The sequence below is a fragment of the Equus asinus genome, chromosome 8 (assembly GCF_041296235.1).
Source record: "Equus asinus isolate D_3611 breed Donkey chromosome 8, EquAss-T2T_v2, whole genome shotgun sequence".
In the NCBI taxonomy this organism is placed as follows: Eukaryota; Metazoa; Chordata; class Mammalia; order Perissodactyla; family Equidae; genus Equus; species Equus asinus.
The window spans coordinates 30,271,880-30,335,237 of record NC_091797.1 but is presented as its reverse complement, the minus strand read 5'-3'; the positions used below and the strand labels follow the sequence as shown (position 1 = coordinate 30,335,237).

The following is a 63,358-nucleotide window of genomic DNA, read 5'->3' as shown; positions in this document are numbered from 1 at the left end:
TTTCCAGCGTGGTCTGAAAGGCTCCACGCGTCTGGGAAGAGTGATGGGGCTGCCAGGGTGCTGCCCAGAGGCCCAGGCCTTCCTGATGACATTGCGTTATGAAAAAGCTGTAATGATATTCTGCCCTTTAGCTTCCTCTTCAATCACACAGGGGACACCAGGGGACAGAGGTGGGGCTGAGTCACTGTCCCCCAGGCTGCCCTTGTCCCCCCTTCCACTGGGGTGGAGGTCAGGAGCAGGTTGCTCTTCCATATCACCTGTCTTGAGGACCAAGTTAGAGTTCCTGTGGGCCAAATGAGGAAACTGGGGCAGGCAACATGCTAAGCAAATCTACCAGCACTCTGGGCACACTCAGTGTATGAGGACGTGGCTAGGGGAAGGAGCTAGATGAGAACCTACAGTTCTGGCACTGCTAGGCCCCTGCTGTCCCCTCGCGCCCCCACTTGTTCTTTATGTCTCTATTTCTACCTCCTTAAGCCAGGTATCTATTTGACATGAGGATTATGGAGAAAGAGGTTATAGTAGAGACCGGCTAGGTTCTCATCAAACCCATTTCCTCTTCCTAGGCACACAATTAAACCATTTCTCAGTGCCCTGGCATCCGGGTATGGCCACATGGCTAGTTCTTGCCCATGGAATGTGGGTGTGCCTTCTCCATGCTGTCTGACTTTGAGGCCTTGTGGTTGAAGATGGTGGTGTCACGAGGTGGAAGGAGCCTGGTTCCTGGATGAGTGTGTGGAGCAGAGGCTCTCTGCTGACCACGTTAGATTGTAATGTTAAGTGACGGATATTAGGGGATTGTTTGTTACATCAGTTGGCCTACCCTGACTAATACCTGTGTGTTTCTAAGTTCAAAAGAAGAAGAGAGCTCCCCAGTCTAGGATGGGAGGCAAGCCAGGAGGCTCTGACAGTGTTCCAGGCAGCAGGGAGCAGTGGAGTGGAAGGTTCAGGGGTCCTTTCTGGTTCTCATGTCCTGAGGTTTCTCCATTTCTATCTTACTCTCTCTCGCTGTCCCTTGTACAACCTGTACAAGGTTGATTCCCCCTGTGGCCATCACAAGCCACTGCTGTTCCCTGAGCAGAATGCTTGATTCCCCATTCCTGTGCCCGTTGATCATTTTTGTGGAATCCCTGCCCATCTTTATCACCTTTCAGACTTGTCTCCCTTTCAGGGCACAGCTCAAACACCCCCTCTGTGATCACTCCACGTGGCAGTGAGTCCTCACTGCCTCTGCTCTGCTGGGTAGCAGTCTGTCTGCATAGCTGAGCCGATGGCCCCCATGCCTTGTTGAAGCACCCATGATATTTTCATGTGAAGGTCTTTACTCTCTCATTAGATCACGAGGTTCTTAAAGATAACGCCATGATCCTCACGTTTCCTTGTTTCCTACACAGGCCCAGGCACTGGGAAAATATTTGTTGGATGGATGAATGGAAGGAAGGAAAGAAGGAAGGAGGGGAGGGAGGGAACCACGGAGAAAGGAAGGAAGGACAGATTAATGAAATCACAAGCAAATGAATGAGCTATTCAGCAGATTGTCAAGTGTCTGCGCCATCTGGCTCACTCCGTTTCCCTGTTCTTCATTTCTACTACTCCCAACGACAAAAACCCTCTTCTGAATGGGTTGGTCTGTCCATAGACTCCTGAACATGCTGGACTTTTCCCTCCTTCCACTTCCCAACCGCTTACCATCTCCCGGCCCCTTCCCCAATCCTGTCACCCTTCAGGGCCCAGATGAAGTCTCACCTCCTCCAACAGTTTCCGTGATGACTCTGCTCTCAGTGAATCTCTTCAGGCTTAAATTATAGGCCTGATCGTCCGCACTATACAGATTAACCCTCTGTATCATTGGTAACTGACTTGTGTGGTTTGTTGTCAGTTCATGTGTGTTCCTGCTTCCTCCACTAGAATCTAAGCTCCCAATAGCTGGGTCTTCCACAGCACTTAGCAAAGAGATCAGCACAGAATAGCTGCTCAGGACAAGTACACACTTGCTGGTTGCTGGCTGTCTAGGGTTCCCTCACCCCTGTTGCCGTTTTTAAGTAAACTCAGATTGGAGATCAAATACATACATACATACTCATCATCTTCTCTTCTTTCTATGTCTCTCTGTTCTCTTCCCTCTTCCCAAATTCCCTCTAATTGGGTGGGCTCATTCAGCCAAGTTTCTGAATCTGCAAAGCCTTGTACAAGTTCCAGAGCACGGTGACCCCTTGGAGCCCAGTAGTTTTATATGAACAGTCTAAAACCAGTAGCCAACCTTGTCCCTTACAACAAACTGTACTTTTGTCAGGCACGTCTTCAAGAGGAGATGGGAATTCCAGCTGGGCCTTAAATGATTTCTAGAGGAGGAAGAAGGCCTCATATGCGAAGCGCACCGTCGGGTAAAGGAGTGCCGAGAGGGGCCTCACATGGGCAGGAATAAGGATCCAGCCCACGGAGAGTGGCTGTGGCACAGTTAGTGACATGGGTGGCCAGCCCTAAAAGCTGAGGATTCCCACCCCATCCTCAGACGGCTCCCACAACACCCAGGGCTGAGAAGGGGGGAGGAATCAGAAGCTAAGCCAGGGAGCTTTGGACTTGGTTGATGTGGTACCAGATTCTCAAGGAAGTGGCCCAGAAAAAGCAGTATTTAGGGCTCCCTTCTGCCATCAGCAAATACTTAGTTTTCGGCTGACTCCCTTTTGCCACTCAACATGCTTTGACTCAACTCTCCCACCATGGGCACAGAGCATGCAGATTAATCACGTCATTACCTCGGCCAAACATAATTAGAGAGGTTAACGTGCTTTGAAATCCATATAATGTATCCCAAAACTAAACAAAAGTTTTTTTATTATCCAGGCCACTCTTTCCTTCTGTTAGTGCAGATCTTGGAAAGTTGATGGTAATTAGCCATGAGAATCCAGAAAATATTTAATTTTGCATTGTATAAGCTTCCAGCGAAGGGAGCCTTTCTTCTCAGGGCTGGGGCCTGCCTTGCCAATACATGCATATATTTTGTTAGCCACCACTTCCCTCCCAGGTTCCCTGAAGGATTGCAGGAAATTGGTGAACTGTTCTTGCTGTGTACTCTAGTCACTCATAAATTGAAACTACTGTACAGTGTGATGATCAGAATGAATAAACAGGAAGGGTAATAAGGCACACCAAAGAATCACTGGTGACCTCAGCAATTTTATTAACAAATTTATTTCCCTAATTGGGTAACGTATCTCTGTGCTTGTCTCAAGGGCATCGTAATAGGTTTCCACACTGCAGAAGACGGAATTAATTAGAACTTTGCTCTTTGTTCCTTATTTACACTTGTCCACCAGTCTTGTAAACATCACGCCTGGTTTCCTCCAGGCTCCTCACTTCTGACCCCCCTCCCAACCTCCAAAATAAATAAATAGTAAGCCTAAGCTGAGAGTGTAGTGTAACTTCAGTGGCTTCTCCTTATGCGCAGTCCACCGCCACTGGAAGCTGCATTTCATGGTCAGAGCCATTTCGTGGTCAGAATCTGGCAGAATCATCACTTCCAGCAGGTACCTGGAAGTCTGTAAAGGGGCAAGACCCTTCTCTCCACAGGCAAAAGTGGAGAACCCGGGCTCTCGGCCTGCCAGCGCCATGTGTGGGGTGGTCCTTGTCCATTCAGAACCTGGGTACACAGCTGGTGAGATGGGCAGATCTGCCCACTGCGTGCTGCCTCGCCTCCAGGGCCTCTCAGGAAGGGAAGAGATTCATTAGCTCCATGTGCCCTTGGATGGGCAGCCCATACAGGCAGACAACCATGAACTCGTGAACTCATTCTTCAAGACTTCTTCAAGTAAGGTTTCTCACAGCTTGTGAGAACTGCAGCATGACAAGAAAGCATTTTTAAACGTGAATACCTCAGAATCTCGCTGTAATGCTGGCCTCCAACTCATATTGCACCCTCCACTGTCCTCCAAGATGGTGCCATTTTGTACTGACTGTCCAGCCTGCGATGACCAGCATTAGCCAAGATGCCAGGGTACGTGGAATTACCTCCAGATCTGGTTTCTTTAGCAGCTGTTAACATAGCCTGCCATGTAAAGAGATGGCTTCTGAATGTAGATATAGTTATTACAAAGACATCTAAGGGTTGTCTAGACTATCTTAGCTACCAATAGGTCCCTTTTAAGATCTATACTCCAGAAAAATCTGGCTGGGCCCACCAAGTCTTATTCTCCCTCCTGGATATCCTGCAGGATCTGGATGAGGTTTTCCAGACCAAAAATATAGCCTGGATCTGGTCCCTCGTAGGTGGTGTGCTCGTTCTGGGAGCCCTTGTATGTCGTGTGAGCAAAGTCAATCATCCGGATGTCAACCTTGGCGACACAGCAGGAAGAGCTGCCATGGGCCGTCTCCAGAACCTCCTGAGGGTGCAGGCCGTCCGGGGCTCTTTCCGCCGGCTCCTGGGCATCGTAGATGATGAGGAGAGAGCTGGAGTAGAACCGGTATGAACTCTGGCTCCTAATGACCGAGAGGAGGGCCTGGAGCTGGCGCCGGATGGGCTCCAGGAGCTCTGTCCGGAGGCGCGTGCCGTCGTGCAGGAACTGACAGAGCCCTTGTCTGAAGCCCTCGACTGAGAGTTTTCGTCCATAGTACTTGTCTTTGCAGAGAAAGTGCCTCTTATCAACTTGATAAACCTTACATTACAAAGAAAAAGGAGGAAATGTGAAGAACTGCACACTTTAAGAAAAATTGCCTTTGCTACCTTTACAGCGTCGCAAGCTAACATAATATATAAACAGAATTCTAGGAGACACAGAGCACGAATGGCTGAAATGAACAGAAAGACCATCTTTCTTCCAGCACCAGCGTAGCTTTTACATTTTAAAATGCTCTCTGTGCGAGCCTTTAATAGAAACCCAAGCTCGGAAGATCCTTCGCCCTACAGAGGTGACCCTCCACCCACGAGGAAAAGGTTTGGATGGCCTTTCTTGTGAATTTCCAATGTCCACCTCCAAATCATGATTTAAACCCTGGCTTCTGGCCCTCTTCAGTTCAAATATTAGCAAACCCAAGCTACAAAGCTTTAGTAGGAATCTGAAATCACAGCCAATGGCCTTGGAAAGCCAACTCGATTAAATTTTCCCCAACAAAGTTTGTAAAGTCCTTTCTCTGCAGATTCTAAGGATATAGTAATGGCTCTTGGGGTGGAGTGGGGTGAATAGTTTGAAAATAAAACACAGGCTAGGTCAGGTGTGGACAGTTTTCAGGCAGCCAGTGCAGCTGAGGGGAGCCTGGATGGAGCAAGGCGGTCCACGCAGCTCTGTGGGGCTGGTGGCTCCTCTCCTTGGCACCGGCTCCTCTCCCCTCTCCTGTCATGTCTTGGCCACCAGAAGGGAGCAGATGGAGAAGAGATGCTGATGGGGGAGATAGTGGCAGCCACCCCCATTTCATTCAGATGGCACAGGCAAGAGCAGAGGCTGATATGAGGCCAGCGGTTGGCATGGCCAAAGGGTGACTTGGAAAGCCTCTGCCTGGCACACCTGGGAAGGGCTGCCCGTAGCCAAGACAGTTTCTCAGGTGTTTCCTGCCTTCAGATTACATGATATGTTTACAGAAAACCAGTGTTGGAAAAAATCAGAAATATATGATAGACTTGCTGTTGCCTTTGGAGGGCCTGAGATCGGCTGCTAAATTAGCCATCATAAATGCATGATAGGCATCACTTTCTAAATAAATCAGATCAATTTCACAAGGTTTGAGGTCCAGAGAAAGATTCCATTTACACCACGAATCATCACACTCCCTTCTCTCAAGAACTGCATTCCAAGCCTTCCAAGGGACATCTGTGCAACAAATTTATAGACTCAACTTCCAGCTTCAAGGGGTGGCAGTTTCAATTAAGGAAAGCTATAACATTTACCATCAAATCGGTGTCTGGTTTTGCTTTGAGTAGATAGACGGTGAGAGCGAGCGCGTGGAGAAAGTTTATTTCTTCCTGTTCTCCTGCAGCCCCTGCCATAAGCTGCATCAGAGCAGCAAAAATGAAGAGTGGAGTCTGGGCAATGAAAAATTAACCATTCCTTTGCTGAGCTCAGCAGGTTACAACCTCCCCGCTTTGTTAACCGGAGCAGGTAGCAAGAAGCAGCAGAAAAGGTGGAGTAAGAAGAAGGAAAGACTAATAAGAATTCAAAGAGCAGACTGCCTCACAGCATCTGAGAAGGAGAGTTCAGCTTTATCGTTCAAGGGACTGAGGAATCCACGGTGTGCGTGGAGAAGTTCCTTCTCTTAGTTCTTTCCCCAGCGCCTGCTCACACACTGTCATCAAAGGTCTGCTCCCAACATGGGCAGGACCCACGTGGCCACTGTGGAAAGTTGCAGCTGCCAAAGACCCTGAGACCAAGTTGAAAAATGGTGGGTTTCTGACACCGCTACCCTGAAAGGTGCTCTTCAAAAAACCTAGCGTGTCGTAGACCAGGATATGCATTTCCCTGCTGGAAGAGCTGTGCCTGGCCGCCTCCTCTGTTGCTCCCCCAAAGCGAAGGGCTCTCTGGGGGCAGTGATGTCTGGAAGGGAGACATCCTTGCCCCACAGCGGACATGCCAGGATGCCCAGCCCTGCAGTGGGCCCCTGCCACCTACCTGCATGCCACAGATGCGCACGCCCAGGCAGGCCGAGGTGCTCTGCGCGCACTTCCTCATGTGGCGGGCCTTCTTTTCCTCGGACACGTCATCCCCATGCTGCCGGGTCCCCATTTTTAGGTCCAGGATACAGGGATGCTTGTACTGTGACACGACGTTTTCCAGCAGCAAGAACCCTAGTCACACCAAGTTAAGGAAGGCTCCGAGGACATCAAGGCCGCTGCCCCCGAGATGCAGTTGGCAGCCTCCAAAGCTGGCTGGGGATCCCTACTCTGAGCTCCCTTCCTTCTCTCCTGTTTCTTTCATTGCAGACAAGCCGGTCACTATTAAGAATTCAAGGTATTAGCTTTGCAGCCTGCTTTAATATTTCCATTTATTTAGGAGGAGTTTATGAGTATGTGAGCTTCTTTTCCTTTTTGCTCTGAGGTTGAAATTTAAATGCAGGCGTGAAATCCCTGGCAGGCCATGCCCAATTTACATTTTATGGCAGAAAATCATAAGGCTAAAATCTCAAGTCATTGAATGGGCCAATACCTTTTGGGAGAAGTGGGTTGATGTTAGCTTCGGAGATGAGTTGCAGGAATATTAATTTCAGCGGAGTAATTATCCTGCAAAAGCTTCTTAGGGATTAGGCTTGCAGATGCGTCTCGGTAAATACTGTGAAACCAGCCGCCCGTTTGCAGGAAGGAGCCCAGCGGTGACAAAGGGGCATTTCAAGCCTAAATGTGCTCATTGAGAATGTGGCAGCCTGGAGGGGAAAGGGGGGTGCTTCCCCTGAGAGCCCACCCCACGGCACTTCCTTCAGGGAGGAGCCACCCCCCCCTCCCCCATCAGCTCCATGGGAAGAGTCTGAGGGGAGAATTTGGAGGGACAGAAAGGAGGTTGGGGGTGTGGAGACCCACCTAGCCCTCAGAGGCTGCTGCTGCTCCACCCAGCGTGGCAGTCCTCATTCCTCTCTGCCCATGGAGACCCCCAGCCCAGCCCATCCGTACTGTCCAGGTGGCAGAGACACAGCTAGTGGCCCGGCTAGGGTTCAGCTTGATTCCCAATCTGACTTGCCCATACTCTCTGAGTTTTCTTCTAGAGAGATCTGATTTCCTCTAGGTCCCAGGTTTGAGGGCTTGTGCCCTGCACGGTGGGGAGGGCTGGCAAGGATACGGTGCCGCTTGTTCTCTGGGTACTCGGCGCACAGGCGGGTCAGGTGGGCCTGGTGGCAGTAGAGGCCCCACGGGTTAAAGCTCCTCCTCTCAGCCTGGTTCCTGTTGGCATCTTCCACCAGCGAGGAGACCTGGGCGTTGAGGTGGAACTCGGACCTCAGGAGCGCTGTGGCTGGGCTGCAGGTGAGGGAAGCAGATGACAGGGCAGCCGTGGGCAGAGGTCTGGAGAAAGGTGCCCGTCCCTGTGACTGACTGGGGTCTCCTGGGTTGGACTCTGACGTGGACTGTCCCTGACTACACTTGAGGATGCCTGCAGGGGACCCACTCAGGCCCCGGGCCCTAGATCAGGCCATAGGGCAGCCCTGGTGGGGAGTTTCTCTAACCCAGAGCAGCTCATCAGAGTGCTCACCTCCTCAAGGGCTGAGGGGTTAAATTCACTGGTAAGTGATCTGATTATCATGTCATCTCACTACGGGTGTGGGAGGCAACACCGTGTGGGGGCAGCGACCCCCGCCTGGAATCAGAAGCCCGGGGCTTTAGGCTGTTACTGCAGCTTGTGGTTATCTCCTCAAGGCCTCGAAATGCCACGGGGCGTAGGCATCACGGGTCCTCGGTCCACCCCCTCTCCTGCCTCTGTGTCTCAGCTTTCCCATCTGTGAAATGGAGGTAATGTTCACCCACTGCCTGACACCGAGCCAAGAGACTTAATTAGATCCACTGTGCTCCTTGGGGAAGGGAGGTACGTTCATTGTATTAGCTCCCTTTTGTTTCCCATAAATGTTTTAAAAGTCCCCAGGGATCCTTTTCATCTGAGAAAGGTCAGCTAACAATATCAGAGGTTTTGGAGACCTCTCGGAGGGCCCCGGGTACCCTGAGCCGCCTGCGTCTCCAAAGCCCCCCCGAGGGCTATATTGACCTCTCTCCTCGTCCCATCCCAACCGCTAAGGAAAGATGATTTCTGAGAGACATTAGCCATTTTCCTCTATGTCAACTACTCTGGGGTTTTTGCTCTGCACCTTTTTCCCCCAGAGGCACTTTATGGTCTCAGTGAAACTGGTATTTAATTAAACAAATATGTACCGAATGCCTGCTCTGTATAGGATTCTGCGTGTGCATCAACTTCCCAGATGCGATGCCCCGAATCCTCCCTCTAGATGTGGCGTGAAGGAAAATTCAGTCCTTTCTTTGGTCACACTGGTTATTCTAGACAGAGCCTTCATCTGAATTTCTCATTTTCTCAGCTCCAGCCCTAAAGGGGAGCAGTCAGCCTTGGCACAGGTGGGAGCCGTGCTGGTCCCTGCTAGGGATGAGCCGCTCAGTTTCTGTCATCCTGCCAAGTGGCCCTCACCTCTCCTTGAGCGAGTGTGCCAGCTGGGCGTGCTGCCACTCGGCAAGGGGGCGGGCGCCGCCACTGCCACTGGTGGTCTGCTGGAGCGTCTGCCATATCGCCACTGCCGCTGACTCCGTGGAGACCTTGAAGGGCCCCCGGTTCTCCTTCAGTGGGTTGGCAACCAGCCTGAGGTGGCCGAGGCTGTCTTTCCGGAGGTACACGGTGATGGTGCCTGCAGAGCACACAAGGGGGAGGGAGGAGAAACCAGATGGAATTTACCTGAGTGGACACATGGGAGTGGGTGACGTCCCTTTGAATTGTAGTTTGATGGCGCTGGTCAGCCTCCCCCCTTCCCCAGCTCTTCTTTCAAGGAAGAGCTCTGGGGACTGGCCTGGTTTAGCCTGAACCTGATCCTGTTCCAGAATGATCCTACAGCGGGGAGCCTGCAGAAAGTAGCCTTGGGCCGATCTTGGCACAGCCTCTGCCTCGTGGCACTTCTCTGCCCCTTCCTACTTTACACAAAGCCAGGCCTGTGCATTTTGTTCTCCATTCCGGCTCCTGTGTACAGTTACCCCTTCCCAGTCACACCACAGCCGCCCCAACTGGGCCTCCCCTGGGGGCAGCAGAGCTGGTCCTCTGCAAGGGGGACCCCCTCCTCAGCGTGGCCGTGAGGGAAGTTGGGGCCCACCCCATTCCTTCCCCTGCTCCTTCGCCTCCTTCGCCATCCTTTCTCTCCCCCCCATTTATCTGTATCTGACCCGCTTCTTCCAGGAAGCCCTCCTCAGACAGCCTTCTGGGCTCAGGACTCTCCGTCGCCCCTGCATTCACCCTCCCCGTCTCTGGCTTTAATACTGGTGCTCGCCATTTCCTTTGGTTAGACGCACAGCACGTGAAGATTATTGGAGGAACGTGGTTCTTTATTATAAAACAGACGACTGGTGAGATTTCTCCAGCTAACAGGGCCTCCTCACCAACGGTGTCTGTAATCGAGGCACCACAACATCCTGCTCCAATCGTGCAAGTGAAGAGTGAGAGGAAACCCAATGAGCAAGTGTGCTAATGGGGCTTCTCCTGCGGGACGTGGGCCAGGTTGGTAATGAGCTCTGGCACGTGCACTAACGGCTCTTCAGTCACCCCCTTTGGATCTCTCACTTGGGTGGAGAGTCCAGGCCTTCTGCTGTGGGGCTTGGCATCCAGTGGGTGCCCAGCCTCGCCAGAGCTCTGGTGAAGAGGGACCGATACTCTTGTTGGTGGCACCAGAGACAGCTGCACAGATGCTTTTTCAAGAACTGGATCTCTAGGTATCCGGTTCCCTGTTCTTTCTGCAGCTCAATGCCGTTGCGGTTCTCTGTTGCTCTGTCCCCACTAACCCGCCCTCGCCATCTCCAGCCTGCCTTGTGCCTGAGAGGCTGGCTCTGCCGTCACCAAGGCTTCCTTGGCCCTGGTTTCCAGTGGATTTGGCCACTGAGGACCACTGGCAGGAGATGGTGGGGAGAGGGAAAAGGTGAGGTATTTATCCCACTGGTTCCTTCCCTGCTGTAGCGTGGCTCTGCCATGGCCATGTTCCCCTGTGGCCTCCCTCTTGCTGGGTCAGTTACACCATCCCCTCGCTGTGGCCCCTCAGGCCCTGGGGGGCTTACAGCGCTCCAGTGGTGCTGGTGCCTGCGTACCTCACCATCCCCGGTGGTTGTATTAATCCTGCACGCACTTCTGCAAATAGTCCCTCTAAACCTTCTCTTCTTTGAAACCCCTCTGAATGTCCCACTCATTTTCTCTGGGACCTGACAGAGAGGGTAGGTTGCATGTGATCATGTTCCCCAAGGTATTTATTTCCTCCCCCGCCGCTTGGTCGCCTTCTCAGCGTAAGTGGTCATTTCTGTTGAGGCAGCAGTCCGGGTAGCTGACCTGCCGCGTGCGTCCCGCCGGGCCTCCTGGGCTGGGCAGTGCAGACACTCATTTTCAGAGCTGCTCTATAATTCAGCAAGTCGCTCTTCGGGGCCGTCTGTGCCTAGCTCAGCGGTCTCCTCAGGCTAGTCCTGTCATCTCAGATTCCAAGTGCCCCAATTTTGCAGCCCGAGAGTGACATTTAGTTCTCTCCAGCTCCGGAAAAAACTCCGCTTTTCCTCAGCTCATCCCAGGCCCCTGTGTCCGGTGAAGCAGTAATGACACTAACCGTGCTGCTGCCCCTGAGCCTGGCATTTGTAGCGTACCTGAGCCCCGGCATGCACTGCTACACCCAGCCCCCAGCCGTCCTGCTCATGAGAGGGGGCACAGGCGGCAGTCGGGGAAGTAACCACACAGTGATCCTCACTGCCATGTCCTTTAGACCTACTGTGTGCCCCCACTGTCTGCTTTCCATTTGTCATCACTCAGTTATAGCAAATCTGTGAGGCCGCTGAGTTTGGTCATGGGGGCTCAGAGAGACTGAATGACTTGTCTGAGGTCACACAGGTGGTCAGGGGCGGAGCTCTGAGAAGGCCACACCAGACGTCAATGTGGAAGAAGGAACAGCTGTCACCCGAGGCCAAGGACTTTATTGGGAGACTCCGGTGTCGTCACACCGTGTTTACCGAGGTGTGGATGAGGAACACTCCTGCTGTGTCCCCAGCCACATTTGTTCCGGTCATTCTATTCCATGGGTGGAACAGAAGCCGTGATCCCACCACCTCGTGAGAGAGCATCAGTGCAGAGGGCTGGGAGCTCCTAGAAACCCAAGGACGTGGCATTTACATTTCCAGCCCTGTGTCCTCAGGCAGGGGCGTCACTGTGCTTGTTCCAGTGAGGAGGGCTGACCTGGAAACCACCTGGGGAGCTCAGAGCACAACCCCCACACCCCTCCCCGCAGACACTGGGAAGGTGCCAGCCAAGGGCAAGGCCTTTTGGATCTTGTAAAGTTCAGGTTACCATGCGGCGGCCCCCCGGCCTTTCCGTTTGTGAGGCTATGGTGACAGGCCTCCCAGAAACCACAGTCTTGGGGAGCCCCAGGCCCAGGAGGCCTCCCTGGAGGGACAGGAACTGTGACCTTCACCTGCTGCTCCAGGGTCCAGCTCTTGTCTGATCTCATCCGTTCTGAGGGTCTGAATAAATGGAGTGAGGAGAGGTGCAAATAACCCCAAACCAGTAAAATCCAGAGTCATTTCTATTTCTCATATTGTCTCAGCTAGGCAGCCAGACTCCGTGTCGCTGCCTTCTTGCTCCATCTTCCTGCGTGCCTCTGACTGGCTCTGCGTCTCTATCTATCTGTCTTCCCTCCCTCTCCCACAGCCCTCTACGGCTCAGCCCAGCCTTCCCCTGAAGCCTGGGACCCATGGCAGAGAGCTGCCCTGCGAGCAATCCCCAGTCTCCTGTCCTTGCCAGGAACAGCTTGTCAGTGGAATCCAGACTCCTTGGCTTGGATCATTCTTTTCATCAAGAGCCACGTCGGCCCCGGCCTGGCCTTCTGCTTGCCCTGTGTGTCCGTGGGGACTAGGCCTTGGAGGCCCATGGGCTCCCAGCACTCTGCTGCCCCTGCCTGGCCAGGAGAGTGGGGGCGCAGCCAGAGCCCCTGTCTGCCTGCTCACCAGGCCTCCCCGAGCACCGTGACCTTCCACCATGCCGGCTGGGCAGATAGTAGTGCTGGCTGCCATGATTGACATGCCCAGAGCATCTCAGCAATTTCAGTTTGGCCCAGCAACTTCCCCAGCCTCCGTGAATATTCTGTCATGTATTTATTTTTAAGCTCATGAGAGCATTTATTTGCCACCATCTGTAATATGAATCTGGCTCCTCCGTTAACCAGCTGGACCTAGGAGCATGTCCTTGCTCACCCAAGGCCGACAGGAGAACTGGGAGGCAGAGGGACACATCCCCAAGACCCTGTCGTGCCCGAGGAGCCCAGCAAAAGGTCCAGGGCAAGCTCCCAGCATAGGGAGGCTGTCCTTGGGAGCGATGTCCCTGCCCAGCACTCCCTGACAGCATCGTGATGTGGGCGGCAAGAGGGGAGAGGGTGTGCTCCGTGGCTTGTGGTGGCCACTTCAGAAACGGCCCCTCTCTTTGGGGCTGTTCCCATCGGGGAGAAAAAGGGAGACCCCTGTGGTGGCCTTATGGGCATTCAAGTCCCACTGACCTGAAGTCACTAGCCTAGTGACCCCAGGCAAGTCACATCGCTTTCCTTGTTGGGTTAGACAAACCCTGGGCACTGGCATCGAAAGAGTCCGCCTCTTCAGTAAGGGGAGCCGGTGGAGGGGGCCTTGGTGGGCAGGGTCCACACTGGGAGCCAGACCTCGGGGCTTTGAGTCCTGGCTCTGCCTCTCACTGGCTGTGTGGCCTGAAGCAAGTCGGGTAAGCTTTCTGTGCCTCCTCACCTGTGAGATGGGGATGATGGCACCCACCGCAGAGGGCTGTGGAGATTTGGTGAGTTAGTGCAGGAAACTGCTGACAGCGTGTCCACACTGAGTGAGCACTGAGGGTTGCTCATGTTACTTTTCTTATCTGGGAAACAAGAAGCCTGAGAGCCTGAGGGCCCTTTTAGGAACTCTTTCCCACCTGAAACCTGACCCGCAGCTACTGCCCCAGGCGTCTGAAAGCTGAGGGTCTCAGTTCTGGGCCTCTTCTAGTGTCTCTGGAAATGGGCACGTCCTCCGGTGGTGCCTGGCCTGCGGCACTGCGTGGGTCGCGTTCTGGCTGGCGAGCAAATCAGCGGTTCTGCGTCGCTGACACCTCGTGTGGGGCTCACCCCGGCCCGTGCGCTCTGCCGCCCCCTCAGCAGGGCTGCGTGGCCTCACCTGAGGGCTGCCATGCGGTTCGCTGACCCAGCCCCTCCTCAGCCTCTCCTGAGTGGAGTCCCAAGGCAGATGCTGGAGCGCCCTGTCTCTCTTGATGCATGTAGCTAGGACACCCTGGCTCAATTCATCTGTCACGTTAGCAGAGCCCCAGGGCTGGTGGAACCGGGGGTGGGCCCAACCGAAGAGGGAAGCAGGGCGGTAGGGGTCTGGACAGTAGACCAGGGCCCAAGGGCACCAAGATTGGTGCCACCCTACCCCACAGAGGAGTGGGCACATGCAGATGGAGCAGGAGGACCCCAGGATGGGGTCCTGGAGACCCATTACCGCTTTCGCTTTCCTGCTTTGCCTGTACTGCCCTGGCAGCCTGTCTCAGCTCCAGAGCCGTGTCAAACAAGCATGAAACGCTGAGGGCAGGAGGCCACCCCACGCAAGGTCCCACCACTACCTTGCTGGGTCGAGTTCAGTTATGAAAGGACAGACGTTAATTCCACTGGTGCTCAGACAAGATGGGCAGTGACCCACAGCCTACGGGCAGCCCCAGCCTGTGGCCCCAGAAGGCCCCACGGGAGGCCTGCACAGTGTGAGCAGGTGTGTGATGCTCATCAGTCTTGTCGCAGACTCTCAGGAGGTCCTGGTAGGACGGGAATGCCCAGGGCTCAAGGCCTTGGCCCCTACTAGGGGATCACAGTCTGGAGCACACTGAATGCCGATTCCTGGGACCTGACGCCAGGGATTCTGTTTCAGGTCTGGGATGGGGCCTGGGAACCTGCATTTTAACACATGCGCGCACATGCACACGACACGCACTCACACACACTCCAGCGATTCTGCTACAGTTGGTGGATCTGAGATCACGCTTTGAGAAACATCGATGTAGAATCCTTCCCAGTTATCTCGATCACTGAAATGCAAGTGAGTTTTTGGCTGGCTTATTCGGATATTGTCATTGCCTTCACTACAGATGCTTGGACAGTGAGGGCGGAAGCTTGCAGTCGGGGAGTCTAAAATCCTTAAAGGAGGTCTCTTCTTTGAGCATTCCTCCCATTGCAGGGCCTGTGGCTGGCAGTCATGCCCCGAGCCCTGTGAACTGTATTTACCAAAGGCTGGGTGTGGAGAAAACAGCCTGCCCCGTGGATCCCGGCCAGCTGCCCAGTGTGGCCCTGACCTGAGGCCCCCAAATGGCAGCACTCCCCGCCGCCTTTTCTCCCCAGAATTCACCTTGTGCTCAGATCCAGAACATACACTGCTCCATGCACAGTTTCCCCAGCTACACCCAGAAGGCAGCCCGTGCCCCTGGCTTTACCCCTTTTTGGGTGAGGGTGGGAATTCTGGTTTCCTAAACACGCTGCCATGTCACAGGCCTAGGCTCCCGCCACCCGCCTGGGTCTCCAGAGGGAGGTGAAGGGAAGGAGGCCTCAACCTGTCCTGTGTTTACCAGCCACGGTCACAGGACCCAGGCATGGCAGGCCCAGAGCGCAGACCAGAATGCCCCCTCAGGGCGTGGGGGGCCAGGGTATCATTTTGTCCCATTCTCAATTCCTCGAAGCCTGGTGGCTTCAGCTAATTTGTAGGGATGCCAAATGGCATTACACTCCAGATCTGGAGGCTTGAAGAGTTCAGAGAAACTAGGACAGTGAGGGCCAGCCAGGCTGCGAGAGAGGGGCACGTCTCCATGGCAACCATTCCACACAGCGCGGTGCACGAGGAAGCAGAGGGCGCTGCAGGCCAGCCTGGCCCAGGGTGGCAGGCGCTGCCCGCGGCCGGCTGCCTGGACACTCACCTTTGTACTGCGGGGTGAAGCGCTTCATGGCCAGCGGCAGGGTCTCATAGAACCTCTGCTCCTGGGAGATGAGGGGCTTGCACACAGTGTGCTCGTCGTACTTCATCACGCTCAGGTGCCCCCCGACCTGGTGCAGGAAGGGCTCCAGCTGCACGCCCATCCTGGTGTCCCCAGCATCCGAGCTGTCCTGGACCACCATGCTGTGCTCGGAGAGTGGGCGCCCCGCGAGTCCGCAGGAGGAAGGCCCGAGGTGGAAGTTGCAGCTGTGGACAGGATGTGGGGCTGTCAGCAGGCCTCAGCTTTCTCCTCCTTGGCCTCTGTCACTGTCATAGCACAGTCGTCCTCCCATCTGGGGCTCTCGGCGGGGGTCCCTGGAAAGCGGAGCAGGGAGGTGGAAATGACATGAGGGAGATGGCGAGCCAGGGCCGCATTCAGAAGCACCCACAGTCCCCAGCCACGATGCACCGGTGTTTAAACAAGACTGTAAATAGGATCGATTACTTCTGGAATAATCTGTTGCCCGAAACTGGGGGCGGTGGTTGCCTGGGAGCAGGGCTAAGAGGGGGACTTCTCACTAAATACTCTTTTGTACCTTTTGGATTTAAATATTAAAACATTTAAAAAAATCAAATGATACACACAACTGTAAGCTCTCAGAGTGCAGAACCTGTGTCTTAACTTCTCATGTCGTGTTACTTGCCTTCCTCTGGAGACACTGATCCAGGCTCAAGGAGAGGGCAGAGTCCCTGCTGCTGGGACACTCAGCATCTTGCAGGGGCTCAGGGGGAACAAGAATGCTTCATTTTTGTGCAGCATAGCTGTGCACCGTCGAACTGCATCATGGCTCCACAACATAATCGCTGCGTGACCTTGGGAAGTTACTAAACCTCTCTGGGCCTCAGTTTCCTCATCTGTAGAATGGGATAATAATGATACCTCCCTCATGCAGTTAGGGACAGAATTGAGATAAAGGTCATGAAAAGGTTACCCCAGGGCCCAGAGCTAAGTGCTCAACAAATGTGATTTATCGTTATTTCCAGAATTATTGCCATGGGGTGGTAGTTTCCCCACAGCTCTGGGTTGTCGGGAAGGCAGGCCTTTTCACGGCGACTTTGCAGATGAGGAGAGTGGGCCTGAACTGCCTTCCTGAGGCCCTTGGGGGCTGCTTGTCTCTCCTTCGTCCTGCACCCTCCCTGAGGGTGGGCTTGCTGGACTGCAGGCTGAGGCTGGGGCGCTGGGCTGGAGCACAGCCCCTAAAGAAGTCCTGACTTTGTCTCAGGAGAGTGCCAAGGAGACCCTGCAAGAGGAGGCCCTGCTGGCTGTGTTCATCCTGTCCCAGAGGACATTCCCGCAGCGACACCCGTCACCACCACGTTATTAATACTCTCCTCTGCTGGACTCCCAGCCGAGGATGTGACCAGGCTGGGCAGTGCGGGGAGCGAGGAACCCTTTAAACGACCTTCAGTGCAGACCATGGGCATGGCTGGCTGCATGCACAGCAGTGCCTGTCCCTGTGTTCAGGACCCCGGCTCAGAGAGCTCCTGCTGCACACCCCTCAACCCCGTCCCGGGCCTCCAGTGCCTGGTGGCATTGAAGGCGGCAGCCCAGCCCATTCGTTCCCCCACAGGGCCTCTCCCACCTTGGCCCCTGTTCCACAGGCCTCAGGGTGCCCCTTCGGGAAGGGGAGAGTGCTGCCCTGCATGTGTGTTTGCTTTGCCCCGCACAGGGTGGGCCTTCTGAGGGCTGCCTGCAGTGCTGGAGCACACCTGGGAGGTCGGGGCTGCTGGGTGAGGTGTCAGTGGCGAGGGGTCTGTGCCTGAGACAGCAGCCTAGCCTTTCCCAGCTCTGCTCTACGACCGCGCAGAGGCGAGCCCTGCTCGGGAGACTGTCCCAGGAGCTGAGAAGGGGAATTGGTGGGAGGCACACAGATCCCAAGGTAAACCAGAAATGAGTCCAGGGACGAGCGAATATCTTCAGTCCGTTAACCCTTTGGTTAGAGAGGAAAACCAAGGCCGACCAACCCCTCTCCTCTCGCTGGGCTTGCTTGTACGTCGGCCTTTGCCAGCTGACCTGTCCCCAGGGGAGGGAGGCAGATGCGCTTCTGGTAGCCAGAGGGACAGCCAGGTTATAAATTCATTTATAGCCACTCCTGGAAGGAGCTCGAGCCTGTCCCTCACACTTGTCTCCCCAGGGCCCAGCCCAGCACCAACCAGGCCTGACCTTGCCGAGTGAGCCCCGCTCTGCCGACACATCCAGGAGGTGTCCCAGGCAAGCCATCACGCTGTCCACTGCCCTTCTTCCCCCAAACCCGTCTCCCCGTGGAGCTTCTGAGGACATGGATGGCACCTCACAGTGGAGCATGGGAGGAAATAACGACACTAAGTGGTAACACATTGTGCTCGCTCTGCTCTGGGCAGGGTGCTGTGGGCCGTGTCTAGATCAGCCCATCAGAGCCTCACAGCTTCCCCTGAGGCAGTGGCATCAGCCCTTTTTACAGATAGGGAAAATGAGGCACGGAGACATTAAGTTACTTGCCTATGTGAACCCAGCCAGTATGGGGAGAACAGGGATTTGAATGCGGGCATGCTAGCCCCAGAGCGCGCTTACCTGCCATGCTGCAGGCTCTGTTTATCTGCTTTTGAAAGTCAGGAAAATGAGCCACAAGGAAGCTGGGACTTGGCCAAAGTCACCTGCAAGTCACTGGCTGTGCTGGGACAGGACCCAGGGTTTCTTGTCCCCCAGGCCTGGTCTCTCCTACCCTGGGCTGCCCTCCCCCAAACCGATGACAGTAAGTGCATGTCCTACTGGCGGGTGGGCTCCCCACCTCTGCAGAAACCATCACGAGGGGTCTGGGAGGCCCACCCAGAGCTGGGGCTTTCTGGCTGGGGATGTCAGCCAGGCCCAGGAGGCACTGTCATTTCCAGTTGTCCTCAGCACAGAGCGAGCCAGGAAGACCTGGGCCTCCAAGACAGCCCCCAGCGCAGCAACGCAAACTCTGCTGCCCCTGGACTTAGGGTGGGTCGGTAGCGATGGGGTGTCTGCTGGGTAGTCAGCCTACACTTGTCAAAAAGCTGGACTTGACGGCTGGAGAAACTGAGGCCCATCTCCTCAAGGGTCATCTTAGGGTGTAGATTAGGTGACTAATCTGAGGGTCCTGCTCCTGAGGGTCCTGCTCCTGAGCTGAATGGTCTGTGGTTCTGACATGGGTTGGTGGGAAGGGGCGGAGGGAGGACAGGTGGGCAGCCCTTCAGCACCTGGAGCTCCTGCCTGAGGTGGGCAGGCGGGCCTTGCTGCTGCTCAGGGAGGCACCTTGTGGTGCCCTCCTTGGATCCTGTCTGCGCTGTCTTCTTGCGCAGCCTCCACTCTGTGGGACTGAGCGAGGGAAGGCCTCCCTTCTTCCTGTTCCTCCCTCGGAAGTCCCAAATAAATTCTTCAAATTGACAGACCTTTCTCAGCCCAGACCTTCCTTTTGCCACATGTAGGCACTTCTGTCACTAGCTGGGCCGTGGCCTTTGATCAATGCCTCTGGGCCCTGTTCTGTTTCCTAAGAGCACTGGGCAAGGAGTCAGGAGCCCAGGTCTGTTCCAGGCGTTCCCACCAGCTTGCTGAAGCCCCAGGATGAACTGGGTAACTGCTCTGAGTCTTGGTTCCCCGCCCACTGCCACAGGCCTGTCATGATGCTCAGATGACAAAATGCACAGCCCTCCTTTGTGGCGTCCTCTTGCCCAGCATCTGACCACTCGAGGTCCGTCACCGCGTGGGCTGTTCTCAGGACTGACTCAGCGTGGGCGCTGGGAAGGCAGGTGGTGCGCTCGCCGGAGACAGGCCCTCACGCCCTCTGACACACTTGCTGAACACTCTGGGCTCCCTTTAGTGCTTCCAAGGGGGACAAATGTCCCTCTCTCCATCACACGCCTCCTCCCACAGCCCCACAGCCCAGACCCCTCACTCAGCCTCCTTCCCCACTGTTCCTCGAGGAGGGGCAGAAGGGAGTAAGGATGGGGGGGGTGGGGATGGGAAGAGGGCGAGATGCCCCCAGCCAGAAGAGCTCAGCCTAAAGCTCCCCCTCCCCCAGGAACGGTGGACAAATGGCCTCAGGTCCCTGTGTCCTCCTGCCCTGTCATTGGGGCATGTTCTGAATGAAATAACTCTGGGCCTCACTCCAGGGGACTCAGGGCTAACTTCTCTAATGCAGCTCAGCCATTGGCCATCAAGCTAGTTGTTAAAGGAGGCCCTGGGTTGCCCGTGTCAGTGTAAACCCTGCTCCGCAGCCCTGTGGGGCCTGAGTGACAGCCAGGCTGCCGCTGGGTTGCAAGACATTCCCCAGTCTGAAAGGAGGGTTACAGACAGCAGGGCCTGCGGTTGCATTGGCTTCCAGAGTGGGGACAGATGACAATACCAGTGATGCCAGCTACAATGACAGATGCCACCCATCGAGCCGAGGTGGATGAGGGCATTGTGGCTCATCACTGCCAGTCAGCATGTTTTATTTCCTGAGAGTCTGTGGGTATGTTACCGCTACCCACGTGCTAAACCCGAGCTCATGAGCAAGTACAGAAGCTGGGCCTCTGAGAAGCCGCCACTCCCATCTCAGGGAAGGTGGCCGGTGAAGCCACCAGTCAGACTTGGACTAGATGAGTCACGGACTATATCTTATCAAAGGCTTCCAGCCCCTTAGATGTGGAAATGGGGTGGCTGGCTGTGGTCATGGTCAGGGCTGTTCCCTGATATTCTGGTTCTCCCTGCGGGAACACTGTACAGCTGCACTTCCCCTGCCCTCTGAAGCAAGTGTGGCCACGTGCTGTGCTTTGGCCACCATGATGTGGCTGGGAGTGACATGTCACCTCCGGGTGGGAGCTGTAAGGGCGGGCCCTCCCCACGTTCTCCTTCCCTGGCCATGGTGGTCTTGGACACACAGTGGCTCCCTGAGTGACTGTGCATGTTGGATATGCAGCGTGACAGAGAAGTAAATCTCTGCTATGTCAGGCCACCAAGCTTGGGGTGGTTTGTTATGCAGCACAGCCCAGTCCATCCTGACTCATTCACCAGCTCGCAGCCAAGTGCCAGGGTGGAGCCTTTAAGTTGAAAGCGACCTCACTTGACTCGGGCGCTCAGATATTTCATTGCACAGATATAGCTACACAGTAATAGCCACTCCTGTGAAGCATCTATGTGGACCACTGACTTGATAATCACCATCTCTGTTTCTCAAGGGAATAATTTTCAGGTGGAGAAAAGTTGAAGTGCTTTCCCAGAGTCCAGAGCGAGTGAGTACTAGAGCTGGGGGTCGGCTGCCGTGAGCCTGTCTCATTCTAAGGCCCATGCCTGTTCCGGCCCCTGGCAGTCTCCCTCTGGGAGTCCTGAGGTCTCCCTCTCCTGAACCAAGGCAGGCTCTCAGGGCCAGGTCCTGTCCAACGCACTCTCCACGCTGTGCGCCTCAACGACTGACATCAGAAACAGGAGCCTTCCAGGAGGTTGCACCCGGCAGGGCAGTGAGGACGCCACAGCTGGGGGCAGCGTGCTGCCAGTGGACAGCCTTCGCCAAGGCGTCTAGCAGTGCCGTGGGTGCGGGCCCCCACCCATGGGCTGCTCGGGACCTTACCCAGAGCCACACCACCACAAGCATTATCTGCAGGCTAGACAAGTGACGCCCATAGAGCCCGATAATTTCTCAAATGTGTATGAACACTTTGGTGATTACCAAAATACGAATTCATTTAAAGGCATTATTAAGTTCCTGGTAGTTTTTATCATCATCTATTTTCTCAATCAACAGATACTAAAAGTATAATGAGTACCACAGGGGAGCTCCTAGGGAAAAAAATTATGCTGAAAAATGAGTCCTAGCTGAAAAGGTTGGGAGTGAGACTGGTGTTGGCTGAGATGGGGGTGTAAGGGGTCCAGGAAGGAGTTTGGCGGGGGAGAGAAGCCTGCTCAGCCTGGGGGGGGCGGGCCTGTTTCGGGGAGTGTGTGCAGGGAGCAATAGGAAAGTACAAGGACGGGCTGGAGATGAAGATGGGGACCAGAGGGGAGGCTGTGTGGGGAGGAAGAGGCGGGATGCTGCGGTGGGCCTGGCCCAGTTTCATGCCCTCCAGCCTGTGCCATGGGCATCTGCAATGGAGGGGTGGAGACAGGGCAGGCCACGTGGACTGGAGGTGCCCGTATGGTCCCTGCGGGTGGGGATCACCCAGGTGTGGAAGCCCTTGGGACCACATCCCAGTAAATCTGAGAAAGGGGCATTCTGGGGAGGAGATCATTAAGAAGCAGCTTGTAGTGAAGGAGACTGCCATATAAAGTGTGTCTGGCTGCAGATTCAAAGCAGCATGGTTTATGGCCTGCCCTCTTACCTCGGAAGCTCGAACGTACATTCCGCAGGCTCTCGGAGCCAGAGGTTTGGTACAAGTACCATTCAATGTCTTTGTGATGCCCAAGGGAGCATTTTTTAATCTATTAGAGATGAGAGGACCCGAAAACCATTTAAAACTGCTTAGGTCGTAATGGGCAGGAGAATTTTGGAGTTTCTCACTTGGTGAAGGGTTGTGTATCATCTGGGTCCATCCAGGCTGGGAAAGCACAAGCTATTTTTCTGGGGAGAGGAAATCGCATTTTAAAATCCATTCTAGAAATGATTCAAGGGCCATAGGACCGTGTGCCCTCCATCTGCTTGGTCCCCAGGCTGGTGGGATCAATACTGAACACTGGGCGATTTGGTACATCACCTTCCCAGCCGTGCCTGAAATATGTGGCTTTCGAGAGCATCCATTTCCCAGGAAGGCTTGATTTCCAGAATCTCAGGGCAATACTTCATATTCCCTGGTTGCAGAAACTTATTTTGGGGACTGATTTTATCCTTTGAGAGAAGATTTTTTTTCTCTCAACATTTAAAACCTCCCAACGTTCCTCCAGTTTGAGGACCAAATGCGATTTTAATACAGCGATTATTAGTTTAGAAGCCCTTCAGCCACTGACAAATGTCCTTAGCAGCACCAGCAATGTTCCGAGCTGGCTGTCAGGGTGGGAGACGCATGGGGCAAGGATGACTCCAGAAGCCGAGTGCCACTGGAAAGGCCGCTCTGGGGGAGGCGGAGGCTGGCAGGCTTCTCCTCCCCACCCCTAACGTGTCCTGACCTCGAGACAGCACCACGGGTCCTTGGGGACCCTGGCCTGGGTAGGACCCGCTCCATCAGCCCCTCCCAGGCACGCCCCCTTGAAGCTGCACCCAGGGTCTGCACATTTTCCAACCTCTGACACTCTCCCCTACACCTCCCTGCCTTTCTCTAGGTAATATGACCAGCCACCTGCCTTACGTAAGAGCCCTGTGAGCCGGAGATGTTTCCGGTGGTTAGCATAGCAATTTCATGGCTGCAAGAAGCAGCGGCTTTTTAAGGTTAAAATACAATAACAGGTGGAGCGTGCATATGTGTGTGTGTGCGTGTAGATGAGGGTGTGAGCGTGTGGGGGGGTGTGTGTGTGAGTGTGGCCGTGGTCCTCAGGCCTCTGAGCTGACCCGGCCAACTCTCAACGTGCGAGCCTGTCCCCAGCAGAGGGCAGCAGCGGACGAGCCAGAATCGCCCAGAGCCGGAGCCACTCCGGCCAAACTCTGCAGCCAGCAAGCACCTTGGCCCAGCAACCAGGGGACACATTCCTGAACTGCCGTGGGCTTGCCAGGCCTGTCCTGTCCTCAGAGAGCCCAGACGGCGGCTGGAAGGCCCCTGCCTTTCCTTCCCAGGGGCTGTTTTTAGAGAGCTCAGAAGTTGTCATGGGGTGGATGTCCCCCATGCTCCCTTCTCCCCTGTCACCTCTGCTTTTTCTAAAGCTTGTCTGGAGGGGAGCTTCCTGCCCTGGATGAGGCACGTTCTGAGGAGCCGGGTGCCTGCTCCATTCACAGGGGAAGGGACCCCACACCCGGGGGCAAGGATGCCCTGTAGGAGGTAGGGCGAGGGCGCTGGAGAGCACGTCTGAGGTGAGGGAGCGGGGTCTTCCACTTCTCCACTCCAGGGGTGCCTCCTTCCCCAGGGCAGTGGACCCCACACCCCTTCAGCTGCCGGCCGGGCCAGCCCACTGATGAGGAGAAGTAGCCGGCATGAGGCGAGGGGCTGCCAAAGTGGCACAGCGTGCCGGATCCTCTCACCTCTCACCTCCCAGCCAGTTCTCTGAACAACCAGGTGATCAGTGCTCATCAATTTGGTTGCCGTTCCTCGCAGGCACTGGTGACCAGGATAACAACCACATAGAAAGGATTTATTCCAGCGCCCTGCTCAGAGCAGGAGAACACAGGGGCACGCTGCTGGCCTCGGGGTGGGCTCACCTGACCTACCGTCCCCAGATGCCCCAGGCAGAGCACCGGGAGGGTCCCAGAGGCCACAGGCCCTTTGCAGAGGAGGAGTTTCTTAGATCACCATAAAGAGCTGGCTCTGGGGGGGAACACGGCACAGGGGGGACCAGGAGACCTGGCTCTGCCTCAGACTCCTTGTCCCTTCCTCTCCAGGCCTCAGTTTCCCTGTCTGTACTGAGAGCTGTCTGACCCAGCCATGTTCTTACCCTCCTATGCGACAACTGGCCCTTTGATTCAGCAAGTTGATGTGGTCGGCGGGGGGGTGGGGGGGGGGGGGTGAGGGGGATTTCGGGGTGGGGGTGTGGGCAGAGATGCATCCAGATTGAAAGGCCCTTAGAAGACATACTGACCCGAAGCAACTTGACTGGATCCTGGTCTAAACAAAGCATCAAAAACACTGAGGGGGCAGTTGGGGAAATGTGACCATGGACTGGATGTGGACGTTCTTGGGGAGTCGTCAATTTTGTCGGTGGGACAATGGCTTTGGGGCTACGTCAGAACCTGTACTGAGGTACTATGGGGCGAATGCTGTGATGTCCACAAATTACTTCAAAATACTTCAGCCTTAGAGGACTCGTTGAAGTAAACACGGCAAAACTCAATCAACTGTAAATCCAGGGGCCGTCAGGACATGCAGCTGCTCGTGATCTCGTTCCCTGTTTTTTCCTGTAGGCTTAATGTTTTTCATGGTAAAAAGTAAATGTAGCTTTTAAAAACTCTAGAAGCTTGGGTCCTGCCCTGTGGGGGCTGAGTGTCTGGGGATAGGGCCTGGCCTGGATGTTTCTAAGGCCCTGGCGATGCTGAGGACCACAGCGGGCTCAGGTTCGGGTCTCGGGTTCACTGGTGGGCCCCGAAGAGCCCACAGGGAGGGGCCCCAAAGACTGCCACTGCTCAGGGCAGGGGGCCCCTGGCGGTGACATGCCTCCAATGCCCATGGTCTACCATCGCCCACTCCATGGGGGTGCCCTGCGCTCGGGCCTGGGCCTCTGCCCACAGGCGCTGATGTCATCCCAGCCCCGTGGCCTCATGGGGGCAGGAGGGTGGGGCTGCTGGGACAGGACACGCCGTTCCTGGGGCCCAGGGGGTGCTGCTCACTTCCCCTGGGAGGCTGCTGTGTTAACGGTTAAACCCAGAGTGGAGTGGGGACCATTGGCGCCAACCCCTACACCTGCCCACAGTGTCCTCTGCGCCCCAGCTCAGCCCAGGCCCCTGCCTTCACGCAGGGCCACAGTTAGAGACCCCGGAACAGCTTAGGAAGGGGAGGGCTGGGGTTACTCAGGGGAAGTGGGAGAGAGGTGGGAGAGGAGCAAATGCCAGAATTTCTACACTGCTGAATTGTCCCAACACCCCGCCCCCCCCCCAGCCATACACACAGAGATGTACAGACACTGGCACCTCCACAGGGCGGACCCCTGGTCAGCAGGTCCTGGATGGAGACGAGGCCCACCCCTCAGTCCCCTGTGGCATGAACAGGCCCTGTGGCCGTGAGACCCTCTCTGCCCTCCCTCAGGCGCCATCCAGGGCTCTGCAAGGCCCTCCTGCCCACCCCCGTCACCTAAGGCGGCACTCACCAGGGCCTCTTCCTGGAGGGGTTGTGGGAAGCGTGTGGGAGGGAGGGCTCCAGCAGAAAGTGATCTTCTCTGTCAGTGCCCACCGACCGCGGGCGTGGGGCAAAGGCCCTTCCCAGTGTCCAGCGTAGAGAAGTCCCTGTCCACTGTCACACTGGTGGAGCCGTCTGCCCAGACCCAGGTCTGCCCGGAGGGCTCAGCTGCCGGTGGCCTGGGGAGGGGAGGTCACCTGACCCTCGGGAACGGCTGGCGTGTCCAGCTGTCAGTGGTGTTGGGCTGCAATGGGGCAGGGCCAGAGGGCTGGGGGTGGGGAGCAGGAGAGGAAGAGGAGGAGTGGTCTGGTTCAGCTCAGCAGCTGGATGGATGGCAGACCCAGCACGCCAAGGGCCAATCGCCCAAGGCCCCTGGTCATTTTTTGATTCCTTGTTCACAGGGTAATGCTAGGGTGGGGGGTCATGTTCTCTCTTCCCCTGGTCCCCCTGCCCCCACCCCATTCCCCAGAAGCTCATTGCCGGTCTGCTCCAAGCTGTGGCTGCCTGACAGAAGGAAAATCATGCAGCAAGACCTTCAGTCAGTCAATAGTTAATCAGCTTGAGGACTGTCAGTCAATCAACAGTCAATCAGCTTGAAGACAGTCAATCAAGAATTTTTTGAGGCCCTTGTGTGTGCTGAGCTCTCTGCTAGGCTGACCCAGGAACCTGCCAGACCAGTGCCTGTTGTCAGGGGATTACAGTGGGGGTGGGGGTTGGGTTCAGCAAGTCAAAGGGCAGTTCCAGTGTAAGGGTTTGGTGGGAAAACATGGGGCTTAGGGGGGCCCTTCACCCGGCCTGGGGCGGGGAGCAGGGAAGGCATCCTAGAGGAAGTGATCAATGGAGACCTGAAGGAGGAATAGGGTCATTCAGCCTGGGTTGGGGGGAGGGTGGTAAGAAGAATGGTCTGTCTAAGGGAAAAGCACATGCAAAGGTCCAGAGGCAGCGGGGAGGAGGGGTGGTCAGGGAGGCAGAGGTGCTCAGAGTGGTGGCGCATGCAGGGAGTGGGGAGTGATGATGGATGAAGCTGGGGGTGGGGGAGGCGGGCCTCACAAGCCTCTATCCTTAGCTTCTCTGAAGGAACTAAAGGGCTTTATGCGAGGAAGGGCCAGGCTCAGGCTTGTGTTTAGAGTGCTTGCTCTGCTTTGAGAAGAGCCTACTGGAGAGAAGTGGATCAAAGGCTGGAAGGTGGGCTATGAGGACCCCAAGTGCTGTCCCCTAGGTGAGTCCTAGCCTAGGGGGAGAGGGGCAGTGGGGGAAGGGAGCAGACGAGTCCATGAGATGTTGAGGGGGCTGGCTTGACAAGGTCTGGTAATGCGTGGATGGGGAGAGATGGGGTGGGGGCAAAGGTCGGGGGTTCATCAAGGGACAGGCTTCAGGTCTGAGCGACCCTGGAGCAAGTACAAGGAAGGTCTGAAGTCTGCCCCTCAGGTGACTCAAGCTACCCCCGACTTGTGGCCGCAGTTCCCCTGGGCACTGGGCACCCCACCTGCCCTGGGCCCCAGCCTGTCCCTCCCTGGGCTTCTCCACGTGGGGGCGAGAGGCCCCCAGAGCCTCAGCAGCCTTGGGGCTCAGCCTCCTCCTGGGCCTGAGGCCGGGCAGACAACCCCCCACCCAACCTGGTCCAGCCTCTCTCTGGCTCTGGGCCACATCCCCATGTCCCTGCTTCCCCCAGGGCCCCCCAGACCATTGCTGCAGCCCCGAGCCATGACGGTGTTTCCGTCCGCCGCTTTGTGGCTTTCTGTGTGTCCCTGGAGAACTCATTCCGTGCAGATGGCCTCTCTTCCCTCCCTACCATCACGGAGCAGATGAGCCCCGGTTTTGACAGGCGATATGGGAATGGGCCAGGACTAGAACCCAGGTCTCCCGGCCCCCGTCCCACAGGTCCCCTCAGCCATTGTGCGCTCTCCCTCGGCACCCACTCCGGGGCCTGGCATAGCACAAGCTGCTCAACAGTGTGTCAGCAGCAAAAGAAGAAGCCGTCACAGGAAGGTCACATCAGGTCTGGGGACAGCCTGCCCAGCTGCCCTTCCTGTGGCTGGCCTCCCCACCCCACCCCACCCCACCCCAGAGTCCTCCCCACATGCAGACAGGAATTCCCTGAGGCCGGGTCTAAAGTGGATTCCGTGCATGACCTGCTTGCTTGCTCCCTGGCCCGAGGCCTCCGATCGCATTTCAGCAGGGAAAGGAGATGGTCCAGCCGCCCCACCTGCACCCCGCGTGCTCCCTCCCTCTCATGGCTCAGTTCTGTGCCGGCTCCGGTTACCTGGTCCCAGAAAAGAGAATGTGATCTCCTTTCCCCCAGCCCTCCCCTACCTCTCATTCCCGCCTGGACTCAGATCCCTGTTCTGGGAACCCTGGAGCCCCCACAGGGCTGAGCCCGGAGGCCCTCAGGGGTGCAGAGGGAAGGGATCTCCCACCTGAGCTGTTGGCAGTGGCTGAGGCTGGGCGAGCCCCCGGCCTAGGTGGGGGAGGGGGGGGTCAGTCCACATTTCTGTACCTGGTTTCTGTTTTTGTTTTGTTCTTATAAAGAGCAAAGTTCCATCCCAAATTCTTCATCATCCATTTATTTAACATTGTTGAGCCCCTAATATGTGATCCAAGACACATGGCTGGGAGCCAAACCCACAGGGCCTGCCGCCATGGAGCCAGGGATCTGATGCTTTCTGTTACGCAATCAAACAGACCACTTTATTCCTGTTTCACAGCCCTGGCCAAGTTCTCTCCATGGTCATTTTTCTGAAGCTCAGCTTCGCTTGCAAGACACCTGCTGCTCAGACTTTTTCTACAGCTGCGGCTGTGACCCGCCCCTGCCCCACAACAGCTCCCCACGCCCCTCTGGCCCTGAGTCAGCCTCTCCTCCTGGGAATCAGCCCTCACCAGCTTGGCTCTTCTTTGGACAGAGCGTTCCAGGCCAGCTCTCAGATGCCACCACTTGGAAGCACATGCCTGGGGCTCAGAAGCACACACTGACTATCTGGGGACCGTCCCCTCAAGGCAAAGGGGTGGGCGAGTCCTTCCCTGCCCTCACCCCTCGCCTCTCCCCTGCACCCTCCCTGGACCATTTGGAACTGTCCCCTTCACTGCCGCCTTCCGTGGAAGTCCATCCATCATCACATTCTGTGGATTTCACATCCCAGACTGGTCCCCCTTTCTCCACCTCCATGGCCACCACCCTGGCCCACCGCCCTGCCATCTTCCCACGGATGACTCCAGTGCCTCCTGATGGTGCCCTCCCTTTTCCTCACGTCCCACTCCTGCCATCCATTCGCCCAGAGCAGTGTTTCAAAACAATTCGGGTCATGTCACTTACCTGCTTAATACTCTTCAGGGGCTCCCTGTCTTTGGAATGAAGTCCAAAGTCTCCCCAGGGGCCAGCTCCTGCCCCCCTCCCCAGCCCCATCTCACGGGGCATCCCCCTTGTCTTCTGTGGTCTAGCCACACCTTGTACGGGGCCTTTGCACCTGCTGTCCCTTCTACCTGGGATGCCCTTCCCTCACCTCTTCACCTGGCTAACTCCTCTTCACCCTTCAGATGCCAGCTCAAGTGTCACCCCCTCCGAGAAGCCCTCCCTGACCACTCTGACACGGGCCTTCCTTTAGAAGCATTGATCCCAGACATAGTTGCCCTTTTACCTGTATGGTTATTTGCTCCCTGCATGTTTCCCTTCCTTGAGGACGGTGACTTGGCTCATTTTACTCAACACTGTGTCACAGCATGCAGTACAGCGCCAGCCTCCCAGGAGACATTTGGTGCATGAGTGAATGAATGAATGAATGAACTCATTCTGAATCTCTGGCTTCCCCTCCCAGCCTCTCGATGCTCTGGCTTTCACAGCTGCGGGTGTGTGGAGTCAGGAGCCGCCCACAGCTGGTGTCTGGGAGTTTCCTGGCCTCGGGTGTGGAGGCCTTGGCCTTGTCACCTTGGCCCTGTGACATCCTCCCCTGCCCCCACTGTAGAGACATCCACCCTTTGTGGTCCAGGACATGTCATCGCCCCCTTACCATGGCATAAACGACATGGCTGCCGTGGTGCTGCCCACCTGTCCCCCGGTTCCAGCAAACCCCTCTGCCCAGCGCTGGGCCCCCTCTTGTGCACCCCAGCTTGGCACACTTCCCGCCCCTTCCTAACTCTTCCCCTCCCCGTGCCACGTGGGGCCTCCAAGACAAGTGTGCAGACTACCCCTGTCTCCCCCACCCCTCCATGCCAAGAGCCCCTTTCACAGGCCAGGTCGCCGAGGCTCAGAGGGGAAGCGGCCTCAGTCCTGTGATTCCCTCCACATTGCTTTCTGTCTCCCTCCTTTTCCTGCCTGTCAGCTATTTCCTGTGTTGTCCTGGCTCTTTTTGTCTCTGGTTTTCCTTTTCTTTTTCTCTTTTTTTTTTTTTGAGGCAGATTAGCCCAGAGCTAACTATTGCCAATCTTCCTCTTTTTGCTGAGGAAGACTGGCCCTGAGCTAACATCCATGCCCATCTTCCTCTACTCCATATGTGGGACACCTACCACACCATGGCGTGCCAAGCGGTGCCATGTCCACACCCGGGATCCGAACCTACGAATCCCAGGCCACAGAGAAGCGGAACGTTTGAACTCACCTGCTGCGCCACCGGGCCGGCCTCTCTGGTTTTTCTTTCTTTCTCTCACATTCTCTTGTTAACTTTTCTGTTTCTGCCAATATTTCCCGTTCTCATTCTGCTGCATTCAGGCTGTGTGTGAGTGTGGCGTGAATGTGCATGCGTGTGCGTGCATGCATGTGGGTGCAGGTCAGCATCCAGGTGTGGGTGTGTGAGCGCCCCCAGGTTGGGGAGCCCGTTGGGCTGAACAGGGCTGTCCTAATTAATGGGCCTTTGGGAATGGGTGCCCTGGGGAGAACAGGGGTGTGGGATTCTGCCCAGAGACTTGGGCACTGAGGGACGTCCCACAGGCCCTGGGTGCCCCAAAGGGAATCCCGGAGCAAGGTCCCAGGGACAGAGCCCTGCACCTCCTTCGTGATTGACATGTTGATTTCACTCACCTGCCTCCCCAGTTACCCTGAGTTGTCTGGAGCCTCCCTGGGTGGTGGTGCTCTGGGCCCTCCAGGGGTTGGCCACCTCCCTCGTCAGCTGCCACCCTCTCGCTAGAAAGCCCAGGATGGAGCACGTGCTGACAGAGGTCGCCCAGCCCTTCCCAGTCAGAGGGCAGCTGGAGGCCGGTTGTCCGGTGGCTCCCCCAGAATTGCATCCGTGCCGGCCTGACCAGCCCACGACCCACCTGGGAACTGCTGGCCTGGATCCCGTCCAGGTGTCTGCACCAGAGCCTACCTGGCTGCTGTGGGGTCCCAAATGGCTGGTGAGCTAAGACCCCTGGGGGAGGAGGGGCCCAAGGCCAGGGGAGACACTTGCCCCTCCTGGCCTCCCTCCACCCCAGGGAACCCGGAATCTGAGGACACCGTGCACAGAGGGGGCAGGCGGTAAACCCTCTGTGAGTCACCTGGACTCCCTTGACCAGGGAGCTGCAGGGATGTCATCAGCCTGTTCTGGAAGCAGGCAGGAGCCGGCCAGGTGCAGTGTCGGGGGGGGGCCACGATGGCCACCGTCATTCAGCAGGGACGGACATTCCCATCCTCACAACAGGCCCTCGGAGGCCACCGTCACAGTCTTTTCATTTTCGAGGGGAGGAGAGACAAAGCGAGGCTGCCAAGAGAGGGAAGGACCTGCCCAGAGTCACACAGCAGCCAGTGCAGGAGCCGGACTTGAACCCAAGTCCTGTGACTGCCAGTTCGTGCTGCTGGGGGTGGAGGCTGGCGAAGAGCAGGGCTGTGGGTGTGACAGGCCCGCACTGGAGTCCCAGCCCTGCCCTCTCCTGCAGATGTGAACTTGGACATGTATCTTAACCTCGCTGAGCCTCAGTTGCCTCACCTGTAAAGCGGGAATAATTTTCTTAGGGTTCTTGCGACCTTTCAATGGCATAATGCGAGTAAAAACCGTTTGCACAGGGTCTGACGCGAGGCCTCCACGATATTGGCTGTTATTATTGTAGTCATAAATGGCTGGCAAGGCTGCGTGCAGAAGGGCCTCCGTCAGAGAGGGGAGCCACAGCGGCTCCACCTCCCAATCCTGAATTCAGATTCACATCTGACATGGTTATGGAGACAGTGGCCCAGAATATTTGAAGCTGGGACTGTCCCCCAGTGCAGGATCGGTGGGTACCACAGAGGCACCTCTCAGGTGCTGTGGGAGCAATAGGAGGGGAGGAAAGGGAGGGGTTAATCCACTTGCCACACAGGGTGGGCTTCTGGCCTCCCAGGGGAGGTGGCACCCAAGCTGGGCCTTGAAGGGTGCATAGGAGTCCCTGGCAGAGCAGTGAATGAAGGAGACAGCAAAGGGAATAGCACCCACAAAGGCACGGAAGCGCACAAGGGCATGGCACTTCCGGAAACCTTCAGGTGGCTGGAGTGGCAGTGGGCGTGGTGGGGGCAGGTGGAGAGAGGACACCTTGTCTCACCTCCCTTCCTGGGTGCCCACATTTTGACTGTGCAGCCAGGACCACAGCCTCTTGCAAGGGCAGCACTTTGCAGCTCACGCAGACTTTTTCTGTCATTTCACAGATGAGGAACCAGAGGCCCACAGCTAGGTGGGCAGAACTGGGTGGGGACCCAGATCTGCTGACTCTCAGGCCAGGGACTGACTCTCAGACGGCCGGGTGTGGGCGCTGGGAGGATTTCCTCGGGGAGCTGGGATGCACAAGACGATGGTCAGGGGCCTGCAGGAAGGGCCGGGCCAGGCCCGTGGGAGCGATGGGCAGCGATGACAGCCCGGGGGGGCGGCTGACGCGTGTTATTTATGGCTGTTTCTCTCTGAGTCCTTCAGGGCCACGAAGGTAATTGAATGAGTGAGCGTGAGCAGATGCAGGCGATCATTTAATTGTGGCAGAAAATGAAGCTGGTTGCAGCTGGGGGCCGCCAGCCCATTACTGCTGACCCTGGTTTCTGCTGAGTTGGGCAAGTGGGGCCAGAGTGGTCATCCATCCTTGGCCTGCCCCCACCTCGTCCCCTGGCAGCTGTCCCCATGCCCGCAGGGCCTGGGCAGGTTGGTGGTCAGGGAATTTGTTCTCCGGGCGGCCCTCACCCACGCCCCATGCCCCCAGGCTGCCACGGACAGTGAGGGCACTGGGAGGACCCAGAGGCCAGAGGGATGCTGGTGCCCGGCAGCAAGACAGGGGTTCAGATTGTGACGTGTGGAACAGCACCGTCAGCAGACACACAGGAAGCCCTGTGTGTGCCACGCACTGTTCTAGCAGCTAATTTCATGAACTCGGTTAATCACTCTGAAAGAAGTGCAAATATTCTCCCAGATTTCACCGATGAGGAAACGGAGGTCTGGATGCTGACTCCTTGCACAGGATGGAGAAGCCCCTGGGAGGTGCTGAGATTCTGGGGGGCCCGATGTGGGTGAAGCAGTGAACCCCCTGAGGTGCCGAGAGGACCTGGCCATGCACATCCCCCAGGGCCCTGCCAGCTTTCTCTCTCACCTCTCGTCCTGTTTCAACCTGCTGGCCACCCCCTGCCTGCCCTTCGGGAAGACCAGGGCAGAAGCCTGGCCCCCAAGTCCCGAGGCAGGAGGACACCCTGGCAGGCCTGGGCCAGCTCAGCTCCCGGAGCTCTGCCCGCTGGCCTTCGCTCCTCTGGCGCCCTTTCCAGCCCTCTGAGGAAGCAGACACAGTTAGGCCTCGAAGGTGAGGAGCCGGTCACCTTCCCAGGCTGGGGCAGCCACAGTGGCCCCAGCTGTGGCGGGCAGGGCAGCCGCCACTGACTGGAGCGGCTGGAGCAGGGGTGGGGTTGGTGGAGCTCAAACTGCAGGTGACCTCAGGCAAGTCTCTGGGCTTCCTGCATTTTCTCTGACTACCCTCCCCACCTGCAGCTGTGGCCTCGCCTCTCTCACCTGTCCTGCAGGACGTCAGTGCTCCCCACCACACTCACCGGGTGGCCCCACCGTGAGGAGCTGGAGAGACCTCAAGAGGGGCTCCTCTTGCTTTCATTCATTCGTTCATTTATGTGGCACCTGCTGTGTACCTGCCACAGAATACTGTTTGATTGTAAAAATTATGTCCATGTCTTACTTTTATAAAAATTAAACTTACTTAAAAAGAAGGGGAAGGGTATTTTACCACAATTAAAAAAGGAAGAAGGAAAGGAATTGAAGAGGCCCCAGGTGTATTGGTCCAGTGCACCACAGTGGCCCCCCGTGCCCTGCCGAAGCCACAGAGAATACCTGCAGTGCAGGTGGATCCGCAGGTGGGGCGGCAGAGGCCGCAGAGGGCCGAGCCTGCGGGAGGTCCAGCAGATGTTCACGTGAGAACTAATCCTGCTAACGGGTTAATCGGGTTAATCGCTGCGCCTCTCAGATGTCACAGGGGCGCTTTAGCAGCTTCCCACTGACTCCATAAATATTCACTGGCTGCAAGCTTTGACCCTAAATCGGAAGCGGCTCCCGGGGGACGCAGCTCAGGGCAACCACCTCAACCACCGAGAGGGGCTGGGAAGGGTCAGTGGGGACTGCTCCCTCTGCCTCCCCCATGTCAGCTGGGCCCAGAATCTTCCATTTCCCTGGTTCCATGTCACGCGCAGGACCTGGAGGGTGAGAGTGGGGGTGGGGGGGCGTGTTTGCCTGTGTAGCTTGTCATATGAACATGTACACAGGTGTGCACGTGTTTACACGCTTGTGGAGGCATGTGCATGTGTGAGTGGTGTCTGGGTGAGGGGGTGTGAGTCTCACTCCTGGAACACAGGCCCAGCACGGCCTCCCTCCCCTCGCAGGTGTCGTTGGCCGAAGCTGTGTGGCCAGCACAGTACCTCCCGGGAGACCGGCGCCCTGCTCTCTCCCTTGGCCCTCCCTCACGGTTTTCTTCCCCAGGGTGCTGTACATTCTCTCTCTTCTTTCCTTTGACAAACCGACTCGTAGGTGAGGCTTCGGTAGGTTTGCATTTTTAAAAAGGACAAAGTGTTAAGCTAAAGGAATGAATCTTTAATGGTGGAATTTCAGGCCTCTTCCTCTCAGGAGAAGTTTTATTTGTTTTGGCTTCGGTTTGATTTTGTCAGGGAAGCTTCCCTGTGTCGCTGGAGCCACCTGGAAGCCCCAGGCCCCCTCCTGGACACTGCAGGCCAGGTCACTTTCCCGGTCAGTTGCCAGAGCATTGCCTGGGGTCGGGGGCCGGCAGCTTCCTCTGGGTCCCAGCCAGGGAGGGTCCGCTCTCTGCTCTCTGCTCCCGCCTTCAGCCTGTCCCTTCCCCTCCCTCCCTGCCCTGCACATCCTCCCCAGAGGGAGATGGGGTGCACTCTGGGGCCATGAGTGCCCTGCGTCCCCTCCTGCAGGGCCGGGGCTGGGCAGGGGGCACTCCAGCCACACCTGAGTCCGATCCAACAGCTGTGAGCATTGTTGGCTCTTACCTGGACCGCGCTCCCTGCCTCGCCTGTAGCTGCAGCCGCTCTCTCTCAGTGGAGGCCTCAGCAGGGCCAGTGAAGGGGTCACTCACCCAGCCTCAGCCCCAGGTGGGCGTCCCTGCCAGCCAATCGGGGGCCTGTGTATCAGGCAGGCTGCAGGGCGGCATCGGGCTCTCCCCTCCTCAGCCTGCTGCCCGCTTCTCTCCCAGAGCAGCCCTACCACAGGCCCCTCGCTCTTCAGTCCCGGAGGATGCAGAGGGAGCAGTACAATCTTTGGGGTTCTCTGTTTGGCTGTGCTGGCTGGGACGAGAGTCAGGGGACATGGCTGAGTCCCTGGCACTCCTGGGACCCGGTCTCCTCGTCCTCAGTCCCCTGGCCCCGGGAGGCCCCCCATGGAGCTGAGGGAGGGCTGGGCACTGGGGTGGGGTGCTACGGACACTGCCACCCCCTGCTGTGGAGATCAGAAGGGGAAGGGGCCTCACCCCTCAGCCAGGGGGCTGGGGAGGCTCAGCACAGATGGCTGGGTCAGCAGGGCCTATCTCTGGCCACCCAAGTGACCCTTCTGGGGTCTGTACCTAGAGCTTCATCTCCTGGGGTGCCAGCACCCCGTTATGGCCTCCCCAGTCTGCCCAGAGCCCCCCTCGCGTCCACCGTGTGTTCATCCTCGGGGTTCCTCATTGGAGACCTCGGAGTTCTCCTGTTCCCGTCACCTCGGCCCAGCCGCTGACCCTGCAGGACAGCCTCAGGCTGGACCAGAAGCAAGGCAGCCTGACCTCACTACTGCACCCATAGTGGCTGGGGAGGTGTGCAGCCCTCCACAGGGCCCTGGTGCTTGGATGCTTCTGGAGACAGGGGGCTCACCACTTCATGCAGCAGCCTGCTCCAGGCAGAGATGCTTCTGCTTCTTAGACAAGTTCTTTGTAATTAGCTGAAGTCTGAATACTGGTTACTTCCTCTGTTTATTCGCAGTCACACCCTCTGGAGTCACACATTGTCATCATCATCATCATCAGTGCTGTCTATGTACCAGGCACAGAGCATTATGTCATTTAGTCCTTTCAACACCTGTGAAGTTGGTTGGTACCTGTGTCATCCCCATTCTATAGATGGGAAACCTGAAGTCCAGAGGAAATGTGTCATCTAAGTGTGTCACACAGCCAGGAAGTCGCAGAACCTAGGAGTCAAATCCAGGCCCATGCCCTTGCCAGCTAGGGATCTGCCCGTCCCACCCCCACCACCCTCTTGGCTCCTTCTCCAGCTTGTTCTTATTTCTCCGCCAGGCTCTGTTGACCCACATAAACTCATACTTTCTCCCCGAGACCCTGCTGCTGGATTAACTCGTCTTCCAGGAAGCCCTCCTGGGACAGCCAAGGGGTAGGGAAGGAGCCTTCCTCCTCAGGTACCTTGTAACAGTGAGAGGAGGGGAGGGGAGGGGATAACGGGGCCATGTCTGTGATGTGGGTGAGTCTGCAGTGACACACTGGGGCGAGTCTCTTCCTTCTGCTCCTCCTCCCTCCAGGCCAGGCTTGGGTCAAGGACCTGATGTCCCACTTGGTGCCTGGCAGGGCCCTGGGAGTCAGCATTAGGGAAGGCAGCCCAGGCCTGGTCTCATACTGACCCTTGGCAGGATGGCAGGGCCTGTGGCAGTGGGGGTGACGTCTTCCTGCAGGCCTGTGGTCCGGCCGAGCGTGCACCTGACTCTGCTGGGGTCTCAGCAGTACAGAGAGGGCAGGCTTGGGGGTGCAGACTTCACTGCCACTCAGAGGACAAGGAGCAGGGAAGGGGCATGGAGGGGCTTCCTGGACTCCGGCCATCCCCTGGAGTGCCAGGCCACCTGCAGGGTGAGAAGCTGAGTGTGCAAGCGGTGGGAGGCAGGACAGTTCTGGTGACCAGGGGTCTGGAATGTCCCGCGTCCTTTGATGACCCCTGGCCAGCCACAGTCCACGGCCACAGTGCCCTTGGTCATGTTCAGGTAGCTCACCCCTGCCTGCCACCTGAAGCTCCTTCTATTTCTCAGTCTAACTACTGAAACCCCAGGGAGAGGTGCCATATTCAGGAAGATTCCCATGGGTGAAAAATTCCGTCAAGCTTTAACCAAAAGCTTGCCTAGTGTTGTACCATCTCTGTGTAGGGCAAGACTTTCAAATTCATCTAGTTCTATCCATCCATTCCATGTTAGCCTCTTGGCTAAGTGCCCATGCAGCCTCTGCTTACACACCTCCAGTGATGGGAAGCTCATTACCTCTCAAGGCAGCCAAGGCTCAAAATAGTGAGAGTCTTCCCTCTGCTACAGAGCTGAGGTTTGTCTCCCTGAGGCTTCTGCTCACAAGGTCCAGCCCTGCCCCCTCAGGAATCCTGAGAACCAGCCTAACACTTCCCCTTATGATGTTGGGAACAAGTGACCATCTTCCTGTTAATCTTCTCCCGAGCCAAAGCCAGTAAGAGACCCCTTGGAGAAACTGGGCGGTGCCTGCCAGAGGGGAGAGAGCATCTCACGCTCAACCTGCAGCTGAGCTGGTGAACTCCGAGCCCAGCCCTCAGCTTTGGGTAGAGACTGGAGAGAGTTCTTGGCAGAATCCACTTGTTTCTCCCCTACTCACTTTGGGGGGTCTCGGAGGCCCAAGCCTGACTCTTGCTGGGACGTGTTTAAAGGGAGAGGCTGCCTGTGGGTGCCCTAGCTGTAGGGAAGGAGAGACGGGCATAGGGGCCTGATTCCCAGGTTGACGGCATGGCGGGGGGCCGGGCTTGAGCTGCCCAAAGGTCCCTGCCCAACAGGACAGCCTGACTGTATGGGGCTCTGTGCACTCAGGTCTGGGGCCGTGGGCGTTTCACTTCCTTCCTCCTGGGAGCCGCTGTCCCTTCTCCGTTCCTCCTGGCATGGAGGCAGGGCACAAATAAATAAATAAAACGAAATAAACACGTTTGTCCCTGTTAAGTTTCATCTCGTTAGAGCTACCCCATCGCTCCGGCCTGTCAACTTCTCTTTAGATCCCAGCTCTGTCATCTGGCGTATTTGCCATTGTCCCCGCAGCTGTGTGGCATCTGCAAATTTGATGAAGTACCTGGAGCGCGTTTGTCTCAGAGGAAGCCCCCACCCCCTGCTGAGTGGCTGGAGCACACGCGTGCACACATGCACACTTACAGGTGTTCACGTGCACACACTTCCCTCTCTCTGGCCGAGGCTTGTTAGCCCTGTCCAGTCACCTTCAAGGTCCTGGTGGGGATCCTGGGCACCTGTGCCATACACAGGGCCTGGCACTCAGCAGCCACCTGCTGTGCACATGTCCCTATGGGGGATGGGTGCTCTGGGGACGTCGCACCTCCTTACCTCCACTGGCTGCCATTTAAACAGCCTCTGACCTGGCCGTGCCTCGCCAGGCTCTTCTACCAAGCTTGGGGCCAGGCTGGCCGGCCAGCATGGGCCTCAGCGCTCCTGGACAGCCACGTGACCCTCCCTCCACTGCTAAACACGCAAGAGGCGGTGCCCGAATGCACAGCACATCCTCCTCCTGGCTGCGGCTGTGGCTGCCGGTGGTGGAGCCTGCATGACCACATGGCGCAAGGACCCCTTCTTCTGCCCGTGCGCCTGCTGCACACTGCTTCTCTGATCCTTGTCTCCAGGGGACCCCAGACCTTGTCTTTGCAGTAATTGCATAGTGGGGGTAGCCAGCTCAGAAAGATCCAGATCTTCACTACAGAGCCTGCCAGACACTGCCTTAGCAGCACGAGAAAATCCCAGGGCCTGGATAGACTTTCCAGAGTCTTCTAGTCCATTCCCCAGCCTGCCGGCACTGGATGTGGGGGTGTAGAGGACCCAGGCATCTTCCTACACAGCCACAACTGCAATGCGAGCTGTTTGTTCTTCCCTCAGGGAAGGCGCCAAAAGCTAGTTACCTGTATCAGTCAGCTGAGGCTGGTGACAAACAGCCCCAGCTTCCTGGTGGCTTATACCAACAAACAATGATTTCTGGCTCACACTGCTACATTGTGGGTCAGCTGGGGATTCTGATCCAAGCCACCATCTCTGCGGGATCCAGGCTGAGGTGCGGTCCTGGCTGCAGCGTCACACCACGCCAGAGGAAAAGAGGAGGCAGGTCATGTACCAGCTCCCAGTGTTTCTATATCCAAGTGCCATTTGTCACTTCCATTCACATTTCATTGGCTGGATCAAGTCAGCGGGCCAGGCCTAACTGCAAAGGCAGTGGGGAGTTTTCTTGTGCCAGGAGTTTTGGCAAATGGCCTCAGTGACTACTGTGCGTAGTGGCTGTTCCCATCCCTCAGGGCCAACGCGAGTTCCCACCAAGCCACTTGGATGCTGGTTCTCTGAATCCAGCATCCACTTCCCACCCTGGGGTCCCTGTGCCCAGGTTTTGCCCTCGTCTCTCACTGTTTTTGCTCTGCAGGGTGTGTCTTTCGTGCTTCCTGTCTCAGCACCCAGGGGTTCAGTTCTGACCAACCTGCTCTCTCCCCAGGGGTTGCCCTGCCCCTCACCCCCAACTCATGCCAGGCCATCGGAGTCCTTCCCTTCTCTCCCTTCCCTCACATGTCCTCAGAGGGTGGCGGCTGGGTGGAGGAGCCCTCGTAGGACAGGTGGCCCCGATGCTCCCCCTGCCTGGATGGGGCTGCTCTGGGGCCTGCCCACCCCCACATCTCAGTGGATTCGTTCATCTGAGCTGTGTGTCCACCTGTGCTGAAGTCTGTCTGAGCTGCGTTTCTGTCACTTTCAAGTGAAGAATGCTGGGTAAGACACATTCCCAGGGGGCTCATCCAGACGGTATCAGTTGTTTGTTCCAAGTAACAGACCACCCTGAAAACTAGTGGCTCCATGTGATAAAATTTCATAGATCTACACACACCACGAAGTGCGTGTAAAACTGATAAAACCTAAAGAAGGTCTGTGCCGGAGTTAACAGTATTGTATCAAGTCAAGGTCCTGGTTTTGGCAATATGCCCTGGGTATGTGCGATATTGTCACTGGGGGCAGCAGGGTGAAGGGTACACGAGAAATCTCCGTAGTATGTTTGCATCTTCTGTGAGTCTCAAACTATTTCAAATTACAAAGTTGTAATAACACGGACTCAGTGGTTTAAGACAGCAGCCATGTGCTTCCTCATGATTCTGCCATTTAGGCAGGGCTGGGTGGGGACAGCTAATCTCTGTTCACACGGGGCTGGCACAAGTGGCTTCACTCACACATCTGCCGTGCCAGCTGGGATGCTGGGACAGCTGTGGTGCCAGTGGGCATCTGTCTGCCCACGAGGCCCCTCCAGCAGGCCAGCTGGTTCGTCTTTACATTGTGGCTCCGGGCCCAAGAGGGTGAAAGCGGTTCCCCTTAGTGGGAACTGGCCGGCGGCCCTCTGGCCACATTCCATTGGTCAAAGCAGGCCCTGGGCTGGCCCAGGTTCAAGGGAGGGGAAAAAGATTCCACCTCTTGATGAAGAGGAGTGGCAGAGAATGTGTGGCATCTTTCACTCATCGCTGTCCCCAAACGCATCAGAGCTTCTGAATTTGCCCCCCGGGGTCTAGTCCAACCTCCTCACTTGGGATGCGGGATGGAGGCTGGAGAGGGCAAGAGGGTCAGCCACACAGGGAGGGTCATGGATTTAGGGGCAGAACTGGACTCCCAACCCAGGGCTCTTCCAACCTCACCCCACGGGAGCCCCGACTCCAGGGCAGGGCCCGCCTCACCCGCCCGGCATCGCTGCTTGGGATTCTGTTTTGCACACGCTGGTGTTTGCAATCAGAAAGTTCAGTGGCCCTTCCAGTGTGCTTAAATTAGTCCCCACGAAAACCGAATCATTTCATTTGCAGAGAAGGGCTTAATTGCAAGGGGAACGAGGCAAAGGGAATTCTGTTGCCTGTTTTCATTGAAGAAAATTACTGTACTTTCCCCTGTCTCCTTCCTAAACAGAAGCAGCTTAGCAATTGGCCTGTAATCTCCAGTGACACCTCTTCTGTTCTTTCTTCTCAGACCTTGTTCAGCTCTTCCCCGCTCCCGAGACCCTGCTCCCTCCGGCAGGTTCTTGCTCCCCCACCTGGCCCCCCACCGGCCCGGGCAGCCCAGCCTGGCCCCCGGTGGCGGACAGCACTGCCCTGGTTTGCCTGGAGTCTCCCCACACCCTGCGATGTTGAGAGGATTGCCCGTGACTTCACAGGGGCCTCAGCCACGGACTGGCCCACACTCTGACGGGAAGAAACGTCCCATCACTTTCTTTAGAAATCACGTGGAATCCGCTCCAAGCCCTCACTCACCAGGGCTGCAGAGCGGTCACGTTTCTGACCAAGGGCCTCCCCAACCAGCGTCTTACACGAATCCTGGTGCTTCCCTGGATTGGTGCCTGGCAGAGGGGAGGGGGCCTGGCCCCTAGATTGTCTTCACCATGGATCCTTCTGTCATACGATTCCGTGGCTGGCAGGTCCTCGAGTGTCCATGTGAGGAAACCCAGCAGACATACCCACACTCTCACCCCGGGAGCTGGTTCCTCCCTGTCTGTCTGCCTGAGAGCCCCTCCCCGTCTCAGACAAGCCAGACTGGTTCCCTCTGTGGCCACTGTTTCCCTGGGGAGGGGGATAGGAACCTTTCAGGGAGACAGGTGACAGGCTGGCAACCTGCAAGGGGAGGTGTGCCAGGAAGTAAAATATGTTGCACGTCTGGTGTTAGGAGAGAAATAAAGGAGGGCTGGGCCCCAGAGGGTGTATGGGTAGGGTGGGGCTACAGCCCCAAAGGGGGACGGTGGTTTGAAGGAGAGGAGGAGCTGAGACACATGGAGATCCGGGGGAACAGCAGAGTGGGTGGAACAGCAAGTACAGAGGCTCAGAGGCAGGAGCAGGCCAGGTGAAGGTGAGGGCAGCAAGGCGTGGCCTGATTAGAATGGAGGGAGAGCAGGAGGGCAGGTCAGAGGAGCCTCCCAGAGCCTCTCTGGGTTCTTCGTCTGGAACAAGGTGGTGTTATTTTGTTCTGGCAAATCCACAGCAGCACAACAAATCTGAGAGTGGCTTCCCCTTCCTTTCTTTGGAGAAGGGAAGAGAGCAGGGCTGAGAACACACTCTGGAGCCGGGCTGTCTGGGTTCAGAGCCTGGCTCCACTACCTGCCTGACCTCTCTGTGCCTCAGTTTCCCCTCACGTGCAGGGAATAAGAACAGCACCTACCGCGTGGGGTCGTTGTGCGGATTCAGTGGGCTACAGCTCACCAGGAGTGTGTCAGGATGCTGTCAAGCGTTGGCTAATTTTATCATCTTTCTCAATAACTTCCCCTGCTACAGAGATAAAGCCATTCGCCCAAGGTCCCGGCTGATAAAAGGCAGAGCTGGTCCTGATGATGCTGAGTCCCCGCCTCCACCCTGCCCACCGCCTGGGTGCAGAGTCGCCCCCAGAAACACGGCAGCAGCAGGTGGCATGGTGAGCCCCACTCATCCCCTGGGCCTCTCTTTCCCCTGGGGCATCCTGGGACCTTCTGTCCAGATTCTCTCCTTCCCTCCAGAACTTTCTCTGGGGCAGGGGTGGAGAGGCTGGCCTGGCTGCCGGGGAGGGCTGCTTTGGAACAACTGAATTGACGTACTGCAAACCACTCCCCTGGCCCTTCGCTTTGGGGGGGCGACAGGATAATGGATTTGAGTCCACACATCTGCCTTACCAGAGGGATTTTTTTTGAGGTTCAAAGTCAATGGTGTATTAATTAAGGGGGAACAGCTGCTAGCACAGTGCTTACGATAAGTCAGTGACAAATGGCTGTGTTTACCTTTTTCCTGAGCAGATAGTCAAGAAGGTGGCCTGGAGCTCCTGGGTGGACTTCCACGGCCGAGATTCATGGGGTACAGCCTCTCCCTCCCTCACCCCCCAAAGCATCTTTATCGGTGCCCACTGAGCCCGAGAGTGCTGTTTGTCACTGAGGAAAGACAGGTCTGAGCGCCTGGAAGGGACCGAGTGGAGAGACAGAAACTTCCCAGCAGAGCTCCTCCCCCCCCTCCCGAGGATGCCCTCGGAAGCCCTCCCCAGGCACGTCCCCCCACCCCACGCTGTCCCCTGTGAAATACGAGCTGCTTAAAAGGGAGGCTGGGCCCCTCCAAGGCGAGGGAGGCTGCAGAGCGGGATCTGAGACGTCTGCAGCCCTGAGGCCGCACCCCGGGCCTTTGTGCGGGCACAGCGTGCGCCATAAAGGAAGGGGCCGGGCTGGCGGGGGCCTTTTGTTGGTTCGTTTATTTTGATCTGGCTCCTGCTCTCCAAACAGCTTCAGAGAAATAGAGCCCCGCATTAGCTCCCTTCTCAGCTTCAGACCAAACAGGCAGAGGGGACTCTTCCACTGAGAAACAGAAAAGGGAAAGATGGGCTCATTTTTTTCTGGGTTGTTTCTGGGTCCTTTGACTCAATTTACCCACCAAGTTTCCAGCTTTGGGAGGATAGCAGGCCAGTGCTCACGCGCCAGTCACCACCCACAGATGGGACCGGTGTGGACAGTGGCAGCAGGGCGGTGGGAGCGGCCAGTGGCTCAGAGGCTGCCTTCTTCCAGGGCCAACCGAGGCCTTGGGGTCCCTGCAAAAGGAAGGCCCGGCTGGATCTTGGCGCCAACCCCAAATACCTCCAGCTCTCCCCACATGCCTGCTGGGCCCCAGGGTAGATAGAGGTGGTGCTGGTGAACTGAGGACCCAGAAGTGCACTTGGCAAACTGCTGCCCTGCAAAGCCCTGCCTGCCCCTGCAGGTGGGGGACCCCTGTGTGTCCCCGAGGCTACACTGGTGTTCTTCAGTGTGGGGGCCCAGAGGAGACAGGTCTGCCACCGACATCAGTCTCCTGCCTCCTTAGGGGACACTATCAGCTACCGAGGAGCTGGACCAAGCTCACTCTGCCCTTCCTTCCTCCCCCTCCCAGGGCTGGTGCTGGGCACCCCAGGGGAGCCTCTGGGGCCTTAATGCAAGGCAGAAATGGGGCAGAAAGAAAGAGGTTCTGTCGCCCCCCACTGGAACCAGGCCAGCATCACCCTGCAGTGTAGGGTCGGCACTGCGTGTTACAGACGCGGAAGCTGAGGCTCTGAGAGGGTACGCAGTCTGCCTCAGGACCCCGCCGCTAAGAGGCTGCGGCCCAGAGGCAGGAAGGCGGGTGTGCGGAGAAGGCCCCGCCGGAGCCCCTGCTCAGCCGCCCTGCCTTCTGTTCAGCTGACCCCTCCCAGAGCCAGTGCTTAATAACTCCGCACACCGCCGTTCCTCATACATCGCTTTGGGGGGAAAAGGAAAGAACCACGGCTGAGAAACACATCCATTTTTAATAAACAGTTTATTTCTCCAACAGTCTCAGCCACGATGCCGAAGCCTGTTGCAGTTTCTTCTTCTTCCGGCTGGAGCCTGATTATGAGACCGTTTCCTTGCCACGGGGCTGGCGCTGATTCCAGCCCCGCCGATCATCCAGGCATCAGAGGAAATGAGAGAGTATTGCTCAAAAGAGGGAGACCGGAGCTTTATTAAGGAAACCAAAAACACCAATAAGACAGAAAGGGGTGGCAAACGCCTTCGGCGCAGCTGTGGCGTCTCCTCCGCTCACCCTCGGGCCTGCAGAGAACACGCGGGAATGGGGCTCTGCTGGAGAGGCGCCTGCACTTAACTAAGAAGGCCCCCAGCCGGGGCGCTTCCGGAGACCGCCTCCGACACCGGGCCACGCGCGGGCGGGGGCCCCGAGGCAGCGCTGCGGCGGCGCGGGCGCGCTCCCGGCGGCCAGCAGAGGGCAGAGGGCCTCCGCGCTCCCCGCGACGCTGCGCTGGAAGTTCTGGTTGGACCGCCCGGGCGCGGCGGCTGCCGCCGCCGTAAACACGGTGCCCTCCCCGCGCCACAAGAGCGGGACACCCGAGCTCCAGGAATCGGCGCCTCGGCCTGACGCAGGGCTGCGGCCACAGGGCTGGCCTGGACCGGCCGCTGCCGTGCGAAGCACCACTGCAGAGGCGCGCCCCGGGCTGCTTCGGACGGGCCGCAGGGACGCTGGCAGCCCCGGCCCTCTCTGCTCTCGGGCCCTGTGCCCCTCCAGGGTCCTCCCACAGGCCACACAGCAGCTCACCGCTCCTGACCGCAGGGCCCGGCGTTTCTGGATAGTTCTACAGTACTTGTTCTAAGTTCTAGCACCTTCCCCCTTCAGGATAGAAGAGGCCCAATCCAGCTGGAGGACGGGCTTTCTGCCCTCACCCTCGAGCTCCCAGGTAACACCCCCTGAAGGCACATGGACCAAGCTGTTCCCCCAGCCCGCCGTCCCGACCCACCTCCCACAGGTGCGACGCCCACCGCACTGCCGAGCCTCAGCCGCGGGGGCAGCTGCAGCCCACCCTGCGGCACGCGTGCTCTGCGGGCACTCAGCCACTGCTCTTTCACCTCTTCCAGTCATGAAAAGCAAACCCTTCTCCCTTTTCTGCCCGCAAAACGGGCAGAGAGGGTCGGACCAAGCGGAGGACACGCGAGCCCGCCGGCCCCGGCCTCTCCCCTCCGCCCTTCACCGAAGCCCGCCCTTCGAACGGCGCCCCGTCCGAGGAGTCCAGAGCCGCTGCGGCCCCGGCGGGCGGGCGGGCGGCGTCGAGGCAGCGGAATTCCGCCCGGCGGGCGCGCCCTCTCAGGCCCGCGCGGGCTGGCTGGGAGGAGGCCGCGCCGGTTAGCGCTCCGAGTCGGAGAAGGAAGAGGGCTTAGTCCATCTCCACACCAGCATGTCCTCTCCCGCCACGCGGTGGGACTCCGTCTGGATGCGGGATTCGTTGGAGGCCAGGAACTCCACGGCCCGGTCCCAGACCCGCTTCATGCGCCTCCTGCAACGAGAGAGGCCAGGCTCAGCCGGCGATCCGCCCCCGGCCGCCCTGCCCTCCCGAGAGTTCAGCGGGTCTGCAGGCCCAGCGCACAAAGGGACCGAGCTCCGAGAGGCCGCGCAGACTTGGCTGCGGGAGAAACCGGCAGGTACTAACGGGACCCCTGCAGAGGAGAGAAATTTCTTGGGCCACAGAGAAATAATTCCTCAACCTTGTCTGCTCCAAAAGCACTCAACTAAAGGGAGCTGAAAGGGGCTGGAGGGGTTCGGGGCATCCCCAGGTGTCCAAAGGGAGGGGACCATGCTGTGCCCACTCTTGTTGGGGCCTGTTACTGCGGCAGCCCGGGCCAGGCCGCCCCACCGCTGGGCTGGATGCATTTTAATGCCTCATGTGGGCTAATTAAAGAGTGGCCACTGGGCTGCTGAGAACTCCACGGCACTTCAGGGGATGTGGATGAGCTAAGCATCCAACCAAGCATCCAATCGGGGAGGCCGAGACGGTGGAGCTGCTCTTGGACCCACAGCCACCTCCTGGCGGGCCAGCCTCAGGCCTTGGGCCAGTGTGCACACTCCCTGCTCTGCTGGGTCCCCTGGGCCTTGCATCCCCTTGGACAGCCCCTATTTCCTCGCCCCACCCTTTCAGACTAGACAGGAAGATTCCAGGGCAGTCGGGGAGGGTGGCTCTGGTGTTCTCCCTCTGATGAGCTCCTGCCTTTGGTCAGCACTGCAGACCACCCCCGTGACCCTCACGGGGAGGGTGAAGGCGAGTGTGTGGGGGAGCAGCAAGGTTCACCCCGGGAGGACATGTGGAAGGAAGCTCCCGAGGGGGCCTGTAAGGAGGCAAAGTGGGGTGTCGGGGTTTTCTTCCCCAGGGGTCAGGTCCTGTCACCAGCCAAACCCCACAGCTGGCAGCAGCCCCCACTTGGCTGGTCAGGCGAAGGTCCCACATGCCCTGGGGACTGAGCCCCTCACATGGGGTTCCGAGGGGAGGCAGCCAGCACTGTGTGGGGGCCAGGGTGCCACCCCTGCCCCTCCTTCCCAGGCTGCCCGTTAACAGGTGACGACAAGCCTGCCGAGTGAGCTGCTCCCATCAGCCCCCTGCTTTCCTCACTCAGCAAGCTCCTGAGAGCTCCCTCAGCCTCTCAGGAGCAGGCCCGGGTCCAAGGGGCAGAGCCAAATGAACCCTCCCGGGGCCCATGGGGGCTGGGGTCTCCTCACGTGTCGAGAGCTTGGCTGCACTGGTGGGGGGCTTGGGAGATGATCAAGGGGCTGAGGGCTAATGGGGCATGAGCCTCTGGGGCTCACAGACGGGGGCTCGGACCTGCAGGGTGGCCGCCTGCTGCAGACAAGGGCTGAGGCCCGCTGGCTCAGGCCCGAGACAGGCTATAACGCCACTTCCTTCTCTGACTCAAGGGAGCACATGTGGTGCATGTAATTCAAGCCCAAGCGGTGACGGCTGCCCTTTGATGGGGGCTCACGGGCCAGGCACTGACCTAGGGAGTGGGGGCCATCTCCCCCACACTCCTGCTCCCCTTTTCCTCAGGACCTGCCGCTACCTAACAGCACACATTTTCCTCACGTATCTTGTCACCCCCCTCCTTCCCTGGAAGCAGTGCTCCCGCAGGGCAGGGATCTTTGCTTCTTCCACTCCCCACTGTCCCCCGGAGCCGGTGTGCAGGGCATGTATTGAGTGAATGAATCACGGCAGCCTCTCGTCCCCACCTCCCTCCGCAAGGCATGGGGTTCCCTCTGTTTTATGGAGGAGGAAACTGTGGCTCATAGAGGTCGTTACCTGGATCACATGGCGACTCCAGGCAGGGCCAGGAATCAGGTGCGAGTCTGAATACACCAAGTGGCCTCCCCTGGGGACTGGAGGGCCATGTGGCTGCCTCACACTGGGGACCGGCAGCAAGCACAAGCCACACACCACAGTCAGTCTGCTCTCTCTAAGCTTCCTGCCTACCACCTTCCAGGGGGTACAGTGGGTATGAACATTAAGCATCTTCACATTTAAAAGGGGCCCTTAAACGTTCTATTCTTCCAGTTCCTCTTGTGTTGCACAGAAAGGGGTGACCTCGACTGCAGAGCCTGGCAATGAGAGCACAGGAATGCCACCAGCCTTGGGCCTCTGAGCAAGTTCCTTATCCTCCTGTGCCTCAGTTTCCTCATCTGTAAAATGGGGTACCCCCTGTTCTCACCTCCTAGGGCCATGGTGAGGAGCGAGTGCGTCTGTACTGTAGAGGGCTCCTAGCCAGCACACAGCAAGTGTGAGTGCTTAGCGTCATCGGCGAGATGATGGCGTCCAGCCGGAGACTGCAGCAGAATCTGCAGTGGAGGGCCCGCAAGCTGAGCTGGACCGGGGGGCCTTGCTGGCTGCCTCCTGGCTCTACCTCACCCCTGGTTTTGTCAGGAATCCATCTAGCATCTGCAGCCCGTGTGGAAGGTGGTGCTGGAATTGTGCGTGACAATGGCCTGCCACCCCTTCCCATGCAGCTGTGCGCCCAGGAAGCCGACGCCATTCGCTGCTGTGAAACTGATTTCAACTACATGTACGTGTGTGTGTGTCCACATGTGTGTGAGAACTGGACCATGATATTTTAGGTAACATGGGTTTCCGACTGTGGGTCATGGTTCAAATGTTTGAGAAACAATCTCCTCCTTCTTGCCAGTGGCTGATTCGAGAATAGATAAGTAACCAGTTCTGGCCAGCAGAGCCTCAAGCAGTGTGTCCCTGAAATGTCTTCTTTTGCTCATGAGAGCAACAGGAAGTCCACCTCTGCCCTGCTGGCTGTGACAAGGCAGACATTGCTCCAGCTGCTGGCCACCACCTTGTGACTACAGGGAACTCTAGCCACCTAACAACACCCATGGAGGGCAGGACCACGAGAATCACAGAAAAATGAAACCAGAGACCTGACTGTGCTGTGCTTGGAGCCCACAGGACTCCCGACTTCTTCTCATGGGAACTCGTCAGGTCCTTCCCTGCCTGAGCCCCTGGGGGAGGGGGTCTGGTACTCGCTGCCCAAAGCACCCTCTTGAGGATGAACGCTAACAGCGCTGCGCCTGTACAGAGGAGGGGGGCCACACTTCCACACCCCCTGGTCTGTGCATTCCGCCAGGAAGAGCAGATCGCTGGAGGAGCCAGGAGGTGTGGAGGATGTCCCCACCCGTGATGCTGGGGTTGAGCTGGCCCCCAGCCCCCGTGACGGATGCGAGGCTCTGGGTCTCCTTCAGCGGGGCACTCAGCGGAGTCAGACCCAGGACTTACCGGCTCTGTGGAGGGATCAGGGTGTCACGCACGTGCAGGATGCCCACGTACGGGTAGCGCTCCATGTCCTGCTCCCAGTCCACGTAATGGTCCTGGACCACGTCTGCAAGACGGAGGGCACTGTTTAGGGTGAGGACCTCCTGGCGGGGGCCAGCAGCCCTTTCACCCGGGACCACGCACCTATAATCTTCTTCACCATCTCATACATGGCCTGCTCCTCCTCTTCCAACTTCCGCCACCGGTATTTCAGGAGGATAAGGAGCCCCCACAAAAAAGCCAAGCCTGTGAGGGAAGAAAGCACGGTTAATCCCTTGCGTCGCCTTCAGCCGATCAGGCGCTCACTGGCTTTCACTGGGGTGAGTTGCTGTGCTGGAGGCTGTAGGTGAGCTGCCAACGTGTTCTGAGTACCTACTATGTGGCGGGTCCCGGGCTGGTGTGCAGGAAACAAAGGACACGGGCACGCGGAGGGAGGACAGACTATTAAGTGATCATCTTCCTCCCACGGCTGTCACCACAGAGCATCCCCAGCTGCCCAGATCTCGGCTCCTCCCAGCCTCACTGCAGGGCTTTCATCTCATCCCTCGTGAACCAGAACACGGCGTTCATACATATATACATGCCGGGGCCCTTTGTATTCCGAGATGCTGCTGCCGATAATGATGTCTGCGCCTGATGGCGTGGGTGAGGGACTGTGTGCACGCCCAGATGGCCTGTGATTTGTAACTCGGCTATCTCTGCAGAGCCAGCGGTGTCTGTGACTCGGCCTCTTGCCTTCGCAGACACCCCAGCTCTCTTCTCAAAGGCAGCCCCTGCTGTTGGGAGACAAGACCTATGCTCTCGTCCTCAGCTCAGCCCTGGGCCCTTCCTGCTTTCCTCAGGTATCTGTGGCTTCCCAGGGGATGTTTACATTGTTCAAGGAGTAGAATCAGGCCAAGCTCCTGCTGTGCTCCCCACTTGGCACAGCCTGCACTCTGGGTCCCGGGAGGGACGGTGCTCGGCTCCAGCCCAGGCGGCCTCCCTCTGAGGGACGCTGACAGTCCCTGCCCTGAGTCAAGGACACTTTCTAGTTATCCTCACGCTCCCACCTCCCATCTCCAAAGGTAAAGACGACCCAGGGCAGAGGCTGACTTGTTCATCTCCTCTGTTTTAGTAGACAGACCTCAGGCGCACCGGACAGGAATGAACTCTCCGGGCCTGGCTTTCTCTAACCCATCACTCGTGTCTAGGAGCGCAGCTGAGCGGGGCTCCCAGGAGGGGCTCAGTGCGAGCAGCCCCGGTGAGGGGAAGGGGTGAGCAGGGTGGCCGAGGACTTACACCAGAAGAAGATGAGCACGTTGGTGACGGCGGTGAGCAGGGCGCGGCTCAGGCGGCAGCCAACACCCATGCGGGGGCGGGCGGACTCCAGGCAGACCACCTTGTCTACGGTTGTCACCAACTCTGACGGGTCTTCCCCTTTCAACCTGAGACAGGACACAGGATTGTAAACATGTTGAAAAGCTCCGAGGAGCCGCCGTATATGCTCCACTTCAAGCAGAAGGAGAAGGAAGGAGGGGCCTCGAGCCCTCTCCTTACTTATAAAATAGACTTGGTATCCTGATAGCACTCTGCCCAGAAATTTCCCACGTTGGCTACTTAGAAAGAATAAAGCTTTAAAGACGGCAGCAGGCTTGAACCCCTACCACTAAAGTGACGTCCCCCTCTGTCGGGTCTTTGACAGCCCCTCTCAGCGTGTGGAAGATTAAACTGTAAATTGGATTCCCACCTCCCAGCACAGAGAAATGGAAATGTTTACTGAATCGCTGGCTTCGCGCTGCATGGCAAGAACTGACAAGGCAGAGTCTGGGAGGGTATGCTTGTCCTCGGCGACGAGGACGCACATAAGCTGTTTAAGTGTAGACATCGTGGGGCGCCGCGAGGCTCAGGGGAATGAAAATGGCCAGGCTCCCCGTGCAGACCCTAGCCACAGTGCCTCCACCCTGCCCGGGGTGAGGACGTGTCAGGACCCACAGGAACGCCGACACCTGCTCCTTCTTCCAGCTAGGTGACAGCATCATGCTCTGGCCCGCACACCGGAAAGGCTGGTACCTGAAGTGTCCTGATTTCTCACGACCCCCTTTTAACACTGATCATCTGAGCTGGGCTCAGCCCCCTCCAGGCTGCCTTTCCCAGTGTGAAAAGGCGGCTGTCATCACTCTTCTGCGTCAGCAGCCTCAGCGAGCGAGTGCTGCCGAGGAGAAAATCCGCACTCTCCTCCGCCTTTTCCAACACAAGGGAAAATCGCTCAGCCACTCAGGGAAGCTTTCTTTTTTTTCAGCCAACGAATTTTAATCATGCCATGCATCCAGTTATCAAGCTCTAGGCTGAGCGCCCAAGGGGCCCCTGCTGGATGCACTGCTGATGGAATTAGTAATTTGGGTGGATTAGGGAGGCAGAGAACAAAACCCCAGAGTGTTCTAATATCAGGAGCCGTAACCGGACCAGAGACCTGACAAAGCCTGGGAGGTGGGAGCGGGTGCCGAGGCGAGTGCTTTTGCAGCAGGGGGACTTCTCAGGCTTGTCCCCCACTGGCTGGCGCATCCCCCACCCCCGGGCTGAGCAGCCAGGTGGGGCCTTTCAGCAGGGTGAAAGGGCTCGCTATCTCTGCCAACAGTGCTCCCCAGAGAGAAAGGAGGTGGACTGCCCGGTCAGAATAAAATCCAGTCTTTCCTTTTGCAATCTCCATACTGTGTGAAACCAACATACAGAATCATTTCGTCTACAAATGAAACCTCGCACCCAAGGAAAAGAAGTGCAGAAAAATGCCTTTTCCAGCCAACTGTGCAGGGCCAGTGAACTAAAAGGGCACAGACTGAGTCACTTGACACAAGGCTAGCATGCTGACATCTGGATTCTGTGTCTCATCTTGAAACTGCTCCTTCTATCGCATTCCTAAGGCTGCCCAGCTTCAAGCCTAGCCCACAGCAACTCAGCTGGAAGACCCGCCCTCTAACTTCAGACCCCCGACACCTCTGTTGGAGCACAAGAGTCAGCTGAAGGGTCAGGACAGTGGCCGCAGGTGCCCACAGCTGTGCCGCCACCTCGTGATGGCCAGCCCACACTCACCAGATGCCCACGTCCTTGTTACTGCTCAGTATCCAGGTCAGTGCGGCTTCAAACTTGGTGGAGGAGCTGCCAGTCACATTCTGTGGGAGGGGGTGGGAGAGGATTAGTTCTGCGTCTGGGCGAAGCTGTGGAGCAACGTTACTCTGCTGCTGGATTAAGGAAGCCCTTGCCGTGTCCTATGCATGCCTCAAAGCCCTGTTCCGCTGAATGCCCAGCAAACCGGCAGGAAGGAAATCTGGGGCTGACGAGAGCCAAGGAAGAGGCTATAACGGGAGGAAGCGATGTGGAAGCACACACAGGAAAACAATGCAGGTCTGAGACAGCCAAAAGGATATAATTTTCTCAAGGACTAAAGCATCAGGCAGGAGAGCTGGCAGCTCATCTTGGGTAAAATGAAAAAAAGTGTGGGGGTTGGGGGCCTGGTGGCCAGTCCCAGCTATGCAGCCTTGAGCAAGTCCCTGCCCCTCTCTGGGCCTCAGTTTCCTCATCTGTGAAATGAAAATTGGCCTAGGCACCCCTAAGGTTTCCGCCAGCTCCATAATCCTATCATACTGAGGCCACACGGAAAATCAAATGCACCTGAGCTATCTACAGGGTCACCGTAAGGGGAGAGGACAGACAGGGTAAATGTGTGTCCTTAAAGCTGCTGAGAAGGGGAGAAAAGTGAACCAAAGGAGGAGTAAGTGACAGGGCCACTCAAAGAAAGGGGACCTGCCACGGCCACACCAGCTGCTCAAAGAGCAGGAGGTCGGTGGTGAGCTGCCCGTCCGCACAGCAGTCCTGGCTCACGTCAAGCTCACCTTGGACCCAGTCACCGACTGCTGCCTTAACTCAAGGGAGCCTAACTCTCAACTAAGTTTAAAAAAAAAAAAAAAGAAAGAAAAAATGCCAAACAGCAAACTCAGAAACACTGCCGGGCTTGAACGATCAATACAAAAGCCCCAGGACCTCTGGGAGTGGAGACGACGCAGCCTACTTACTGCTACATGTTCCTGCGCCTCCATTACAGGGATGCATTTGCTTTTTAGCTTCTCTGGATTTCCACATTCAAAATTACCTAGGAGGAGAAAACACACATTCACACACAGAGAAGAGGTGAAAAAAAATGACTCTGAAATGGACTAAAAAATGCAGCAGAATCAAGCCATCAGCGCTGATGGGGAGCATGCGGCCCGGCGGCTCCAGCTTCTGTGGGGCATCTTCACTCTGCGGCAGGATCAAAAGCCACTTAGCTTGGATCGATTCCAGATCATTAAAACCTGACCTGCAAAGCAGTGCGGCAATTTGCATTAAATGACTAAAAAGCTGCCCAATACTGAGGTCTGTTTGCAATTGATCCCTAAAAGGATCAGACAGATAGCTCTGGAAGGTACTGGAATGGCACTATAAATAAACACAGCCTGGGAAAAAAGAACGGCAGGGAGGCCACAGGCACCGCAGGGATTTCGACTTGTGACACAGGCAGGTGACCTGGAATGCCAGGCCCACTGTTTTGAGGGGTCCTTGGGAGAGATGTCCAGAATGCCCCAAAGAGGAAGGGGGTGTCTGGGTGCTGGGCAGCAGGGCCTCGGTGTGGTGCTCCAGGGGGCAGCTCCCTTCCAAGCACCCTGGGCAGCTGGCTCCCACCAAAGGTGGAGGTGGGAGCATCCCCCTCAGTCCTAACAGCCTTCCAGGCCCAGCCCACAGACCACCTCCTCTGAAGAACCCCTAGCCCATGGGGGTCTCCTGTTTGGCCAAATCGCTCTGGACTTGGCAGTCTGCCACAGCCCCTGGCTCTCTGTCGCCCACTCTGCGTCACCTAGCACACAGGCCTTCCCGTGGGTCCACTAGGCTCCTTGAAAGCAGGGACAGCACGGGGCTGTGCACGTACAAGATCGTGGGCCCTCACACATGGCCTGACCGCTCTTGACCCGGCACAGCGTGGGGCTTCAGATAGCCAGTCTGTGTTTGTCTGTGTGCTGGGGAGGAAGTGGCTGACGGTAATGTTAAAAAACCTTGAGAATGAACTGAAGCCCATCTCCCACCCCCAACACGGCCAGATCCTCAAGACCAACTTCAAGGTTGATCTTGGCCCTCTAGGTCCACTGAGACCAAGTTTCTCCCGTCCTCCTGCCCCCACCCAGACTGCCCTGCCAGGGCCACGGCCACCTGACTGGTTTCCCTCCTCTCCCCGTCTCCTCCATGTTTGGTCAACAAAGCTCTAACATGATTCTGCTGCAGGGACACTAGCCCACTTGAGCTGCTGCCGCGTTAGCCTTCCTGGCGCCCGGCTCTCCCGCACTCACTCCCCTGCTCAAGCGCCTCCTGGCCCTCTCTGTGCCTGCGGGATCAAGCCTGGGGGCCTGGCCCAACCGACATTTCCCAACTCCCTTCCCTCCGCTTCTCCTTCCCCTGAAGCCAACTGCTTCCATCTCTGACCCTGTACTTTCCTGCTCTTTGGCCCCACCTTGCCCCACATAGACACAACCAATCCTGCTGGGGCTTGAGGGCCTGGCACACATGCCACCTCCCTCTTGTCGCTTTCCTGACGGCTACAGCTAAAAAGCACCGTGCCTCCCGGAACTTCTGGCCTCTCGATTCTCAGTTCATCGCATCTTATATCACCCAGTGTCAGGGAGGCAGGTGGCCTGTCTCTTCTACCGGACCACAAGCAGCCTGCAGTAGGAGCCTGGGCTGAGTCATCTCATGTCCTACAAAGGCCGGCACAGTGCCCTGCCCGTAGCTGATCTCCTCAGGAGGTGTAGGGAGGGAGCATGGCCTAGCAGAAAGCCGGCAACCCCCTGCATCCTGTCTCAGTGAGATGCACCCTCAGGGCTGCCCCTGCCGGTCTAGTCAGAGGACAGGGCTCCCTGACAGCATAAGCCAGGACCACATGGAGGGTGGGTGGAAGAGAAATGTTAACTAGGACCCACAGCTTAAGAGCAAAGCTTCTCAGCTTTATCCCCTGGGGGTCTCATTAAAATGCAGATTCTGATTCAAAGGTTTGGGATGGAACCTGAGATTCTGCATTTCCAATAAGCTCCCAAGTGATGCTGAGGTTGCTGGTTCTCAGACCACAAGAGTCACTAAGGTTTGGAACACCCTTAGGCCAGAATTCATATTCCAAGCACTGGGCCCGAAAGAAGTGCTCATGATGACCACGACTCTGTGGGCCCCAGTTCCTACTGTCCCTCTGAGGAGCTCACAGACACCTCCTGACCATCCCCAGTCTCCCACCAGTCAGGAGGGAGGAGGTGGCAGAGCCGAGGCCCACAAGACTGGCCTTGAGGACTGAGGCCCAGTACAAGTCCACCCAACCGTGACTTCCCAGTGACAACCTCAGACAGGGGTCGGCCCCGCAGATGCCTTCTGACATCCCCTAAGACTGAACAGCTCCGTCTGGTTCCCCTGTCAAGTGTATTTAACGTGAGGCACAAGCCCTGGACCTTCATCTGTGTTGTCAGCAAGTGATTTTGAGAGCTGCCGAGACGCCAGGTGTGGGAGAGGACACAGTACTGCAGGGGACACCTCTGGCCTCAAGGAACGCATTTACCAAATAAAACAGTAGGGGAGCCTTCTGGATGGAGGAGTTTTCAGGGCCTGTTTCACGAGGGTGCTGAGAATGCCTCATCTACAGCAGAGCACTTGGTTTTCATTTTGTAAAGAAAAGAAAGACCTAGCCACAACTAGAATGACCTGCAACTAAGATACAACTGTGTACGGCGGGTTGGGGAGATAAAGCAGGAAAAAAAAAAAAAAGATTGGCAATAGTTGTTAGTTCAGCTGCCAATCTTTAAAAAAAAAAAGAAAAGAAAGACCCAAGATTACTTGGTTAGATGAGGAGACTGAGGCCCTGAGAAGATCTGGGGCCTGGCCCCTTCCAATGCAACACAGACCCCTCAAAGCATCAGGTAGGGGGCATGCAGAGAAGGGAGCAAATCTGTGGAAGGCCTGTGCATGTGCCAGGACCCCTGGGACCCTTAAAGGGGATGTGAGAACCGAATGTGTTCATGTCTGAGTGGGGAAGTGGGGGAAAGGGAGACTTGGTTTCTGAGTATGTCTTTGGGGAGATGACCACAGAGTGTCTCAGTGGGCTGCCGGCTAGCCTTGCCCTAACTCATTAGGACAGTGGCCCACAACCTGCTCCCAAGGAATCTCGGCCTCACGGACCTACTCACCGGCTTGGACGGCCAGGAAGTTGTACAGCTCGTGCAGCAGCTCCAGCAGGGCGGCCTTCTGCTTGGCCTGACAGAACTGAAAGGGCACAGGACAAGCAGTCAGCAAGGAGGGGGCGGGAGGGGATCTGTCTGTTTGGTTTACCTCCTCAGACACACTGCCAGTACTAAGCAGCAAGGAACACCTCAGGCTTTTAGAAGATAAAAGCAAATTCTGCAAGTAGTGGGCCCAGGGACAGGGTTAACTGACTGAAAGGAACACCGCGAAAGCTGAGGCCGGGCCGCAGGAGACGCAGTAACCAAACGTCTGCCATCCTGGCGGCTCTCCGGCCTCCGCCCCACGGCTCCTGCTGGAATAAAGGACACTGAGTGGGGCGTGGAGCAGAGGTGATGTGGCTATGGGGGAAACGCAGGAGCCTGGCTTCCTCGAAGGGAAAAGCACCTGCTGTGCAACTGCCATCCTGTCTCCCCCAGGGTCACTCCCGTCCATTTCTGGAGAGTCCAGCGTCTACAGTCTGCCTGCGGATAGTCTGCCTTGTGGATTATCTGTTGCAAATGTTTAATCTGAGACTCGATTCCCCTAGAAATGGAAAATTTCTAGAACTATTGAAACTGTAGGGGGAAAAAGTCATCTGTATGAGAAAACAGGAACAGGAATATATGCATACCTAGTCCTCCAGCACCTGTGACAGAACTCATGCCACTTTGCTAGACTTACTGGATTTAGAACATTAAAAAAAAAGGCTGCTCTCCATTGAGAGCGGACGATGGGCCAGGTGCTGTGGGAGTGGCTGATACTGGAGCACGCACTGAATCCTCGCTGCAATCCTTACTGTACCCCAACTTCTCAGATGAGGAGCCTGAGGGTTAGAGACTTCGGGCCACCAAGATCCCACAGCTCGTAAGTGGTGGAGTGCTGCTGGGGACTCCAGGCCCACGTCCCACACTCGGGCCTCCTGTGGGCTATCATTGGGCCGAGGGCCCGGGTTCTGGACCTGGCTCTGCAGCTACAGAAGGAACCAAAGTCCTTCTCAGGCTCATTAGCTGCCCTCATCTGCCTCGGTTTCCAACAGTCTCGGAGGCCCCTTATGGTGCCTAAAGACCCTAAAGCCTTTGCAAGGTACCAAATGAGGTAACCAAGATTTATACACATGACCACAAACGTTCAGAAACAACTCACATGCCGACTAGTAGAGTTCTGTACCCAAACTACTTTTTAAAGAGTATTTAAGAGTATGGGAAATAGTGATAATAAGCGTTAAATGTAATGGAATACACACGAGATCCCAGTGCTGTAAACAAACATTCACAGAGAGGTAAGATGGGAAGGAAAGGCCCCCAAAACGTAATGGGGATTATCTCTAGGTGGCAGAATCATGGGTGATTTTTCTTTGGCACATTTTTCAAATTTTCTACACTAAACATCTATTACTGTCACAACTAGAAAAAAAAGCAGTAACAATTAACACTGTTCCAAATTAAGCAAAGCAGGGCTGATACCACGTAAAGGAAACTGGAGGACAGAAGGTACCAGACGAGACGGCCTGATTAAGACAACACACCCACCCCCAGCTGTCCCCACGTCTTCAGCAGCACAAAGGCAGAAGGACAAGCACCAAGTGTTGCAGTCGGCTGAGGAGGCAAGGAACACGTGTATCTGACCTCAGACACCCGTCGGGTCTGGGTGAGCCGGAGCCACACGAGGAGCTGGACTTCCAGCAAGAACCTCACCAGAGCCAAGAAAAGCGCCTCCCGACCTGCCTGTTCCCGCATCCACCCTCCGTGGAGGCAAGGGCGCCTGTGAAGTCCCAGCTTCACAGAGCCTGCGATGGTAGGGCCAGATCCTGCCTTCCAGTGCGCTGAGGTTACAGGCACCCAGGATGCCCAGCGAGCACAGCTCCAGCGGGACCTGGGCTCACTCAGGTGGGGCGTGGGCCTGTCTAGCTTGGAGGAGGGCCAGGGAGCAAATCTGTCATTCAGTTGTGGGCCTGACACATTTAGACATGGGAAGAACCAAGACAAAGACCCCAGGGAACCCATTTCTAATTAAAAGACAAACAAAACTAACATCAGCAGAGGAGTCTAACAGAAAAGTTGTTTTCTCCTGTTTTTATTTTCAGTCTTCCAAATTCTAGTTTCCCCTCTGGCCACTGCCTCCGTTTCTGGGCCACTGCCTCTAAGCATCAGCTGTGGTTTTTATGATGGAAGGCAGAGTCAACTTAGTATGAATCTGTTTCTACAAAACAATCGGGAAGAAAAGAGATTTGGTAGATGAATGCAATAAATGAATGTGATAAAACACCCCCAACTATGACACAGCAGAAGCCAGAGAGAAATAAAACCAGTTCTCTGCACCAGGATGTCCCTTCATGAACGTGGGTGCCAGTCAATGCAGGGGCACGGAGCTGACCATGTGTCACTTCTCTCCCAGCCCCCAGGCTGCCAGAGACGTGAACTGGGCTCTGGGAGGCCTGGCACTGCACACTTAATAATTAGACTACTAAGTCATGCCCTCTGGCAGCACAAGGCTTCTCCTGGTAGGATTTATGACCTGAAAATTTACTGCCTCCTCTCTTCCCCAGACTACCACCTGTACCAGCAAGCCAGCTCCTCGCTAATGCTGCCTTCATGACTCATAAATGAATGGGGCTGCTCACCTTCCCCAAATATTATTTGTAGGGAACATTAAAGCTTCATAAAACAAATCTATAGACTAAGAGGGCTAATTCCACTTCAGATGTTTTTAAAACGCCATCCTCCCCCTGCCCCCCATGATGTTTCAAATCAGCATGGCATTTTCAGAGCCACAGATGTACTACTGGAGGGGACAATGTGGAACCGAGAACCTGGCCTCCTCATGCTTAAAAACTGCCAGCCCTTTCTCCTGAAGCCGGGGAGCTTGAGAGGTCCTCCAACCACAACCTACCGCATCCCCCTAGATCGACTTAGGCAGAAATCAAAGTCTCCAACACTGTGATTGATGGCAGCGCTTCCGTAACAAGCCCAAGGTTGGATCTGGGGAGCTCAATTCCCTGTTTCAAGTACTCCGTCACTGCCACAATTGAGTCTGACACAAACATCACAGAACACGATGTGTTTCTGGTACATTATGGGAAGGACTCCTGAAAATGATGCTATTATGATCTTTTTCTGGGGAAGTTTACCTCCTGATGGAGGCTAACATCCTTGGGAGGAATGACAAAAGCTAGAGAAACTCCAACTCACCTCATCTGTTTTTTTCTCACAGTCCACTGGCAATAATTTCACTGAGACCAAGAAAAGAAACACAGAGGAAATTAAAAGTGTGGCATGAGGAAAAGAGTACAAAAGGGACTGGTCTCAAATTCAGGGCAGGTAAAATATTACCAACGTAAGGGTGGAGGTTAGAAAGATGTCATATAAATGAGGCAGTTTTAAAATGCAGGCAGTAAAATGTAAAGGTTTCCCCGTCCTGGATTAGGAATTAGGACAGCTAGGTCCTAAATCCCAGGTGAATATGATTAGCCAAGGGCTCTAGGGCAACTCACTTAACCACTCTGAACCTCTGTTTCCTCATCTGTGAAATGGGATCAATAAAGACTTCTCTGATTAACTCAGGGAGTTAGCCTCAAATAAGGCAACATGCATGATGGCTCTGTAAATTGTAAACAAGGGTATGTTAAACAGGGATTAATACCATCACGAGAGGGGAACTCCAGGTAAATCCCAGTATATACCCAAGAGCTGCTGTTTTAAAGCATCTCGGCAGTAAGTATGACAGGATACTGTTCCACGTCACCAGTGCAGTTACGGTACCAGGACACTCCTGGGGCTGCTTAATTTCTCTAGAGGTGGAGAAACTGCTCTCATAGTAAGGACGTTACTTGGTGTGTGCACGAGTCTGGGATCCCCATGCCCACAGACATGTTCATACACGTAAACATGCTTCTCCTGCACCAGCTAGTACATAATTTAACTTTTCCTTGCATTTTGGCTGTTCCTGCTAGGTATGGAAAGATGTGGCCTTGGCTCGAAGCTGGGAACAGCATGAATCACATTTATGCTTTGCAAAGAATGTTAAAAGTTGGTGAGCTACAGTGTCATTTTATACTTAAATTGATAAAGAGATGATCTCTGTGTTGTTTCCTGTTAGACCAGAGCCCAGAATTACCCGAGAGGCAAAGTTCCCTTTTCGGAAACTCACAAATCCTCAGCAACTCAGGAAACATGCTGTGTCCTGCAAAGCTCTGATTGGCATGTCTAATCACATAACCAAGTGTGGACAGAAGCAGGGCTGGCAACGTCCTTGACCCACAGGACCCTCTCCTGACAGCACTTCAGGAGGGTGCTGCCCGCAATGATAAACACCTCTGTTTATATCAGTTCAAACTCTTTAAAAGGTTCTTGCACACCTGTCTCATAAGCAGGGCTAGCACAACCTCCTTCTGACAAATGAGGGCCCTGTAGTCCAAAGAAGTGGAGCCCGTGGCCATTCTGGTGCTGCAAAGCTGGGCCCCCAACCAGATCCCATCTGTGGGCAGTGAAACATGGGGTGCCTTCAAATGGGCACTAATATGTGAAGGAGCAAGATCAAAAGAAAAAATTAAAAGGAACGGGAGAGGACTGTTAGAGGGGGGAGTGGCTTTCTCTAGACGGGGAAAACCAGAGGTTGGGGTAAAAGTGAGTAGGAATGGACACTGCTTCCTGCACGTGGTTGAAAGCGAGGTTAGTAGGGCGGGCTAGGGCAGGAAATGAGAGCAGGAGAAAGTGAAGACAGAAATTATTGCAGGTGCAGGAATTCCGCCCTCTCCTCCCACAGCTGGAGGAGGGAAAGTCCCAGTCCGGAGGGAAGAGGCGGCTGCCCAGGCCCGGGAGCGTGCAGCAGGGCGCTGAGGACGGGTGGTCGTGGTGGCGGACACGCGCGCGCCCGGGGCCCTCCCCTGCGCCGGCCCGGGACGTACTGTTGTCCTCCGCCTCCTGCGGCGCCGAGGGCTTGCCCATCTTCACCCAGAGGATGCCCAGGAAGACGAGCAGCAGCCCCAGGCTGGCCCAGAACAGGAGCCGGGACAGGCAGCGCTCCAGCCGCCGCCCCGCCTCGGGCCGGGCCCGCGCCGCGCCCGCTGCGCCCGCTCGCGTCGCCCGCAGGCCCGGGCGCGGGTCGGGGCCGAGGAGGGCGGAGGGCGGCCGCGCCGGCGCCGGGGACGCGGCCCACCAGCGGCGGACTCCGGGGCCCAGGCCTGGCGCGGCCCTGTTGAGCGGCCGGGCGTCCTCGTCCTCCTCGGAGCTGCCCCGGACCGAGGCGCGGCGCCTGAGCGGCGCGGGGCGCGCGGGGTAGGCGAGGCCGCGGCTCCCGGACCAGGAGGCCGCGGAGGCCCCGAGGTCGCCGTAGGCCCCAGAAGTCGCGTAGGCCGAGCCCGAGGCTGGCGGCGAGAGCCAGGGCTCCGCCCGAAGAGAAGCCGCGGCGGGCCGGGCGCGCAGCGGCGCCTCCTCGCGCAGCCGGGCCTCCTCCCGCAGCCGCTCCTCGCTCCGCGGCCGGGCCTCCTCCCGCAGCCGCTCCTCGCCGCGTAGCCGGGCCTCGCCCCGCAGGCGGCGCAGCTTGTTGCGGTAGACGTCCCGGGTGGTGTCGGTGATGGGTCCTGGCTGGAAGCCCAGGGCCTGCAGCTCCCGCCGCAGCTCCAGGTCCGACAGGCCGGCCATGGCCAGGACGCCGCCCCCGCCCGCCCCCGGCGCTCCCCGCACCCGGAACTGCTCCCGCCGGCAGCGGCGGCAGCGGCGGCGCGGGCGGGGCCCTGCGCCATGATGGGAAGGTCCGTCATGGCCGCCATGTTGAGGAGGTCTGCGTCTGCCTTGGCAGGCCGGCCATGATGAGGAGGTCAGACTCGGCCTCACGGCTGCCATATTGGGGAGGTCCGAAGGTTTGTGTCTCTTGTTTCTTTTTTCTTTCCCCTCCTTGCTCAGTCCTTCTCCTCGTCTGTCAGACCAAGAGGTGCTTATCTCTGAATCCTCGGCCCCTCGCGCGGTCCCTGGCATGTGGTAGGCGCTCAATAAAGTGTTGATTTAATAGATGAATTGCTTAATGGTGAAAGACAAACCTTTGCCGAGAGTGGGAAGACGGGATCCTTTGCCCCTCTCTGTGCTTGGGGCCCGATGGGTGACCCCTTCAGCGCTCAGGGAAGGCGTTTTTTGGGTCGTGGATAGACCCAGGTCTGCCTTGAGACCAGTCAGACCTCAGGTCGCGGCCGCCACTGAGCGCTGGCGGGTGCGGGCCCTGCCCCGGGACAAACAGACGCCGGCCTTCGAGGGGCGCCTGCGGCGGAGGGAGGCATCGCAGCCACCGCGGGGGCGCAGCCTTAGCCCAGCCCAAGAGATAGGTAGGGGAGGACCCAGAGACACAGTCTATGTCACTTGTGGATTTAGGCTGGGTGCGCTCGAATCCCTACTCTGCCACCGTTAGATGTATGATCATATCCAGTTAACATTTCTAGCCTGTTGGCCAGTAAATCTTCTAGGGTTGCTGTGAGGATTACAGAGGCGATTTGTGTAGGGTGCTTAGGACAGCGCCTGCACATGCGCCTGAGTGTGCATACTTCCCCCGTGTCTCTGCAGCCTCGTTGCTGTGGAGAACCTCTCACAGGGCAGGAACGCTCTCAGCGAGAAACCCCTAAGGGAAGCTGGGGAGTGGTGGCCAGTGGAACTAGAGACCTGGTTCCTGGTCTTCCTCCCGCCTCCCTCTCCCTCTTTGTATTCCTTCCACAGCCCTCATCAACTGCCTTTCCCACAGGTTTATTGCCGGCCTTAGGTTCCGTTCCATTTAACCCCCTGGAATTCAGTTCTCTTCCACATGCTCCCCTCCTCCCCTGCAGTCCCATTGCCCAGCCCCCACCTTGTCCCCTCCCGTCGTCCTGTCCCCTCCCCGGCTCCCTGGGCAAGGCCCCTCTGCCGGTGGTTTGCATTCCTGCCACTTGCTGCCCACAGGGGTATTCAACACTGACCACATTGCTAGGAAAATTACAGCCTGGGCATGGTCAGGCTTCCGTTGTTAGCCTTCCCATCTTGCCCGACTTAGCTGCTCCCACGTGGTGTGATTTCTCTCACCAAGTGTTGTTTTCCTTTTC

At 56.8% G+C, this 63,358-nt stretch overlaps 2 protein-coding genes across 2 annotated transcripts; both read right to left on the bottom strand.

The window, feature by feature from the left end:
• Positions 1 to 3,164: 3,164 nt before the first annotated feature.
• IP6K3 (inositol hexakisphosphate kinase 3) lies at positions 3,165 to 25,754 on the bottom strand. Its single transcript, XM_014846296.3, has 6 exons — positions 25,533 to 25,754; positions 15,627 to 15,997; positions 9,102 to 9,315; positions 7,755 to 7,930; positions 6,597 to 6,772; positions 3,165 to 4,652 (listed from the first exon to the last, which is right to left on the bottom strand). Exons 2-6 carry the CDS (start codon positions 15,823 to 15,825, stop codon positions 4,185 to 4,187), a joined length of 1,233 nt encoding a protein of 410 aa, XP_014701782.2. The 5' UTR covers positions 15,826 to 15,997; positions 25,533 to 25,754; the 3' UTR covers positions 3,165 to 4,184.
• An 18,467-nt stretch (positions 25,755 to 44,221) lies between these two features.
• On the bottom strand, positions 44,222 to 62,087 carry LEMD2 (LEM domain nuclear envelope protein 2). The gene is made up of 9 exons (XM_014846295.3): positions 61,205 to 62,087; positions 59,490 to 59,530; positions 56,268 to 56,343; positions 53,091 to 53,167; positions 52,111 to 52,190; positions 50,323 to 50,468; positions 49,189 to 49,290; positions 49,009 to 49,111; positions 44,222 to 45,744 (listed from the first exon to the last, which is right to left on the bottom strand). Exons 1-9 carry the CDS (start codon positions 61,938 to 61,940, stop codon positions 45,594 to 45,596), a joined length of 1,512 nt encoding a protein of 503 aa, XP_014701781.3. The 5' UTR covers positions 61,941 to 62,087; the 3' UTR covers positions 44,222 to 45,593.
• Between the last annotated feature and the right edge of the window lie 1,271 nt (positions 62,088 to 63,358).

Coding starts and splice junctions, on each gene's coding strand:
- IP6K3 (XM_014846296.3), bottom strand. CDS start 15,825: ATGGTGGTCCAGGACAGCTCGGATGCTGGGGACACCAGGATGGGCGTG. Junction 6,773..7,754: donor CCCAGAGAACAAGCGGCACC/GTATCCTTGCCA, acceptor TGGTGTGACTAG/GGTTCTTGCTGCTGGAAAAC. Junction 4,653..6,596: donor TGCGCATCTGTGGCATGCAG/GTAGGTGGCAGG, acceptor TTGTAATGTAAG/GTTTATCAAGTTGATAAGAG.
- LEMD2 (XM_014846295.3), bottom strand. CDS start 61,940: ATGGCCGGCCTGTCGGACCTGGAGCTGCGGCGGGAGCTGCAGGCCCTG. Junction 52,191..53,090: donor AGGCGCAGGAACATGTAGCA/GTAAGTAGGCTG, acceptor CCCCTCCCACAG/AATGTGACTGGCAGCTCCTC. Junction 49,112..49,188: donor GATGGTGAAGAAGATTATAG/GTGCGTGGTCCC, acceptor TCCGTCTTGCAG/ACGTGGTCCAGGACCATTAC.